The sequence below is a fragment of the Python bivittatus genome, unplaced genomic scaffold, assembly GCF_059951505.1.
Source record: "Python bivittatus isolate LINGU-HERP-01145 unplaced genomic scaffold, Pbiv_v1 ctg000690_np1212, whole genome shotgun sequence".
Classification (NCBI taxonomy): domain Eukaryota; kingdom Metazoa; phylum Chordata; class Lepidosauria; order Squamata; family Pythonidae; genus Python; species Python bivittatus.
This window is the reverse complement of record NW_028277096.1, coordinates 21,330,525-21,394,340: the sequence shown is the minus strand read 5'-3', so window position 1 is coordinate 21,394,340 and position 63,816 is coordinate 21,330,525. Positions and strand designations below refer to the sequence as shown.

General features: G+C 43.6%; 2 protein-coding genes across 4 annotated transcripts in view; both read left to right on the top strand.

Annotated features, from left to right (window-relative positions):
* The first annotated feature begins 3,099 nt into the window (after positions 1 to 3,099).
* On the top strand, positions 3,100 to 36,655 carry DHX40 (DEAH-box helicase 40). 2 transcript variants are annotated; one of them, XM_088152302.1, is made up of 18 exons: positions 3,100 to 3,150; positions 4,374 to 4,577; positions 8,289 to 8,434; positions 13,416 to 13,535; positions 14,997 to 15,227; positions 17,607 to 17,673; positions 20,423 to 20,554; positions 21,989 to 22,088; positions 23,183 to 23,269; positions 25,167 to 25,349; positions 27,007 to 27,087; positions 28,640 to 28,797; positions 30,874 to 30,988; positions 32,277 to 32,385; positions 33,009 to 33,103; positions 33,572 to 33,641; positions 35,711 to 35,939; positions 36,076 to 36,655. In XM_088152302.1, the coding sequence occupies exons 2-18, from the start codon at positions 4,412 to 4,414 to the stop codon at positions 36,213 to 36,215; spliced, it is 2,229 nt and encodes a 742-aa protein (XP_088008428.1). In that variant the 5' UTR covers positions 3,100 to 3,150; positions 4,374 to 4,411; the 3' UTR covers positions 36,216 to 36,655. The 2 variants fall into 2 exon arrangements, with proteins under 2 accessions (XP_088008428.1, XP_088008429.1); XM_088152303.1 differs by lacking the exon at positions 3,100 to 3,150 and adding an exon at positions 3,377 to 3,560 and having other exon boundaries at positions 4,376 to 4,577.
* Positions 36,656 to 40,862: 4,207 nt separating this feature from the next.
* Positions 40,863 to 63,816, top strand: part of CLTC (clathrin heavy chain) — a 77,488-nt gene continuing 54,534 nt past the window's right edge. Inside the window, exon 1 of one of the 2 annotated variants that reach the window (XM_088152512.1) lies at positions 40,863 to 41,295. In XM_088152512.1, coding sequence (XP_088008638.1) covers positions 41,254 to 41,295 — 42 coding nt within the window. In that variant the 5' untranslated portion in view covers positions 40,863 to 41,253. The remainder of the gene's footprint in view (positions 41,296 to 63,816) is intronic. The other variant, XM_007427650.3, reaches the window with a different exon arrangement.

The window sequence follows — 63,816 nt, the reverse complement described above, 5'->3', positions numbered from 1 at the left end:
ATGATTGTAGGCTCAATAACCCTTGAGTGGAGTGTGCATATCCAGAAAATGGATTAATTCAGTAGCTCATTAAGTCCCAATCAATACAATACAAGTAGCAAATTTGCTTCTGGTCATTTTTTTTCCCTTTTTTTGTGCCTTTGAGACAGTGTTGACTCTGGGTGACTCCCTGGGCAAGTCCTTGCAACTTTCTTGGCAACATTTTCAGAAGCAGTTTGCCCTCGTCTTCTTCTTCCTGGGGCTGAGAGAGAGGGACCGGCCCAACATCACCCAGTTGGCAGGGCTAGAACTCATGGCTCCCCCATGGCTGCAGCAAACTGGCTCCCGCTTGTCATATGACATGCATTCTCATAAGAGGTCAGCAGGTGGCAGCACAAAGCTGGCTTGGCTAGTCTTGAAAAAATGCTAAGCAGCATCAGCTTCCATTAGAGCTTGGATGGGAGACCACTAGCAAATCCTAACTTCTCCAGGCTACGGATGGTTCCAAGTTTGATTCAAAGGAGCCTTTAGCTTTACTTCTGCTGATAGTTGGTGACATCAAGAGAGCCTCGGAGGTCTTCTGGTCTGCCTCCCCTACCCCCATTTTATTTTCTGGAAGGCTGCAGGGGAGAGCTGAGCGGGGCGAAAATCAAGCAGGCAGTCCTTTGCTTAACAAGGCATGATGGCTGCAGAGGCTGCTGTCAACTTTGAGAGGGCCTGAAGGGCAGGGATTATCTGCACAAAGACGGACAAAGCCTCAGTGCGTAAACGTCAAGCCTCTCCACGGCTTCTCCGTGTCAGCAGAATCCGAGCGATCTGGCTTGGGCCAAGGACAATGGGATGTAGCGCTCCCCTCCCCAAGGGTGGGCGAATAAGGCTCCTGTCAGCTGATGGGGAGAGAAGAGCCACCTAAGTGGAACTAATCAAGAACTCTCCTCTTGAAGAACTAAGAACTTTCAAGCTATACGTGCGGCAAGTCTGACCTCTCCAGGCATTCGTTAGAACTGTACCTTGGAAGTCCTTGTATCGGGGAAGTGGGAAAGATGAACCGGAGAGATGGGGAAACTCAAATGCAGCAAGATTGAAGAACAGGGCGCCTGCACCGGGATGACCAAAAGTCAAAAGAGCAGCCGTGACTGTGCAACTGAAGCCTCACCTCTTTTTAAAGATGGGTCACGACACACATAAAAAATGGGTAGAGCTTTAATTGCACAATTGTAACTGCCGTCTTGACTTTTTCATGGTCCCTGCAGACATCCTTATAATTGCCAGCAGAAAACAAGCCAGCTGGGCAGGTGGGTGGGCCTGTTTTTTGCCTGCAAGCAAGGAACATTGCATACTTTGGTGGCATGGAAGAATGTGCACTGATGTCGCAAGGCAAACCTCACCCCAAAATGCAGTCATGGTCTTTAAAGAAGGAGCATACACAGTGACATGGCTGCAGGGCAGGGCTTGCCATAACAAGTCCTGTTTTTCTGCGGATACCCCCAGCTGGGACAAGTATTCTTCAGTTTGCTCGTAAAAAATCCAGATTTAGGGATAATTATTCAGGGTGGCAAAAATGAAAAGTGATGTGAAGAATCCTAGGCGGATCTGTCTGTCTTGGGTGGATGGCAGCCGCAGGCGCAACGGGGTTCAAAAGTGGCAAGGGTGCTGCTGATAGATGGTCAACCCAATGCAAGTTTAAGTAAGTTTCCAGTGGGTCAAACCGCCCCTAACTTTATCTGTATCCAGATGGAGGTCTGAGCTGTTTGTCATTAACCAGGAAAAGGATCTTATGGCCCTAGGGAAGAGCTGAACGCAGCTTTAAGCTTAGCATGGAGCGGCAGGGAAAAATATAAATGGCAGGCTATGGAAAGGATTGAAATAAAACTGCCACCGTTGCCCGGCCCTTGTGGCTACGATGCGTCCTTATCTGGAATACCGTGCACAGTGTCGGTCCCCACGCTGGATAGAAAGAGCTGGAAAAAGCAGCAAGGACGACAACCAAAATCGGTCCCTCCCTGGTCAGGAAAGGGAGGAACATTTGGGATTCAGAGGATTTAAAAGATTAGTATACAATGGAAATCGGAGGTTTTTCTTTTGGGGCTGATGGACAAACCATCGGAAAAAAGTCATGGAACTTTGTTCCTGTACCTGATAACCGCAGCGAGATTCTTGTGTGCACAAAGAGGGACAGAGTCTGAAATACCCACCACGGAGGAGCGGTGGGTGAAGATGACGGAACTCGCTGAGACGGCCAAACTGGCTTCTTTGATCAGAGAAAAGGCAATATCTACGTTGATTGCTGACTAGAAACCCCTTATGGGCTTTTTGCATGAAACAGAAAAAAAATGAACTTATGATTTATGGTTTTCATGATTAGACAGGATAGATTACAGAAAGAAGAGAGGTATGTTGTAACCACAGAGAGAGATAAATTTATAATTGTACCTATAACTGCTGTAAAGAAAATTGGAAGCAACTTCTTTGTATCTTTTTTCTTTTTTTTCTATTTTTCCTTTACTTTTTTTCCCCTTTCTTGCACTTTTAGATTTTTCTGATTTCTTTCTCTTCTTTCTTTTTCTTTATATTAGTTTGTATTAGTTTTTATTTTCTTTTTAAAAATCTTTAATTTTATATATATCTATATATCTATAAATAAAAGGAAAGGGTGGAACATTTGGGACCTTTTTGCTTAGAAAAAAGCCTTGTTTTTAAAAAATGTAATAACCTTATTACATTTAAAAAAAAACAGAAATATAAGAACTAACAAGAACTAATAATCAAGAAAGTGAAAGAAAGAACGAGCGCATGCTGGCTGGGGAATTCTGGGAGTGGAAGTGCACCCATCTTCAAGCGGCCAAGGTTGAGAAACATTGCAGGAGAGGGCAGCGGAGACTGGCACAAAGCTCTGCCATCATGGGGTCGTGAGAAGCTCTGCCCCCTTGTCAGGGCGCATTCATGTAGTGGGTGAAAGTGCCGGGCTAGCTTGATGGCAGATCATCATTCAATTACTCAATCCATCCATCATCTTCCTCTCTGCGCTACAGCTGAGCAAACAAAGGGGCGGGGCTGGATGGGTGGGGCTTGTGCGAGGAGGGCCGTGACGTCATGCGGCGCCCTAACCTCACGTGCTCTCCGGGAGTCACGTGGCCGCTGGCTTCTGATGGAAGGCGTCGCCTGCCAAGGGTAAGGGTGGCTTTCAGTGGGAGGGCGCGCCGGCTGTGGAGGATGGGAAGCGTAGTGCGGCACATGCGCAGGGGGGAGGCGGTGCTCGGCTTAAACCTCGTGCTTCCCGGGCTTCGGGCACGGGGTCCCTATGGGCTCTTCCGAGGCGGTGGAACTACAACTCCCAGCATGCCTCACCTGAGCTTTGCAATTCGGCGTATTACAGGGTGCCCCCCCCCCAGCTTGCCTGGTTCATTTGATTCATACTCCGGTTGCTTGTCCCCCCCTTTCTCCAAACTGGGGGATTCTGGGGAATTGAAAACTCTGCCCGAATAGCTTTCTTCTTCCTCTGCCTGTTGCAAACCCACGAGCAACCGGTTTCTGCGGGCGTGCAATTCGAAGCGAGTCCTCTTGCGCTTCGTGGGAATGAGGTGCGGTGAGACGGGCGGCTGGGCAACGGCGGGTTTTGGAAAACGCCCTCTGCGGTCCAGAATGCTCCAAACGTAATAAACGCTGCTGCACCGATGCAAAAGGACGGAAGGCGAGATAGCCTTTCCTTGCAGCTGGGCCGTCCGAAGGACGTGGCAGGAAAGCAAAAAGGAAGGGGCAGCAGAAGGAAAACGAGCCCCCGGGTGGGTAGGGGGTCCCAATGCTGCAAGATAGTGGGGCGCCCCCTTGTGATGGAAGCCCTGCGCGTGCAAAGCGACTGGGGCTTTGTTCGCAAAGTTGTGCCCGCTGTCTTGCGGATTCTGACACACACCTTCTGCAGACACCCCTGACTAGCAAGCTCCACCATCATCCTCTACAGTGGTGTTTCTCCACCTTGGCCACGTGAAGATGGGTGGACTTCCACTCCCAGAATTCCCCAGCCAGCCATGCCACCTTGAGTTTTTGGACCCCCCTGCGAGAGAGATGATTGATAGATGATTGATTGATCTAAAACACAACACTTTCAGTAAAGGTTGACCATATTCAATGTAATGGTCTGTATCAGTGTTTCTCAACCTTGGCCACTTGAAGATGGGGGGATTTCAACTCCCAGAATTCCCCAGACAGCATGCTGGCTGGGGAATTCTGGGAGTTGAAGTCCACCCATCTTCAAGTGGCAAGGTGGAGAAACCCTGCCCTACAGAGAATCCTGTGCATGTTTAATCAGACTCCCCATTTCCAATGGACTTAACGTTCCAAAAAGATGTGTTTGGATTCATTTATCTCTTAATGACATGTTTATCCTTTTTGCCTAGAGGCCTGGCCTTTGGTACGGACAGAGCGACCATCCGAAATGCCGAAGGGAGGAAAGGAAAAAACTGTGACCTCTGCCCGTCTGCCCATTAGCAAATACCGAAGGAAATTAGTGGAGGCTATTCGAGGCAACACGTTTGTTGTGGTGACTGGTGAGACGGGAAGTGGAAAAACCACCCAACTTCCCAAATACTTATTTGAAGAAGGTAATGCCATTTACCCACAAGTGTATCCCACTTCCAAGTTGCACGGGTGTTTAGCTTCCTTGGAAAGGGGTCACCAAGAATGGATGGTTTCTTTAAAAAGTTAATTTGCATCGGTGTTTTGCAAACTTGGCCACTTTAAGAGATGTGGACTTCAATTCCCAGAATTCCCCAGCCAGCATGAATTCTGGGAGTTGAAGCCCACTCCTTAAAGTGGCCAAGTTCGAAAAACACTGATTTACATTCATACCCAGATTGAACATTTAAGCCAAGGAGACTGTTATGGTCCATGATGACAGCAGAATAGCGACAAACACCTGAGAATGTCATCATGAAATGACACCATTTCCTACTGCAAGTAGATAAGTGGGGCATTTGCGTGGTGACATCAGACCTACAAGGGAGTCCACAGCTTATGGACCTAGGGGACCAAGACATTTTTTTGCCTTTTTTTCCCCCAATTTCAGTTCTCACTGATTTTCTGCTCTTTACCCCTGCGGTGAAGGCATGTAGAGTTGATCCTGGACATAGGCAAGGAATGAACAAGGTGTTATGTGGATATGTCCTTCTTCTCACCGACTAGTGAGAGAGGCCGGTTGAGAGAGGGAGTGTGTTAGGGAAGGGGGAGTTGGGGTGACTGAGCCCCTGTTGGCGCTGAGAGCAGAGAGCTGAAGTGCCACAGGGGCTCATTCCCCAACCCCATATTCCCCTCACCCTGTATGGTTTGTGGTATGGCAGGTCCCTTAGGTTGGAGGCCAGGAGGGCGGGTGGGTGATTCAGGGCAGGTATTCAGGTGGTGACAGGCATGGGACGTTATGACGGGAGCCAGAGGGCAGGCCGTTCCAGGGGAAGGCGCCCCTGATGTGTTATACTGGTGGCGTGTTCTAGCCCTCGGGGGTCAAGCCCAGACCCTGGTCAGCAGGCTTACAGAGGCCCAGGCTTTCGGCTGCTGCTGCTGAATGCCAGGTCAGTAATAAGGACCCCTTATTCACAACCTTATTGGGGAGGAGCAGGCTGACCTGGCATGCATCACCGAGACCTGGCTGACACCAGAAGGGAGTGCTGCCCTTTCGGAATTGCGTCCAGCCAGGTTTAGGGTTTGTCACCAGCCGACACCCCAGGGCAGGGGAGGGGGTGTGGCGGTGGTCATCCGGGAATCTCTGCGGGCCTTCAGGGTCTCTGCTCCACAAGTGCTGGATGTGAGACCCTGTTCCGGAGGTTGGGCTCGTCGGATCAGTTGGGAGTGTTGCTTCTGTACCAGCCTCCCTGCTGCATAGCAACCCCCCTGCCTCAGCTGCTGGAGGCCATCTCGGGGTTGGCAGTGGAGTTACCCAGGCTTATGGTCTTGGGGGACTTTAATCTGCCATCCCTGGGGTTGGCCTCAGAGGTGGCTCAGGAGCTCATGGGTACCATGGGCCTATCCCAGGTCATCCATGGCCCAACTCGGGACAGTGGCCACACCCCAGTCGTGGTTTTCTTGTCGGAGCAGTGGCAGCGTGATCCAGTGGGGGATTTGGTATTGTCCCCTCTGTCATGGTCAGACCACTCCCTGGTGGCCGTGAGGTTCTCCTACGCTGCCCCCCTCCACAGGGAGGTGGGGCCTATTCGGACGGTCCGCCCCCGGCGACTGATGGACCCGCAGGGGTTCCAAAGGAGCTGGCGGTTGTTCCTGAGGCCTCGCTGCAGGGTCCAGCGGAGGCTCTGGCCGCAGCCTGGGATAAGGAGGCGGCCGGGGCCTTGGACAGGATCGTGCCTGTGCGGCCTCTCTTAGCCCATCATCCCCGGCACTCCCTGTGGTTTACGGAGGAGTTAAGGGAGCTGAAAAGGGCCAAGAGACGTCTTGAGCACCACTGGCGGAAAACTAAAAACGAGTCTGACCGAACACGGGTTAGAGCCACTATTAAGGCCTACCTCGTGGCGGTAAGGGTGGCGAAACGTCAGTATTTCTCTGCTCTTGTTGCATCCTCAGAGTGTCGCCTGGCAGCCCTGTTCAGCGGCGCGGACAGTTCTGAATGCCCCCGGGGGCCCATATAACACCGCTGTTATACGAGCTGCATTGGTTTCCGGTTTGCTTCCGGGCCCAATTCAAGGTGTTGATTATCACCTTTAAAGCCCTTCATGGCACAGGGCCAGGCTATCTGAGGAGCCGTCTCGCCCCCGTTATCAGCCCGCCCCACTCAGTCCGGCAGAAGGGGCATGCTGCAGACCCCACCCGTCAAGGAATTTCGACTGGTGGGATCTAGGAAGAGGGCCTTTTCTGCCGTGGCCCCCACTCTGTGGAGCAACCTACTACCCGAGGTGCGGTGTGCCCCCACTCTCATGGCCTTCAGAAAAGCGTGAAATCCTGCCTATGCCAGAAGGCCTGGGGGCCAGATGGGGGCTCGTGGGGTAATTGATTTTACTCCCGTGTCATCTTGAATGTTTTTAGTTTTTTGTTTTTATCGCTTGACTTTTTAATTAATTAATTTTAATGAATTTATATGGGTATTTATTTTTTAATTGTTTGTGGGTTTTACTTTAATTGTAAGCCGCCGAGAGTAATCCGTTGGGGGAGATGGGCGGCATACACATTTAATAAATAAATAAATATTAAGGGGACTTGCAGAGAGGGTTTCTGAGCCCTAAGGATAAGGGGAAGCATGAGAGAGAAACTCAAAATAGCCCTTGATTTTGTGTAGAATAAGAGGGGATAGAGACCTTGACAAACTGTCAAGACAGATGCCATCCCTTTGAGGTAGGCCAGATCAAGAAACAGGCACATCAGGGATTCCAGGAGGGGTAGAATAACAGAATCTTGAATTTGTGGAAAAGGGCTTGGCTGGCTGAACAGGAGTGGTCTGCACAGCCACACGTTTTTGTTGTAGGCCCCATTGCCTTTGCTTGCAACCCAGCTGCAAGAAGAAGACAAAGCAGTCGCTAATACTGGAGGTTACAATCGCCAGAGTCCTGTCTACAGAAAATAGAGTTAAGTTACTGCTTGCAAGAACATTTGCAGACCAGTGATTCTTGTGCTTCTGTTACAGAAGGGCTGAATACAGACAGATAATGCTAAAGTGCAGGAAACATATAAACAAAGGGGTAGTAGAGGCAGAGGAGGGTTTTTTCCTGTGGCTGTAGTCAGAGTGTAATGCTAAGTGGGAATGACCCTGGGAGACAGGAGGATGAGCCACAGCCAGGGCAACAGTCAGATAAGAGGCAGCTTAGCCCAGAGAAGGAATGGGAGTGTGGCAAACATCTCAGAAGGGACCCTCCCTAGTTTCTTAGGCTGTAAAGGCGAGGGGAGGAAGATGTACTTTCAGACTTGAAAGGTTCTGTTAATGTAACCTTACAATAAAGTAGAATTAATGTATTGTCGAAGGCTTTTGACAATTGGTGTGAAGTAGAATTAGTCCATCTGGTTGTGCTTCCTGTTTGGACTACCTTGCAAAGCTGACATCAATCTTGCAAGTCTCAAAGTACCTCTCTCCCCCCTCACCTTTACAGCCCAAGAAACTAGGGAGGGTCCCTTCTGAGATGTTTGCCTTGACCCCATTCCTTCCCTGGGCTCAGCTGCCTCTTATCCAACCATTGTGTAGACTGTGGCTCCTGTCTCCCAAGGCCATCCCCACATACCATTACAGAGGTGAATAAATACCGATGTTTTTCAAAGGGCTATCTTTGCTCATTGTTTCTCTTCTTTTGTGAAACTTGATGTTTTTTGCTTGCTATTCATAGGGTTTGCTAGACATGGGACAATTGGTGTGACACAGCCACGGCGCATGGCTGCCATATCTGTGGCTGAAAGAGTGGCAGAAGAACTAGGCTGCCCATTGGGAGGCATTGTGGGATACCAGATTCGCTTTGAGGAATGCATCTCAGAGGTATGAACTGGAATCCAGCTTATTCTTGGGATTTATTGTTATTTATGTGAGATTTGTATGCTGTTTTTTAGTTAGAGACTTCTGGCTTATGTGGAATAACATGATAGTGCCTGTTTTTAGGCTTATAGTCAAAAAAAGTCATGATACAGCACACAAGGAAAAAAGAATGGGGAAGGAGGAGGGAAAAAAAATCCTTGAGCCTCATAAGTGGATATTTAAACAAGTTCCTTTTAATATTTAGTAAAAATATATTTTGTTTAAATATAAATCATAATATTTAAATATTTTAATTATATGCAATTAAATATTTATGATCATGATGATGATGAAATTATACTATGATTATTTTTTTTTAATCATTAACTAAAAAGCACTGTCTTTTTGGTGGAGAACTCCTTTTAGGCAGCTTAGAAAGCTTAACAACAGGAAAGATAAAATGTCAGGAAGAGCAGAACAAATCCAACACCGAAGGGGTGGTTTTTTTTCAATGGATTAATTGAATTAATTAATTGTTTCAAACCTTCCCATGCAAAAGCCTATTTAAAAGTAGTTGGTGGGAACCCCGGATGGATTTATTGGGAAGGAGCTCCCACAAGAATGGGAAAAAGTCACGGGTTGTAGGAGATGGTATGTTTTAAACGCAGCAGCCTTTCCACCTTGAATTTGAGATGCCGAGATCAGCACGATGATGAACCTAGGGCTTTGTTGTTGTTTAGTCGTTAAGTCGTGTCCGACTCTTCGTGACCCCATGAACCATATTGCGCCAGGCCTTCCTGTCCTTCACTGCCTCCCTGAGTTTGGTCAGTTTCATGTTCATTGCTTCAGTGATGCTATCTAACCATCTCATCCTCTGCCGTCCTCTTCTCCTTTTGCCTTCAATCTTTCCCAGCATCAGGGTCTTCTCCAAAGAGATCTCTCTTCGCATTAGGTGGCCAAAATATCTGAGCTTGAGCTTCATTATCGATCCTTCCAATGAGCAATCAGGGTTGATTTCCTTTAAGATTGACTGGTTTGACCTCCTAGCAGTCCAGGGGACTCTTAAGGGTCTTCTCCAGCACCACAGTTCAAAGGCATCAATTCTTCGGCGCTCGGCCTTTTTTATGGTCCAGCTCTCACAGCCATACATTACTACTGGAAAAACCATAGCTTTGACTATGCGGATCTTTGTCGGCAAGGTGACGTCTCTGCTTTTTAATATGCTATCTAGGCTTGCCATAGCTTTCCTCCCAAGGAGCAAGCGTCTTTTAATTTCATGGCTGCAGTCTCCGTCTGCGGTGATCTTGGAGCCCAAATAAATGAAGTCTGTTACTGCTTCCATTTCTACCCCTTCTATTTGCCAGGAATTGATGGGTCCAGATGCCATGATCTTAGTTTTTTTAATGTTGAGTTTCAAGCCAGCTTTTGCACTCTCCTCTTTCACCCTCATCAAGAGGCTCTTTAGTTCTTCTTCACTTTCTGCCATTAGGGTGGTATCGTCCGCATATCTGAGGTTGTTGATGATTCTCCCTGCAATCTTAATTCCGGCTTGTGATTCTTCCAGCCTGGCATTTCTCATGATGTACTCTGCATATAGGTTAAATAAGCAGGGTGACAGTATACAGCCTTGTCGTACACCTTTCCCTATTTTGAACCAATCGGTTGTTCCATGACCGGTTCTAACTGTTGCTTCTTGGCCCGCATACAGATTTCTCAGGAGACAGGTAAGGTGGTCTGGTATTCCCATCTCTTTAAGAATTTGCCACAGTTTGTTGTGATCCACACAATCAAAGGCTTTTGCATAGTCAATGAAGCAGAAGTAGATATTTTTCTGGAACTCTCGTGCTTTCTCCATGATCCAGCGAATGTTGGCGATTTGATCTCTAGTTCCTCTGCCTCTTCGAAACCCAGCTTGTACATCCGGTAGTTCTCGGTTCATATATTGCTGAAGCCTAGCTTGTAGGATTTTGAGCATAACCTTGCTAGCATGTGAAATGAGTGCAATTGTGCGATAGTTTGAGCATTCTTTGGCGTTGCCCTTCTTTGGAATTGGAACGTAAACTGACCTTTTCCAATCCCGTGGCCACTGTTGCGTTTTCCAAACTTGCTGGCATATTGAGTGCAGCACTTTAACACCATCATCTTTTAGTATTTTAAATAACTCAGCTGGAATCCTGTCATCTCCACTAGCTTTGTTGTTAGCAATGCTTCCTAAGGCCCACTTGACTTCACTCTCTAGGATGTCTGGCTCAAGGTCAGTGATCACACCAGCGTGGACATCAGGGACATTAAGATCTTTCTTGTATAGTTCTTCTGTGTATTCTTGCCACCTCTTCTTAATCTCTTCTGCTTCTGTTAGGTCCCTGCCTTTTTGTCCTTTATCATGCCCATCTTTGCACTAAATGTTCCTTTCATATCTCCAATTTTCTTGAAGAGATCTCTAGTCTTCCCCATTCTATTGTTTTCCTCAATTTCTTTGCATTGTTCATTTAAGAAGGCCTTCTTATCTCTCCTGGCTATTCTCTGGAAATCTGCATTCAGTTGCTTATATCTTTCCCTTTCACCCTTGCTTTTCGCATTCCTTCTTTCCACAGCTATTTGTAAAGCCTCATCAGACAGCCATTTTGCTTTCTTGCATTTCTTTTTCTTTGGGATGGTTTTAGTTGCTGCCTCCTGTACAATGTTACGGACCTCCATCCATAGTTCTTCAGGCACTCTGTCTACCAAATCTAATCCTCTAAATCTATTCATCACCTTCACTGTGTACTCACAAGGAATATGATCTAAGTCATACCTGAGTGGTCTAGTGGTTTTCCCTACATTCTTCAATTTAAGCCTAAATTTTGCAGTAAGCAGCTCATGATCTGAGCCACAGTCAGCTCCTGGTCTTGTTTTGCTGTCTGTATAGAGCTTCTCCATCTTTGGCTGCAAAGTATATAATCAATCTGGTTTCGGTATTGACCATCTGGTGATGTCCATGTGTAGAGTCGTCTCTTGTGTTGTTGGAAAAGAGTGTTTGCTATGACTAGCTTGTTCTCTTGACAGAACTCTATTAGCCTTTGCCCTGCTTCATTTTGTACTCCAAGGCCAAACTTGCCTGTTATTCCGATTACTCCTTGACTTCCTACTTTAGCATTCCAATCCCCTATGATGAAAAGGACATCTTTTTGGTGCTAGTTCTAGAAGGTGTTGTAGGTCTTCATAGAAGCGGTCAACTTCAGCTTCTTCAGCATCAGTGGTTGGGGCATAGACTTGGATGACTGTGATATTGAATGGTTTGCCTTGGATACGCACTGAGATCATTCTGTCGTTTTTGAGGTTGTACCCCATTACTGCCTTTCCCACTCTCTTATTCACTATGAGTGCAACTCCATTTCTTCTAAGGGTTTCTTGCCCACAGTAGTAGATATAATGGTCACCCGAATTAAATTCACCCATTCCCGTCCATTTCAGTTCGCTGATTCCCAAGATGTCGACGTTCAATCTTGTCATCTCATGTTTGACCACATCCAGCTTGCCTTGGTTCATAGATCTTACATTCCAGGTACCTATACAATATTGTTCTTTACAGCATCGGACCTTCTTTTCGCTTCCAGATACATCCACAGCTGAACGTCCTTTCGGCTTTGGCCCAGCCGCTTCACTCTTTCTGGAGCTACTTGGAATTGCCCTCCGCTCTTCCCCAGTAGCATATTGGACACCTTCCGACCTGAGGGGCTCATCTTCCGGCGTCATATCTTTTAGCCTTTTAACATTGTCCATGGGGTGTTCTTGGCAAGGATACTGGAGTGGGCTGCCATTTCCTTCTCCAGTGGACCACATTTTGTCAGAACTCTCTGTCATGACCTGTCCGTCTTGGGTGGCCCTGCACGGTGTAGCTCATGGCTTCACTGAGTTACGCAAGCCCCTTCGCCACGACAAGGCAGTGATCCATGAAGGGGGAACCTAGGGCAGACAAGCCCAAATTATGTCCACCACTTCCCCAAATGAAATAAAAACTACATGTGGGTGATATCTCCCCAGACTGCCAGATCTTGTAGGATTTAAGTGTTCCCTGGACACGACGGCATAGAGGAGACTCACTTATCTGAATATATTTTATTGGCAGATGGGCAGTGCAGAAATCCGGAATTCACTTTGTCGCATATCCAGTTACAAGGTCTACAGCCAGTGGTGGAAACACCAGTCTCTGCCTGTGATAATACTGTGCTGGGGGACAGGATTCCCTCTGTCAGTTCACCTTTAATGAAATTATTCTTTTTTTAAAGAAATTAAGAATAGCTGTGCTGGATGAGGCCAAGGTCCATCTTACTCCAGTGTTTTGTATCTCCCAAAATAGGCCATCCTGTTGCTGGGGGGGGGGGGGGGCTGGAGGGGGGGCTTGCAAGCAGGGATGGCAGCTGAAGTTGTAATCCTATTCCCTTTTTTATGTGTGCCAACTTTGGGTGTGCCGTCACCACCTCCATCTTGACTTTTTTGACTGGTGGCTCCCCTGCGGCTGGCATTTGGAGCTAAGCTGCCCGCAGCCCAGACATAATGGTAAATCTTCGAAGCTGATCTCCCTCGATAGACCTGTTTCTTGAATTTATGCAGTCCTTTTTTGAAACCACCCAGCTTACATCTTGCAGCAATGAGTTCCACAGGTGAATTAATAGACTGCATGAAGAAATGTTTTCATTATACGTTTCCTATTAGCCGGCTCCTGGTTCTGTTGTTGGAGAGAGGGAGAAAAACCTCTCCCCTTTCACTTTTCCTGGTTTATGCATGATTTGATACACCTCAATCATGGTCTCCCCCTGCAAACTCTTTCTTTTTTCCAAGATAAGGAAACCAAGCTAATTGCAAAATTGGGAGGCTGATATAAAACTTGATATGTGCTGGGTCTGTTTGCCCACGAACAGAGTCTTAACATTCTGGTTCTTTGGTAAAAATCATGGGAAACTCTGCTTTTGTTGCTGTAATCAAAACAACATCCCTAACTAAATATTTATTCTAAATGGCACAGGAAACTGCCATCAAGTACCTGACAGATGGCTGCTTGTTAAGGCAGATCTTGGCCGACCCGCATCTGACCCAGTACAGCATCGTTGTTCTTGATGAAGCTCACGAGCGAAGTCTCTGCACGGTGAGTGCTAATGAAACAGGCAGATGAAGAGTTGTTTCTCTGGGCTGGCTGGGGCAAGGAAGCTCAGCCAGCCAGCCAGTTATTCATTCATTCATTTAAGCAATGTTGGCGCTTTGCTGTGTGGCCCCATCAAAAAGGGTGCCCTAGATCTGAAAGACACAGCACAAAAAGAAGAGGGCGTGGGAGGGAGAAGGAAAACTGTAGGCTTAGATGCTAGCTCTTAGTGCAGAAAAGAGAATGCAGCCAAGGTCAAAGCAAAACTTTGATACGTGAGACAGTTTAGATTCCACCCCCACCCCGACATAATATTCTTTCCAAAAGACAGGACGATAATGGTCTGTTGGGGGATCAAAAAAGTCTGGATGGTTCCCATGTATACAAAATATATTATGCAGCATGGCAAATATAAAAAATTACAGCATGGTTTCTGAGGAGGCCTAAATGTTTATAAACACCACAAATTGGTAGAGGCACAAGAAGAGGGAAATTAGAAACCAAATAGATTTTTAAGCTTTCTCTTTATTGTTGTTTATTTTTGTATTTGTTTTTTCTTAATGTGCATAAACAACTGGGAGAGTACAGTGGGCACCTTAGTATTAAGCTTAAGATAGAAACCTTTATGATATAATAAATAATTTAATGCCTTTTGCAGCTGTTTATCCATGCCACATCCAGCTTTGCATGTCAAATTTAAGCACCCTTGCGCTTATCAACATTAACATTTTAGAAAGCATAGTCCATATTGACATAAACTTTCTTTGGATCTTGAGAGGTTTAAATTACCTAAATATCAGAGTGTTAATAAACTCCAAGCAACGCTATATAAATAGCACCATACCCAAATAATGTAATGCACTACTTGTGTTTTATAATAATACAATAAAACAATATAAAAAAGGGGGGGGAGTCAGGTTGCTGTCATGACCGGAGCCTTGCGTCATGTTTATGTGCATCTCAAGTGTGAAGCCCTGAAAAGGGGCGGGGCTTCAATTCCATGGTGGCGGGTGCCGTTTTGATTTTTTTTACCCTCCCACGGGAGGGGTAAACCCATTGGGGGGAGATGGGCGGTTGAAAAATTTAATAAATAAATAAATAAAATAAATAAAAATTCCCCTGGTCCGTTCCCTTCTAGAGTGTGCAGTGCTACAGTCCCAGTCTTTCTTTTTAGATTTGATTCCCCTCCTGGCTAGCTCTAATTCTTGTGGACTAGTGACTTTAAAACTTCTGAGAGCCTGCTAAAATGCCAGCACGAGTCTTAGATTTGAAGCTTCCTCCTTCCTGGGCTGTTTTCCTCCATCAGAGAATACTAGTCTTGGCTGGTATTTCCCTGGTAGCTGGGCGTATTTGTGCCAACAGAAGGGTCAGTTTGGGACTGGCTATGAAAGACCATCAGCTTGCTCCGTGTTTGGACGTGGGCTGTTTCTCAAACGTTGGACTTCAGTAGCGCCACCTCTCTTTCAGGATATCCTCTTTGGCCTGTTGAAGCAACTGTTCCACCAGGAAAAAGAAGTCAGAAGGAAGGAACCCCTGAAGGTTGTGGTTATGTCAGCCACCTTGGACCTGGAGAAGTTCTCAGCGTTCTTTGGACGTTGCTCGGTGGTGGAGATTCCGGGAAGGACGTATCTGGTGGAGCAGATCTTCTGTGACGGTCTGGGCCCCAGGGATGTCAACAGCTCTGCGTACATCACAGAGGTACCGACTGGTCACTTTCATTTTATTTATTTGCGGAGCTCTTGGTGGTCTCTGAGCTTGGTTGTTTGCTTGCAGATGCTTCATTACCCAACTAGGTAACATGATGGTGTTACCAACTAAATAACATGGTTTTATTTATTAATGTACAGCCCACTTTTCCTGTAGGAGTTCAAAGTGAGATGGAGATGGTTCCGTTCCCCCTTTTTCCACAACAACAACCCTGTAGGGTAGGCTGGGCTATCAGGGAGTAACCCAAGGTCAGCCAGGGAGCTTCTGTGGGTGAGAAGCATCTTAAACCTGATTCTCCCCCTTGTCCATATTGGAGATTGATAGGAGGGATAGTTTTTCCAGTGTTTTTCAGCTGGAAGCTTTGGGGCCAAATGCAGATCTCATTCGCCAAGAGACATTATTTCTTTCCACCTTTTCCTTCTCATCGAGGGCTTCTTCTGATGCATGGAGAAGGAGGCCCTCCAAAAAAATCATTTTTTTAAAAAATGGTTCATTCGTGATGGGGGTATTCTTCTCCCATGCGGGTGCCCACCAGATCGTGTTGGAACTGCAACTCCCAGAATTCTCCAGCTTGCACAATCCCAGGGAAACTCAAATGACGTCTTCGCACTTTCTGTACTGGGTTGCTGACCATGGCCTGCACTTTGGGACATCAGGTGGAAATTCATAGCGTTGCAAAAGTCTTTGCTAGGCTTGAGAAAAGGAATTGGGGCGGGGTTATGCAAATAAAGAGGTGGGGTTATGTCCATCAGAGGAAGCATCGTTTTCAGTGTCTTTTAATAGGAAGGGGCACAACTGGAGTGTGCAAATCAACCTGACAGTTGTGCAAAGAACCTAGATGTGCTTTTGTATCTTTTCCTTCAGAAGTGAAGGGTTTCTTTGATGCTCATGCTAATTTAGGAGAAGCAGCATGGGTGTCCCTGGAAGGAGGGGTAAAACATCGAGCGGACACAACCATATGATCATGGTCAACACACATAAAAGGGCTGAGATTTCCATTGTGGCTGCCATTTTGACTTTTTTGACCCTCACCCCTGGTTCCATTCCAGAAGCAGATAAACTGTCAGCATCCAAGATTAGTAAGAAGACCGAATGCCCAGTTATTTCACCTTTTTGAGCAGGATTAGTCTTTATTTCTACAGCTTTTCTTTAATCCCCTTAAAAACTATGCATTTGTCTAGCCAAGCAGTTTGGAACAGGGGTACCACAAAGTCAGCTGCAGGAAAGCATCAAAACCTTTCCGGTTTCCAACTGAGTAACCTTTATTGAAAGATTAAGCAGAGAGGATCAGCCACTCATTTTTCAGATAATCATAACAGATTGAAATGGAGGATTGCCTCCTACTATATTTATTAGAATGTTGTTCCGTAAAAGGCGGTTTACAGGGAATCCACAGTGCTCCGTACCAAAGCCAGACTAAAACTTTGCAGAAGTTCTGAAGATTCAACACGCTTTCCAATACCACGGTGTTTCTTTACAGAAGGGAAATGCCAAAGGGCCGATAGGTTGGTCTTCAGTCCTTGTTTCTGGAGGGGAAGTTGTGCTCCTTGGTTGTAGGAAAAGCATCAGAGTCTTGTGACCCCTGAAAAACTGGCCAATTTATTATAGCATAAGCTTTTGTGGACGGTCGTTCGAGTCTTTAGCTCCATGGAAGATTATCCTGAGGGGAATTACATATAGGCTGGGAGGAAAAAGAAAAGAAAAGAATCAGATTGTGGGCAGTGTAGACAGTGAGAACTACTTGTAGAAGGTGAATGGCTACTATCAAGTGGTCATTTTTACTGTCTGCACCTTCTAAATTTCATTTCCCTTAGATCTCTCCTTTTACAATCTCCCTGTTCCTCTATCATGGATGTTTATAAAATACTGTTTTTTGCTGCATTTATCTGATGTAATGGATTAAAAAAAAGCTCTGCTGTGATGTGTGTGTGTGTGCGCGCAGGCGCGTACCTTTAACGTACAGTGTTATTTGACCTCCAGGAAAAGCGTTTGGCCTCCCGCTTTCCTCTGTTTTCATTACTTAAACTGCCCTGTGATGGGAGCAGAGAAAGCAAACCTTTTGTCTAATCTACATGTATCATTTTGGTCCATGTCTGTGTGTTTCGATCAGTGTTTCTCAACCTAGGCAACTTTAAGATGTGGGGATTTCGACTCCCAGAATTCCCCAGCCAGGCTGGCTGGGGAATTCTGGGAGTCGAAATCCCCACATCTTAAAGTTGCCTAGGTTGAGAAACAGTGGTTTAGATGAAAATGGGGTCATGGAAGCATCGAACAGTATCTTTGGCAGCTGTTGCAAGTGAGCAGTAGTTAGCACAGTGTGAAAGAAAATTGCATGAGTGCCTCCTAAACTCTTAGCATTGTTTGCTTCAGACTATCAAAGTGACCTTGGATGTCCATTTGAATGGCTCGGCTGGAGACATCCTGGTTTTTCTGACAGGTAAGTGTTTCTTTGCTCCCAGGTCTGATGTTACTTTGTGGAAAATCTCTGCTCTAATTGGTATAATTAAACATCATATGAATTCTCAGGGCTTGCAGGTAGTCCTCGACTTACGACCACAATTGGGACCAGAACTTCTATCGCTAAGCGATCAGTCGTTAAGTGACTTATGCCCAATTTTACGACCTTTTTTGCCGTGGTGGTTAAGCGCATCACCATGGTCATTAAGCAAATCATGCGGTCGTTAAGTGAATCCAGCTTCCCCCATTGACTTTGCTTGTTGGAAACCCTCTAGGAAGGTTACAAATAACGATCACGTGACCCCAGGATGCTGCAACCGTCTAAATACATGCTGGTTGCCAAGTGCCTGAATTTTGATCACATGACCATGGGGATGCTGCAGTGGTCTTAAATGCGAGGACCAGTCGTAAGTCACCTCCTTCAGTGCTGTCGTAACTTTGAATGGTTGTTAAATTAATGGTCATAAGTTGAGGACTACCTGTATTGGGGTGGCTAGAAGATTGTAACCTAAATTGGGAACTTACCTAAATGGGAGAGCAGGAATGCAGAGAATGTAAACAGTCATCCATCATCGACTCACACAATAAGTTCTAGAGATAAGAGGAAGTTCAGGTAGGGTCCCCTTGGGAAGGGAACAAAAAGTGTTTGGAATTGGCTGGTTACAGATTCTGTACTATCATGCCTGCTCGCTCTCTCTTATACTATCTGTTAAGATTACCTTTTTCTGGAATTTAAAAAAGGTAGCTGTGTTCACCTCTCTGGGTGCCTGACACTCCTACTTGGAGTGACTGAGTAATTTTATACTCTAGTTTAAAACATTATATATTTTAAAATATGGTTAGCCACTCCTGCTGAGTTCAGGGAGCACCTCTTGCTTATTCATTAGGATGAGATGCTGCATTTCTAACCCAAAATCCTGTACCTGGAATACTGTGTTAATTTGCTCCTGACCAGAAATGAGCGTTCTGGAATTTTCTTCCAAAACATGTATCTTGCAAGTTTCTGCACCTAGAAATGGCTACCTGGCATGGCTTGCAGGCCTGGGTCTGTAGGTCTTAAATGTGGTATTACATAATCTAAAAAAAGACATGCCATTTGAATTTATTGTGACACCCAGAGAGGCATGCTGTATGAAAGGCACGGTGCAGAAATTTAAATGTCTATTATATCCAGCTGTTAGGAATATCAGGCTGGGAAAAAAATATCAAAAGGATGCAAAGCATGAATAAGCAATGCCTTGTCTCAGGAGCTTGGGCCTCTGAATATTTTCTAGGATTCAGAACATCAGTGGTCTCTTCTGGGTGCACACCCCAAATTCCTTATCAGTAGCTGCTGCTTCATTAGGAACTCATATATGAGTATAATTCATTTTTTAAGAGGAGGAGGAGGTGGCAAGAACAAGTTCAGAGGATGGCAATGAAGATCATATAGGGACTTGAGGACTAAAGAAATTGGAGATGTTCCATCTGGAGAAAAGAAGACGGGGGAGATATGATAGCTATGATCAGGTCCCTAAAGAGAAGCTACAGGAAAATGGCCAAGAACTATTTATTACTGGTCAGAGTGCACCTAGAATACTGTGTCCAGTTCTGTTCACCACAATCCAAGAAGGATGCTGAAGAACTGGAGAGAATGCAGAGAAGACCAATGAAGATGGTGAAGATCTTGGAGGCTAAATTCTAGGAAGAATGGTTAAAAGAACTGGGAGTGTTTAGTCTGAAAAGAGAAGACTAAGGGGAGACATGATAGCAGTCTTCCAATACCCAAAGGGATGTTGCAGAGAAGAAGGTGTGTACGTGTTCTCCAGAGTTCCCAAAGGTAGAGCAGGAACCAGTGGAGGGAAGCTTTACAGAGGGAGATCCAAGCTTCAAATAAAGAGGAATTACTGGACCATAAGAGCTGTTAAGCAGTGGAACAGCCTGCCTCCTGAAGTTGTAGGTGCTCCATCACTGGAGGCTTCCAAGAAAAAATTGGACAGCCATTGTCCAGGATGGTCTGAGGATACCTGCATTGGGCAGAAGGTTGGGTTCCATGACCCCAAGGTCCCTTCCAACCCAAGGATTCTATGATTCTGTTTGCAGTGACTATAGCAGTGTTTGAGAAGTGTGGACAAAGCAGACTTTGAGAAGTGTGGACTTCAACTCCCAGATTCCCTAGCCAGCATGGCTGGAGAATTCTGGGAGTTGAAGTCCACACATCTTAGAGTGGCTACAGTTGAGAAACACTGTTCTAGAGGGATGGTCAAGATGATTCTTGTGGTCTAATCCAATGCCATAATTCTACAATTCTGCAATTTTAAGATGGGAGTTTTATGGTGCAACTGATGGACACTGAAAAGGCACAAACTGTAGCAAGAACATACCGACTTTGTGAAAACTTCTGCTCTAAAAAGCAGACAAACACAACACAACAACAAGAAGGCATGGGAATGTCCGGACGATGCCTTGCTGAAACTTTGAAACCTTGTAGTTTCAGTACCTGTTGCAGAGTTTCTCTTCCCTTGCACCCAAATTTGGGTTTAAAAATAACAGGCAGCCTTTAAAACTGTTCCCTTTATGATGCCTGTTAGCGTAACATGAATAAGCTGGAGTGCTTAGAGGAGTAGATGCTTAAAAGATTTTATCTTGTTTGGTCGAAGCTAGACATCTGTTCCCTCCTGAGCTTGGAATAGACTTCCTTTCGGTTCTTCAAAACAGTATTTTAAAAAGGGCTTGTGGTTTTGCACTAGGGCAATCGGAGATCGAAAGGGCTTGCGAGCTTCTCTTCCAGAAGGCTGAGATGATAGATTACCGCTTTGACGTAAGAGATCGCTCCGTGGAAGGCTTACTCATATTGCCACTCTATGGCTGCATGCCAACAGGTGAGAGCTGCTTTTATCGCACGTATCCTGTTTTGTATCTCCTGCATTTTGCAGCATTCTGTAAAGCGTCGTGAGAAGATTTCTCCTTAGGCTTTTTTCAAATCTCAGTTGACTTTGGACTAAGGAGCTGGACAGGTCTGAGAAGTTTGCAGTTTCATGACTCCATAGACTTGCAAGCAAAAACACAGTTTTGAATAATAGCAGTGTTTCCCAATCTGGGCAATTTCTAAACCAGTGTTTCTCAACCTGGGCAACTTTAAGAGGAGTGGACTTCAACTCCCAGAATTCCCCAGCCAGCATGGCTGGCTGGGGAATTCTGGGAATTGAAGTCCACTCCTCTTAAAGTTGCCCAGGTTGAGAAACACTGGTCTAGATAGGGACTTCAGCTCCCAGAATTCCCCAGCCAGTGGTTTGGGAATTCTGGGAGTTGAAGCCCACATCTATCTGAATGTTGCTTAGACTGGAAAATAATGGTATTTGGCTAGTTTGGTTTAGCTTTGAGAAGCGCAGTTCTTTTTGATTGCCAGTGGCAGAGCTGAAAGTAAGCAGGTGGGGAAGTTTTGGTCACTGGTGGCTGTTGAAGACGCAACTTAAAATGCTCTCTTCATTTGTTGGCTCCTCTGAGCTTCTGAAATGTGCAATTATCAGCAGCAAACTAGATTTCACCTAGTGCTGGGAACCAAATGATGGCTTTTTATGCATGATAAAAACTGATCTTCTTCATGGTCTCCAGCATAGCAATCTTTCAAGAAACCTCTCATTTTACAAGCTTCATCAGTCAGTCGGTCTCCAAATTCCCGATTTGTTTTTTTTTAATTTATTTGACTGTATTACCATTTTTTAAAAAATACACAGAAACACCCAAGAAAACAGCCTACCACAAATCATATAAAAACCAACTGTCGACACAAATAAACAACAGAAGAACGTAATTAATAAAATGCAATGAGAAACAAAATAGGAAAAAAATATGTGAACAGATCTCCCATGTGTTGCCTGCACTGAAAGCAGCCCTTGATCCTTTGAAAAAGTTGCATTTGAGATTCTCTTTTTGGAAAAGAAAACCTGATTCCAGGTTTTTCCAAGAGAACAGGAAAGAGAGCTAATAAAAAGAGAAACGTGGTGCCTTGCAGCTGGCTTGGGCTCTATTCTTGGTGCCCTTTAAGTATGCTTGGCTACAGTTCCCAATATCTTCAGCTGTCCTGGCTGGGGATGATGGGAGTCGTAGTCCAAGTCAGTTCACTCCTTGCTCTCTAGCCCGGCTGGCTGCTGGTCTGTTTCAGAGTCCAGTTTAACTTTTGGAAGTTGGTTTTAACCTTTGGAAGACCTGGACAGCTCCAGAAACAATGCCTTGTGATCTCTCTCTCTCCCTCTCTCTCCCCCTCTCTCTCCCCCTCTCTCTCATATTCTTCTGATCCTGTTTTTGTTATTTAGATCAGCAGAGAAGGATATTCCTCCCCCCTCCTCCAGGGATCAGGAAATGCGTTGTCTCCACAAATATTGCAGCCACGTCTTTGACCATTGATGGGATCAAGTAAGAGTTCTGGGAATGTTGACCTGCGCCTGAGGATGAACCGTGGAGCTGTTTCATATGCAAAAGCTGTCACTTGGCTTCCCATTAAGAAAAAGAACTTTTGAAAGATGTGCAAAGGCTGGTAGGACATGGAGCCTTGCAGAGGCCAAGGGAGAGGTCTGCAATCACATTGGTAGTCCTGGGTGCTAAGCTGCAAACTCCAGGCTGAGGATATCATGTGCCAGCCAGGTCACCACAACATGTTAAACTTTATTTTTAAAGATGGACCCTCATGAGCCTTTTGGGCCAATTGTGTTTTAATTGGGGGGTATTTATATTTTTATTGTTTTTACTGTCTTGGTTTTTAACTGTAAGCCGCCCAGAGTCACTCTCTGGGGGAGATGGGTAACATATAAATTTAATAATAAATAAATAAATAAAAATAAACGTTATTTGCACATGTTAAACCAGTGTTTCTCAACCTTGGCGATTTGAAGACGTGTGGACTTCAATGTGTGGACTTCAAGCTGGCTGGGGAATTCTGGGAATTGAAGTCTAGGCATCTTCAAGTTGCCAAGGTTGAGAAACACTGTTCTAATCCATCCTTAGCAAGCCATCTTTGATCTTGCCAAGGACCAAAGAGCTGGAAATGTCAAAAAGAGAACAAGCGTTTGTATGATCACATCTTGGTTTAATACAACAAAATGTGAACCAGCTTTGGTTCACACTCGTCACACCTTCCCTCTTTCCTTGTGTTGGGAGCAGTCAAACCTGGGAATCTCTAATAACTCCGAGGTCCTTCTTTCCTCTGTACCAGGAAGCCGTGGTTAGCAGCTTTAGAAGAGCCAAGGTACTAAATGATGGGTTGAAGTCATCTTAATATCCTTGGTTTCCCACTAAGAAATAGCATTGGCTCTGGAAGTTGCTGGTCTTTTCAGACAGGCGCATCTGTCTTTGAGCCGTGTCTAGAAAGAGAAGGGTTTGCCTTTAATCAGCATAACCTGCAGTTTCTTTTGTGATGGCTTTTCTCTTTAAGATGTTTGATCGTATCATGTGGATTTAGGTGTGTCTCCAGTTTAGCACGACTTACGTTTCTGTGTTCCTTTTTTTTTCAGGTATGTGGTCGACAGTGGGTTTGTGAAGCAGTTAAACCACAACCCAAGAGTTGGCTTGGACGTGCTGGAGGTGGTGCCAATTTCGAAGTAAGTTTGATGGAAATCTTGGTTTAGCTTTGCATACAGTGCTAATCCAGTTTGTTTCACTTGTGGTTTGATGTATCCTGGGAAGCTTAGTGTGTCAGGTGAACCATGGTTATCTGTTTGGGAATTCCTGAACCCAGCCAGGTTGTGTGTATATGTAAAAGTACTAATTTTATATTGCTTGTGTAATTTTCACCTTTGTTTTTGTGAAGTGTTAATTTGAATTGGGTTTGGATCATACCTCAGTGCAGAGCATGCTATAAATAACATTTTTGTTTGTTGTTCTGTCTTCCGGTAGAGAACAAATTAGACTTCGTGGGGCCCGTGTCATAAACTCTATTCTTAACCCTGTTATCACCATTTATTATTAAATAATTTATAACAGTGTTTCTCAACCTTGGCAACTGTAAGAGGTGTGGACCTCAACTCCCAGAATTCCCCAGCCAGCATGGGGAGTTGAAGTCTACACATTTTAAAGAATTCTGGGAGTTGAAGTCCATGCATCTTAAGTTGCCAAGGTTGAGAAACACTATTTTACAGAGATTTTCCAGAGCAAAATGGATGTCTGAAGTCCTGCAGATATTTAAGGCATTCACGTTGCCCCCCTTAAAACCCAGAACATCTCCAAAATCATCCTGTTTTAAGGTTCTGTCCCTTCTCCCATTGAGACTGTGGCCTCCAACATATCTTGGAAAACCTAATGTGGCCCTCAGCCAGCTGCTGTGCATTCCTGCTGTCATTGAACCCCCATGTGGCATCTCAGGATGATGTCTATTAATCCAGTGGAGATATCACAGGAAAACCTAGCTGGTCTGTGCTAGACACCCTTTGGACTCTGTAGTTTTTGAGCCAGCTTGGGTATTTGCACTGGCTTGATCACTGATGCCCTTGAGGTTTTGTACCTGGGCTACTGCAATTCCCTCTACGTGGGACTGCTCTTGGAGACTACCTAGAAACTACAGCTGGTGCAAAATTCAGCTCCTCAGCTGCTATGACTGTTGGCCGAACGCTGCGGTACCTTTACTGTGGGAATCACGTTGGGAAGCTGCGTTGCTTTGGTTTGCTGATGATGAAGTGTAAAGCCCTGTATGGTCCTGGTTGCCCCCCAGGCTGGAAACCTGGTCTGCCTGATGCAGACAAGCAGAGAGGACACATTGTGGGTCCCAAAGGGAGATGGGGGTTGGGGCCTGGAAACATCCTCCTCCGCTGCGCCCCCTTCCTCTGGTATAGCTTGCCTCCCGAAATCAAGATAAGTCCCTCATAATAATATTCAAGTAGGCAGTGAAAATGCTGCTTTTCTGCAGAGTAAAAATTACACAGTGCTGGTTATTTGAGAAGCGGATAGTTGTCTTCAGGTTAACTGGATTCTTTGATTTTGATGGTAATTTTATAATAGATTACTTCTGCATTACATTGTGGGAAAGTTGCCTTGCATCTTAAGGCCTCAGGGATCCATGAGCCATGCAAACGAATACAGGTAGTCCTCGACTTACAACCACAATTGGGACCGGAACCTCCATTGCTAAGCAATGCGGTCATTGAGCTGCACCCAATTTTAAGACCTTTTTCACCACGGTCATTAAGCAAATTTGGTTTCATCCATTGACTTTGCTTGTTGGAAGCCCCCTGGGAAGGTTGCAAATGGCAATCATGTAACCCTGGGATGCTGCAACCGTCGTAAATTACATGCCAGTTACCAAGCACCTGAATTTTGATCACGTGACTGTGGGGATGTGTGACAGTCATATTTGTGAGGACCAGGAGTAAGTCACTTTTTTCAGTACCATCGTAACTTTGAACAGTCATTAAACAAATGGTCATAAGTTGAGGACTACCTGTACCTAAAAATTTTAGCTAATAAGAAGCTGAGATTTTCTGATTTTCAATGTGCAACCTCCAGGAGTGAAGCTCTGCAACGCGCAGGCCGAGCTGGTAGGACAGCATCTGGGAAATGCTTCCGGGTATATAACAAGGAATTTTGGGAGCAGTGCATGCCAGACCACATGGTTCCAGAGATCAGGAGGACCAGCTTGACATCTGTGATGCTGACTTTGAAGTGCCTGGCAATCCACAATGTCATCAGGTAACCCTTGGCATGAATCTTGTACATCGCCTGTGTACTTAAAATGCTGAGCTAGGTCCAGAGAAACCCATGTTCTCATTGGCACTCAGCATGTGGATCTGTTGTTCTTTCTCTGCCCAGCCTATCTTGCAAGGTTGTTGGGGGGAGGGAACTGAAGGTGAAAGTGTTATACAATGTGTTCTGCTTTGAGGTTCTGTAGAAAGGGTCTATCATGTTATTCATAATCTAATGAATAATAACATAATAAATAATAATTATGTGCAGGCACAGATCCCAATTTTCTAAACATTATAACATAATTTGATCTTCTAATTTCATATTTTTCTTAACATCTTTGTCTTCTGATTATTAATCTTAAAACCTGCTAACATACCAAAGTCCCTTAATTTTCCCATTAATGTTTCTACTCCCTCTAGGGGATCTTCTAAAATTAACACAGAATCATCTGCAAATGCCCTTAATTTATAAGTTTCTTTTTTTAATCTTAACCCTAATTCTCTTATCTTGTCTTATGTCTCTATTCAGTACACTACTTCAAGAACTAAAATGAACAGTAGTGGAGACAGCAGAAATCCTTGTCTTGTCCTTTTTTGAATCTCACAAAGTTTTGTTAGTTCTCTATTAACAATTATTTGTGCTTTCTGAGAAGTATAAATCGATCTTACCCATTTAATAAAATGATCTCCAAAGTTTGTATGTTCCAGAATGCTAAACAAAAAAATCCAATTCAAATTGTCAAAGGCCTTCTCTGCATCTAAGAATATCAAGGCAGCTTGTTTTTCATTATGTTCCTCCAAGTATTCCAAAATATTTCTAATACTATCTCGTCTTTTAGGTAAAAACCTACATTGATCTTCATGAATAAAATCCTATAAAATTATCTTCAATCTTTCAGCCAAAATTGTGATAAACAGTTCGTAGTCATTATTCAATAAAGCTGTTGGTTGATAGTTCCTTTTAAAGTAAAATCTTGAGATATGAATGCTATATTAGCCTCTTTCCAGCTGTCAGGAATCTTTCCATTCTGTAGAATAATATTCATTGTTTGTTATAAAGGTTGTAAAAGCTCTTTGCGCTTTTTGCTTTCTCTTTGCTTTCTTTCTTTTTTTTCTGCCTTACTTTATATTAGTTTGTATTAATTTTTATCTTCTTTTTTAAAAATGTCAATAAAAATCATATAAAAAAAAGAGATTGTTTTCCAACCAGGCATTTTACACAACCCGCATGAATCAGACTGTGCTTTTATTGTTTTCCACGTAGATTTTTCCCAGCCCCACAAGGTAGACCAGACCAGGAAATCAATTCCACAGGAAGGCTGAAACTCATTTTGCTGAGATTGGCTATAACAGTGTTTCTCCACCTTGGCAACTTGAAGATGTGTGGACTTCAACTCCCAGAATTCCCCAGCCAGCAAAGCTGGCTGGAGAATTCTGGGAGTTGAAGTCCACTCATCTTAATATAATAAAAGAATCTTGCAAGTCTGATTGTACTGGACCTCCTCCTCCTCCTTATATCTCGGTGTATTAGGGAGTTGTCTACCTGAGTCGCTTCTGAATGTTATCTCATTGCTCTGGACTTAAAAAAAATTTCATCCCCTTTTGCCTAAGTCACAGTTCCTGGATACCTCCGTCAAGGTCCTCTTCCTTACTCTCTGTAGGTTTCCATATTTGGACCATCCGGAAGAGAAGCGCATTCTAGTCGCCCTTAAGCAGCTTTATCAGTGTGGGGCAATTGACAGGTAAATTTTATTATTTGTATAGTTTCAAGCAGGAGGAGCCCTTCACCGGCACAAAAGAGTGTGTGTCCGGCAATTGGGGAACATGCTCCCCCCGAAGTGAGGCTCGCCCCTTCCCTGCTATTGTTTAGGACAGTGATTCTCAACCTTGGCCGTTTTAAGCTGTGTGGACTTCAACTCCCAGAAGGCTGGCTGGGGAATTCTGGGAGTTGAAGTCCACCCATTTTAAAGTGGCCAGGGCTGAGAAACACTGGTTTAGGAAGTCCCTTAAGACCTGGTTATGTCACCAGGCCTGGGGGGTCTTTGGAAACCAGAGACATTCGTAGATGGCTCCACTGTGATTGATATTCTTGCTCCGTGGGGTTTGTATATTTTAATTTTTTTTGACAATATTCTTATTTTAATAATTACTTTTTATCCTTTTATATTGGGGTCACGAAGAGTCGGACACGACTTAACGACTGAACAACAAAAATCCTTTTATAAGGATTGTTTTTATCTATTGGCTGTTGTATTCAGCTGTTGTACGCCGCCCAGAGTCGCTTTGTGTGAGATGGGTGGCCGTATAAATGCGATAAATAAATAAATAAATTAAAGTAAATGGTGTGTGCCCATTGATAAGGCTTTGCCAACTGGAGCTGCAGCCAGTCAGAGGAGACACTGTGGAGCGAAATGTTGCAAGAGTCACCTTTTTACTATAGTAAAACCTTAATTTAACAGACCAGGAGGGCAGGGAATATCCACGCCTCCCAAATATATGTGAAATCTGCAAGTTTGTAATAATAACGTAATAATGTAATAATGTTTTAATATTTAATAAATTAAATCAATAAAATTTAGTAATTCAATAAATTAATGTAATGTAAAAATTAAATTAATCAATTAATAAAATTTAATAATAATTTTAATATTATTAACTGTAATAACATCATGATAATAATAATAAACTTATATGCTGCCTGACTCCCAACAACTCGGGCAGCTCACGAAGACATTATAGTAAAATCAATAAAAGACCAAAGATGGCAAGCACGATGAAGCAAGGGGTCTTCCTTTCCTTCACCAAAAACCTGGGCAAAGAGTCAGGCTTTCACAACTCTTGTAAACAACAGCAGAGTGGGGGCCCTCTGGATCTCAGTCCCGGGACCTCATTCCAGAGAGCCTTATGTCATTATGCAAATGGTGTAAATTGAAGCAAATGGCATAAACTTAACCTAAATTTAACATCCTCATTTGGAGTACTTTAGATACCATGGATTGGCCTGTCACTTCAGGATATACACAGATGGAAATTTTGTTCGTTGCATCCAGTGTCTGCTAAATGGGAGGTCTGTTAAAACAAGGATTCACTGATTTTGCAACAGGGTAAAGCTGGGTTAATTAAACAAACTTGCTGTATTTATATGACATACAGTGTTCAGACAAATAAATCTTGTTAAGCTTAATGGGGTGGCTAATCATCATGGAGTGCTATTCGAGCATCTTGTATCAGCCAGTTGATTGGAAAATATAATCCTTCCTTTCACATATCTTCTCTCCCATCTTCAAATGGTAGGAAAGGTCACGTGACCAAATTGGGCCAACTCATGGTTTGGCTTCCTCTCCCTCCTAACTTGTCATGTGCCGTCCTCAAGGCTGCCTCTCTTGGCTGTGATGACCTGCTGCTCCCGATTGCGGCCATGTTGTCTGTGGAGAAGGTCTTCATTCATCCAGGTGAGAGCCGGTGGGATTGGGGGATGGTGGCAGTGGCTGGTTGGTCTTTACTGCTTCAAGACCCACATTATTCCTTGGGTTGGTATTGCTGGAGGCTCTTTAGTCAGAACTACGCGTGTTCTGTAGGGGAAAAGGTAGTAATAAAACCAGGCTTCCAGGACAGCAGAGAACTAGAACATTTTTTAAAATCACCCCCTCCAGTTGCATATGAGTGAACAGTGCAAGATGCATGATAATTACCTGGACTGTCAAAAGATGATGGTCTTGGAATCTTACTAACCTGTAGATTTTGGAACTCTTTGGCTCTGTGGCCAAAATGCATTGATGGTCCTGTGATGCTTTGAGGAGAGGAAATTTCATCATTTATCATAGCTCATTTTTCACTGTGGGAAACCCAAGAACCCAGAAGAAAAGCATTATCATAATGTTTTCTTACCTGAAAGCCCCTTTCCTTAAACTACACATTAGGTTGTGACCGTGTTCCCATAATAAACTCAACCATAATGTGGTTTGGTGTGTTTGGTTTTTGATTAATTATGGGTCATCAAGCCATTGTCAACTCTTAGCGACCACATAGGTAGATTTTCTCCATGATGATCTGTCCCCAACCTGGTCCTTCAGGTCTTCCAATGGTGTGGTTTGGCATGCCTGGTCTAAAGGCAGATCACGATTCGGAGTGTAACTAGGGAGCGATTCCTTAACCACAATGTGCAACCATGAGTTGTTGTAGGTTAGTAATGAAGGTTAAATACCTTCATTCTTATCAACATGTTGTCTGAATCTGGACTAACATCTAGCTTATGATTGAGCAGTGATTAGTCCTCCGGGAAAGTGATGCGAGGACAGGAGTAGCTGGAAAGTGGAACTGTTCTTAGTGGCATCTTTGATGTTCTTCCTTTCTTTTCACCCTCAGTGGCTTGGGGGGGTTAACAGGGGACACCAATGGGATCATGGCCTTCCTTCATCTCGCACAGAATGTTTTTGTTCCAGCTGAGCTATGAATTGCTTTTTCTGTTGTCCTCAAAAAGTAAGGATATAAAATAGAAAGTGCCAGACGGCAGAATTTTCTGGAATAGTTGTCTTTGGCAGCAGAGAGGCACTACTGGACACATTCCTGTTTTGGAAAGAATTTTGTGGTTTGGATGCCTTTTTTTCCTCCCCCTGACCTTGATGATTGTTGATAGAGCAAAAGAGTCTTTTTTTTAAAGTGACCATTAAACATTGGTTTATTCTGTTGGAGTTATGCAACATGCATGAAGTCTGCACAGTTTGGAGGCAATTTTTAAATAGATATTTTAAGCTTCTGCAAGATTCAAAGCCTTTGAGTTGTCTTGTAAACCCTCTTCCAAAAAGCTGCAAAAAAGCAAGCCAAAAACTTCAGCACCACCCGCTCCAGGGGTGCTCTGCTACCCAAAAAAGAGATTTATGGTTTAAAAAAAATTTTTTTTTAAAATTATTGTCTTCGGTTTCATAAAATAAAATTTTATTAAATGTTAAAAACGTTATTGTTAACATTTCCTGTAAAAACTTTATTTACTAGTTTGTAATAGTATTTATTTATTTTTTATTAAATTTGTATGCCGCCCATCTCCCCCAATGGGTGACTCTGGGCGGCTCAAGAAACGAAAAAAGACCCTCCCCAAAAAACAATCCTAAATATGATTGTGTAAAATTGGTGTCATTGAATCTATAAACATGCTATGTTACATCACAGTTTGTAGAAAGAACCTAGAGAAAAAATGACTGCAAACTTTTTTCCAGTCATATACCAGGTTCTGATTAGGAGTTTGCAAATGTTTGGATTCAGTTTAGAACAGTGTTTCAGAGTGCACGACAGCTCCCACACCCTCTAAAGCACTTTCCTGGCGATCAAATCGAAATTGATATGTGGGCCTACTTTTGAGGTCTAGCTAACATCCATTATTGTCCAAGTGGCTAAGTTCTGAAATGGCATTGTCTGTAGATGGTTCATTAAAAAAAAAAAAAAAAGCAAATCCAGTGTTTCTTGAATGATGGCAAGTTTGTTTTTGAAAGGGAAATAAAAAGGAAACCGATTCCAATTTCCATATTCTTTAGGGGATCCACAGAAGCAAAAGGAAGCTGAGCAACGGCACCAGAGTCTTTCTTTACAAATGGGAGGATGCAGTGACTTTACCACTCTCCTGAACATCTTTGAGCAATGCAAAGCAAGGTATTCGGATAGTCTTGGCCAGAGAACAGGCCGAATGCAAAACTGACCCCAGGAATATTTAGCCCTGGGAAGATGTCCAGGGCTGTCCGGCAGCAAGGTGCTATAAATATCCAGAGAATCAAGCAAAGGTTTTGATGGCAAAAAGAGCAGGGGTGGGGAATGCATTTCTGCATATCAGGAAGCTTATACTAGGTCAGTGTTTTTCAAACTTGGCAACTTTAAAAGGGGTGGACTTCCACTCCCAGAATTCCCCAGCCAGCATGCTTTAAGATGGTGGACTTCATGGCTGGGGAATTCTGGGCTTTGAAGTCCATTCATCTTAAAGTTGCCAAATTTGAAAAACACTATATTAGGTGGTAGGAAGCTGGGTAGCAGCGGATTTTTTATGGGGATACGTGGTGGTGGGAAATCTGTCCCCCAAAAGTGGAAATCTGGATGAGCAGGAAGTTATAACTATACCGTTTTTCAAGTTGGCATGGCATACCATCCTTAAGCAAGGGGTAGTTAATCTTTTCAAGTGCCATGCAAGCTCATGAAAATACAGATATATGTAAGAGAGATCTCTGGGGTTGAGGAAGAAGTGGGACTATCTCAGAACATTAATGTAGTTAATGATGAATGGATGGATGGGTATTTCAAGGTCAGATTTATATGGGAAAAGGACCATTATGTCTTCAGTCTTGAAAAAGAAATTTGAACAGCTCTTAGAGACTCCACCTTAATGAATTCATTAACTAATGAATACTGGAGTTTTGGTATTCAGTGTCCAAGATTTGGAAAATTAATTCCTTACCTTCTGGACAATAAACCTAACTAATGAGATTCATTATGAATCTTTTGTTCTGGGTTTTATTGTGCTATTAAGGGCATTATAATATATTTTTAAACATATATTTTTCACAAGATTGCCAAATCCCTCACCCTGAAGATTTTGTGTGACTGTGCCTGAGAATGGTGAAATCTTGCAAGAAATCTGAATGTGCAAACAAGGACATCAAAAGATGCCTCACAAGAATGGGCCACCTCATGCGATTTTAACCTTTTAAAAACACATATTTAATTTGAGAGTACTGTAGGCACCATCTGAAGATGTTGGGGGCGGTTTGGTGCCTGCTAGCACTTCATCACTGATCCCTGCCTAAAACAGTCTGCTAATGCTGATAAGAATGTAAGAGACAAAGCAGTCCTTCTTGGCTTAGGGGTATGACAAAATGCAATCAATACAGTTTCTACTGGGCGGGAAAAAATGTAATCTTATTTGTTTCTCTGCCTTGATGCTCTTCTCCAGCAAGTCTCCTTCTGCTTGGTGTCAGGAAAATTGGGTCCACTGGAGAGCTCTGAAACTGGCTTTCAGTGTAGAAAGACAGCTTCGTGAAATCGTCAACAGGCTGAAGCAGGTAAATTAAAGCTTGCCAAGGATGCATGCAATGGATCTTGAATCCTTCCTTCCTTCCTTCCTTCCTTCCTTCCTTCCTTCCTTCCTTCCTTCCTTCCTTCCTTCCTTCCTTCCTTCCTTCCTTCCTTCCTTCCTTCCTTCCTTCCTCCCTCCCTCCCTCCCTCCCTCCCTCCCTCCCTCCCTCCCTCCCTCTAACTGAGATCCATCTGTCCATCTCTTTCTTCTGAGATCTTCAGTCCGTCCGTCCGTCCATCCATCCATGACTGACTGACTTCTGTCTCTGTCTGTCTGTCTATCATCTACCTATTCATCCTTGATTTTTTTTATCTGATATTTATCTTTTATCTTCTGAGATCATCCATCCTTCCATCCATTTGTCCATCTGTCATCTTCCATGTATCTGAGAACATCTGTCTATCTGGTCTGTCTGATTTATTATCTGCTACAATCCAGTTTACAGTAATGATTTTTAAAAAATATAGTAAAAATTATAATAAAAGTGCAATTATAATAATCATCATGCTTTCTATAAAATTGCAGCCTAAAAAAATAAAGCAAAAGACCTAAACAGTTTCCTTTAATCCCAATAAAAAGAATATTTCTCTCTGGGATTTCGTTCTCCAGCTGCCAGACTTTCTAAGAGAGGATTTTGACGGTTCCAGAAATGAGATCCTAAGGAGGTGTCTCTGTGCAGGTTATTTTGCCAATGTGGCCAGGAGGTAAGGGCTTCAGTTTGGGGTGGGGTGGGATGGGGGGGTTTAAGTTGGTGTGGGGCAGGAAGTTGTGCCCATAGCACGCAGCCTTTGGATCATAATTTTTGGTGCAGAGATGTACGTGGCTTTTGTGATACCAATAGAAGCGAATGTGTGTAGCTCAGGGTTGAACTGTGGAGTCCTTGGGGTTCTCTGAGCTTGGCTGTTTTCTTGCAAACATTTTGTTACTCAGCTAGGCAACATCTTCAGTGCTAGAATGAAGATGTTCTAGCACTGAAGATGTTACCTAGCCGGGTAACGATACGTCTGCAAGAAAACAGCCAAGCTCAGAGGCCAAGGACTCCACAGACTTTTGTGATTTCCCCTGGCCAGAGTCCTCTGGGAATCTGGGGGACTATAGTCCACCCTGTCCAGACTTCCTGGCATTGGGGCAAAGCAATTTCATTCCCCCCTTGTTTTGGGCTTTCATTTCAGGTCTGCAGGGAAGTCTTTTCGCACCATGGATGGCCACGGCAGCGTAGCCTATATTCACCCTTCATCTGCTGTAAGTTCCCTCTTTTGGTTAGGTATTATTCAGCGGTGGAGACTTTGCTGTAAAGACCTGGAGGGAAAAGTCACTCAAGCAGATTCTTTGCATTCATGACCTTACTGAGCCTGTAGTTCAGTGGCTCAGCGTTTGGCATGGGGGTTAGGAGTAGAGCATTGGGCATCATTCTGCAACAAAATATTGCAGTTTCCTTGGTTCTTCTAGTAGGAGCACTCCTGTTCACGGTTCCCCAAGCTGGCCCCTCCAGGTGGATTGTCCACAAAAGAAGGAACCCTTTCAGACATTGGCCCCCATGATGAAATAACACAGGTTCAGGAAACCCTATTGCTGCCCAGAAATGCCCTGGGGATGAGTGAGGGATTAGGAGTAGACATCTACATCTCAAAGACTCTACTAATTGCATCTCCTACTGTCCCGCAATGAGCCTATCATGCTAGTAAGAAACACAGCCACCCTGGAAGACTTTTATGGGGTCCCCCTAACCAACTTTTTTAGACTGAAGAAGCTGCTTGGACAAGTAGCGAAACGCCTCTACCAAAAAAGAAAAGAAGTCCAGTTGCCATAACTCAACCTCCAGACGATTCCACCTGGATGACTGAAATTTTCATAAACATATGCCCAGAAACAATTGTTGAGGTGGGCAGCTATACAAATTGATTTAATAAATAAATGTCTGTTCTCCTCTCCCTCTGTATTTTCATGAAATATCAGCCACCTTACTGTCCACTCCCTGGAGGTCTTCTGTGTATTTTCTGGAAACTTTGCAAGATCCCATGTGAGACCAACATTGTGCAACCCTTGTTCACCTCTCCGAACATCACCTGTGTTTAAATAAGATGATGATGATGATAGAAAGACCTGCAAATAGAATGACTATGGCAAAAGAAAGCAAAGGTAGTACCAATAGTTATAGGCGCCTTGGATGCAATCCCCAAACATCTGGAGCACCACTTGAAGACCATCGACATTGACAAAATCACCATCAGTCCATTGCAAAAGGCAGCTTTACTTGGAACAGCTTCCATCCTGTGATGATACCTTTAACACCATCAAAGAACCACATCTGCCTATCCCGGGTCCTTGGGAAGGTCTCGATAGGTGGATAAAAATGCCAAATCCAGTCTAAACATCTGGCTGACTGTGCCACCAACCATAGTAATAATAATAATAGCAATTGTGGGGAGTCTGTAGATGCCTTATAGGGTTAAAGCTGATACCTTGGTGCCTATGGAAGTTGGGTTCCTGCCCTGTTCGGCATACTGTTGGGAATGGTGGGAGCTACAATGCAAAATATATAATGCTGCCCTTGAAGATCATCTGGAAACTACAGCTAGTTCATAGTGCAGTGGCACACGCAGTAATGGGCACTCTTCCCTATGGCCAAGTGTCACCGCCGCAGTGTAAGCTGCACTGGCTGTCAGCTGGCTTCCGGGTGCAATTCAAGGTGCTGGTTGTTACCTTTAAAGCTTTCATGGAGTAGGACCTGGTTACTGAGGGACCTCCTTTCTCCCATTGTTTCTGCCTGCCTGGTAGGTTCATAAGAGCATAAGTGGGTATGCTCCGGGGCCCTTCTGTTGAACATTGCCATTTTTGAGACCTAGGGGTGTGCCTTTTCTGTCACTGCCCCCGCCTTCTGGAACAGCATCTCCCCAGAGATAAGGATGATGCCCTCTCTCTTAGGGTTCTGGAAAGCTCTGAAAACCTGGCTTTGGTCCCAGGCCTGGGATTAACGTTTTGAGGGGATGCCTATCATGTTGTGTTTTCTAGTGGCTGTTTTAGTCCAGGCTATCTTGCTTTGTTTATATTTTTAATTGTTTTAACTTTGCATTAGATGTTGAATGCCAGCGAGAGTGTATTGGAGTAGGTGGCCGTAACAAATTTAACTAAATAAATAAAATATCTGATGGGCATCAAGTTGAGAAGATGGAATTATGCTGGTTGGGAACATCTCACCAGGGCTTCAGAAAAGCCTGGGGTCGTGTACACAAAGCAGTGCTCTCCATCTCTACAGCCCTTCCCCCACCACTCATTGTCCTCTAACATCTAAATCCCTGGATCATCTTTAGCTCCATGATCAGGAAGACCAGCTGGACTGGATCCTCTTCCATGACGTTGTGGTGACCTCCAAGATTTACTTGAGGACGGTGTGTCCAATTCGTTACGTGTGGGTGCAGGATCTGCTTCCTCGGCTCCACCAGATTGATGCTTATGAGCTGAGCAGCATGGCCCGGGAGAATGTGACAGAGGAGGAAATGGCTAAATGGAAGATGAAGGAAGCCCTCAAAAGACAGAATGGTGAGCTTCAAAGTGCTGGGACTACCAGAAAGTCATCCATGTCTATGTTGTGTGCTGAGACAGGAGGAGATGGTTGATGGATGTGGATAGGACTCTCGCTCTTTCCTCATTTTGCACTCTGATCTTTTGTCTTTAGAAGGGGCACCGGATGAGCCTGCCAAGAAGATGGAGAAGCGGAATGACGAGCAGTCAATCAGAGATGCTCGCGCACGGTACCTGGAGAGGAAGCACCAAAGACTGCAGGGATCCAGCATCTCTTCCAAGGACTCCAGCTAACCCAGTCACTGTGGCCCAGCGATTGCTATAAATGCAGTTCCTGTGTGATCATTTGCATTTTTGGATCAGAGCCTACGCTGCTGGTACTAGCTGGGAAGAAGACAACCTGGGACGCAGGAGAGTCCAAAGAATCACCTAAGTCCTGCAGGGGCAGAGTTACAATCGGGTATACAAGGACAGTCAGCAGAGATGAAGCAGCATCGAGGGTTGTAGCTACTAGTTGGAGTTGGAGAGAATTTCTGTTTTCTTGCTGAGGCCCTCTTCCCTTGCGAGATACATTTTAGGGATCAGTATTACATCTTGCAGATCCAAACCAACATGCTAGGTAGGTTGCTAAGATGCAGGTGAGGCTGTTTTGATTGCATTGGCCCCAAACTCCAGCATTTCTATACACCACCCAGAGTCGCTTTTTTGTGAGATGGGTGGCTATATAAATATAATCAATCCATCCATCCATCAAATAAGCCCAAATTAGTTTACCTTCACCATCTCTGATTTCCCTTGCATTGTACCCCAGGAATTGTAATAACAGGAAAATTCATTGGGGGCAACCAGGACACTGTTAAAAAGCCAGCCTGCAGTTGTACTGAAATCAATAGCAACACTGATGAGGATTTTTGATGGCTGAACAACAGTGCACCATTGTAATAAATCCTGATTCTTTCTCTTTCCCAAGTTGGAGGAAAAGATCCTGAAATGAATATATTTAACTATTTGTAGATCTTATTTAATGTTTTAATGTACAGCCATTGATGTTTTTCCTGGCTGGTGCAATTTGAATTTGGCGTATCACGTCAGAATTGTTTGGGTAAGTAAAATTTTCAAGCAGGACTATAATGAGCTTTTGTGTTTGGTTTGCTGTTTCATATGACCGTGCTGCATTGTGTGCGCATAATATATTCTGCAGCAGCTGCTGTTGGTTTGTAAAATATGGAAATAAATTTTGTATACTTACTATAAATCTCTGATGGCTCAAATTGCATTTCTGCCTGAGCATATTGTCTGTCTGATGGAGACTGCTGGAGACTGCCAGCCAAGAATGAACATTAGTCTTGGATGACAGCAATGTTCTTTTTGTAGATTTATTTATTTATTTATTTATTTATTTATTTATTTATTTATTAAATGTATTTCTGTGCCTGCCACAATCCAAACGACTCTTGGCGGCTTATGCAGGGAAAAAAAAAATCCAAAATAAAACATACCTGGGACAAAAAATGTTTTTGCACGAGGGAAATAGGGTGAAGAAAGATGACAATGTTCAGCCACAACGGGAAGGGTCTCCATAACTCATTTCTTTAAGAACTTTCAAAAGACTAAGAGGGAGCCTACCTGATCTCCATCGTTCTACTATTGTATTAACCCTGTACACACACTACACCAAATGGTGATGTGGTTGGCTTGTATCGTGTGAACTCAGCCAGTGTGGCAGGTAAAACTTCCAAAGAAGTTAATGCCAAAAAGTATTTTTAAGAGGCCACAGACCCTGACTTCATGCAACATTCCTTTTAGGTCTAAAATACAAAAAAATCTTGTTTAGGGGCATCTGTGGGTAGGGAGGGCGGGAGAAGTGCCAAAAATGTAAAAAAGGTGGTCATGAATGCACAATTGAAGTCCTGCCCCCTTTTTTTTTAATCCGGGTTGCAACACAAGGGGAGGGGCTTCAGTTGTGCAGTCATGACCATCATCTTGTGTTTTTGACCTCCCCCACTCCATGGACACCCCTGGAGGAAATTATTATTATTAGATTTTTATCCCACCTTTTTTAGATAGATCAATCAACTCAAGGGGATGGACATACCTAATACTCCTGCCTCCTATTCCCCCCAACAACCACCACCTTGTGTTGAGAGAGAGTGACTTTAGGAAAAAGTCTAAGTGGAAGAGGGACACCCCAGAATAACCCACTGGGAATTGGGTACACCCAATGAGAATGGATGGCCATTGATGGCTACAAAAACGGAGGGTAGGGAGAGAGTGAACAGAATGAGTGAACAGTAGCAATCTGTGTTGCAAACATTTGTAGTTGGACCCATTTGTAATTGCTGAACACCGGCAAGCTTATGAATGTTATGCTTATTTCTCACCAAGAGTTCTGGGAATATATTTTCTTTTCCAACCCAAAGAGAGCCTGGGTAATTTCTTTCTCAGGCAGCCCAGATATTTCTCCCTCAACCCTCAGTTCTCTACTGTTATTTTCCTTCCAGGATTAAGAGTAGATAAAGCTACCATGAAACACTCTTACATAAGAAATCCTTGAATTCCTTTGCTTTGGAGTAATTCATCATCCTGACATGTATTTTTGGAACAATGAATGGTAACACAGGTATGTGAACCCATTTGAGGAAATATTTATGAGATATGAGCTGCTGTTATTTGCAAGAGCTGACATATGATAGAACAGTGTTTCTCACCCTTGGCAACTCTAAGATCTGTGGACTTCCACTCCCAGAATTCCCCAGCCAGCATGGGGAAGGGGAAGGGGAAGTGGAAGTGCACACCTCTTAAAGCGTGCTGGCTGGGGAATTCTGGGTGTTGAAGTCCGCACATCTTAAAGTTGCCAAGGTTGAGGAACCCTGCTTTAGAGGACACAGAAGGCTGGACTACCTGGGTCCACCAGATCTCGGTCAGATCCAGCAGGGCTCCTCTGGTGTTCTTTGGAGGAACACAACAGCATCGTTCCTAAGAATATGAAAGCAAATTTGAACTGAATATGAAAGTGGTCTAAAACCACTGTTAAAGATTGGGGAAGTTTTTTATTTTAAAATGTTAAGGCTTTTAACATAAGCAGAATTGTTACGTGTAAACATATAAAAAGTTACTTCATTCTATTGCCGCTTTAGTTTCTCTTCTGCCTCAACATCTAAATTTAGGCTGCCATTTCTGCAAATCATGGGCCTAGACACTTCTGCTCTGCAGTGTTGTAAAGTGCTTCATATACTGATTGTACCATAGTAATGTTGCATTATCATCCTTTCTCACGGGAGGATAGAAAAGAAAAATGCAACACGTCAAACTCTTCTTGGGAATAGGCGGAATGATTGTTAAGTGCACTAGTTCTACCCTGATTATTGGTTCCAAATTTAGCCACTTTTTATGATTGTTTACGTAAGAATTAGGGCCTGGAGAAATCTGGAGCTTTCTATGTTTGGCTTCCAGGAACGGGATCCTTTTATACACCGAACAGGTTTGCCAAGCTCTGAACGTTACAATAACGGAGTTGGCTGGTTGGTTGCAAAAGCCAATTAACTCCTGCAAGGAAGAGGATAGATAATGCGGAAAGTGGAGCTGAGTGTACAGCCCAAGAGCCTTCATGCATGACTCGTGGCTTTGCAGCATTTTGTTACAGGTCTCTCCAGTGTCCTTGGCATGCCCATGTAACACGGGCCAGAGTCACTGGACTGAGATGGCGCGGCTATATAAATTGAATGAATGAATGAATGAATAAAACACCTCCGCTTTGTGAGATGCATTGGCTGCCAGTCTGCTTCTGGGTGCGGTTCAAGGTGCTGGTTGTTACCTATAAAGCCCTGCGTGACATAGGGCCTGCTTATTGGTGGGGCCACCTCTCTCCCCTAACATCTCCTTGGCGCGCTCTGGGTTCCTTCGATTCAACAATGCCATCTATCCGGACCCTGAAAGCGTGCCTTTTCTGTTGCAGTGCCTGCCCTCTGGAGCAAGGTTCCCCCGAGATCCAGATGGCCCCCACTGTGGCTCTTCCAAAGAGCAGCAGAGTGGTTCAGAAGCACAAAAGACTTGGCTCTTCATGCAGGCCTTTGGGGAGGGAGAGGGAGACCCCTGGCTTCATGGCGCTGGCCGTTTTTGATCTTTCATTGACATTTCTTTTGATGGTTGTGAGAATGGGGCAGCGTACAGTGAAGTCTGATGATAATGACTGCTGCAAAAAGAAAGGAGCATCCATGTTCAAAGGCAGTATATCTTCCAATATCAGAGGCTTAAATGGCTCTCATGCTTCCCTCTACATTTCCTTTCTCAGAAGCTTTTTCTGGGGTCTAAAATTGAACCCCATATATTTGAGTTTAAGGCATTTACCTTACCCCAAAGAAACACTGCTTTGAATCAAGCCAACATGTGCATTAAACAATGATGCGTTGCTTAACTCTAATGAATAAACTCGTGATATTTGATAACACACGATTGTTAGAATGGCTCTGCATTGTCTTGCATACCGAATATATATCGCTCCATAATCGGAAGTCGCCGTTTGTACCCTACTTTCATTTTCTTTTTCTAAGGTCACCGGTCCAAGGTCACCCTACGCTGTGGCGCTGGCGGGATTCGAACCCACAACCCCCACCCCCCAACAACCCCCACTTCCCGGCGCCGTTTTAACCTCTGCCCTAGCAGAGCCGCGCCGGCGCAGAACTTCGCGAGGGGCTCCTTAAGCATTACAGCGGGAAGGCAACAAGGCGCTACTTCCTCCGCCCTAGAACGTCCACCTTGCGCGTCTTTTTTTTAATTCTAACCTCCGACCATGTGATCCGAGGACGGGCGGGGCTACTCTGGGAACGGAAGTGACGTTCGCCCCCGCCCATGTCGCATGATGTGGCAAAAAAAGGGGGAGGGAGGGAGACCCAGCGCTTCGGGGGCGGGGCTTCGGTACGGCGAACCACGACGACGCGGGGCGGCCGAAAAAAAAGTTCCTTCCGGCTTTCCGTATCCCTCCGCTGAGTCCATTGATTCCTTACGTGGGCGACGTTCCCCTTCGGTACGATCCTTCCGCCGCTCGGCTAATCCGCGGCAGGTGAAGCGCAGGCAGAGCGAGGATAAGGTGGAGGCGCGGCCGATGCACTCTCTTCCCTGAGGAGGCCCGTCGGTGTCCTTCCGCCGCGCGAGCTGCTGTTTCCGGATCGCTCGCGGGGGCTGCTCAGCGTCTCGGCCTGCCCCGCCATTACGAGCCGCCCTCGCCGGCTCCTCCGCGCTCCGCTTCGCCGCCCCTGCATTCCCGAGGAGAGGCCAGCGCCCCGTTCCCGGCGTCGGGCTGGAGCCCCCAAACCCCAACAACGCTTCCGCCGCCATGGCTCAGATCCTGCCGATCCGCTTCCAGGAGCATCTCCAGGTGAGGCGGGCGGCGTCCCCGGGGTCTCCGCCTGCCCCCGCCGGGACGGGGGTGGGGGCGTCGTGCGGAGCAGGTACACGCGTGGGTGCGAACGTGTGGAGCCTCGCTCGAGGCCTCGTCTCTAGACGCCGCTTTTCTGCGCCGGGAGGGCGCGTTTGACAGTTGGGGCCACCTGACGGGGGTGAAAGGGCGAGAGGGCGGCCTGAGAAGTTTGCTTATTTGTTTATTTAGCAGATTTATATTATACATGGCCAGCTGCCATTATAAATGGGGAAGGGGGGAGAACTCAAGGGGGGGTCGTGGTTTAAAGCTGCTTGAATGTGCACCCTTGGATACGTGTATCTTTCTTCCTTCATTCTGCCAAAGGCTTGATTGTTCCATCCCAGGCATCTTCCCCCCTTCTCCTGAGTGGGACAGGAGGGTGTAAACGTATAATTATATATTCTGCCTGCCATATTGTGGCATTTTCTGTAATGGCTCTGCTGTCGCTTGGTAGGTAGAAGAAACAAGAAGGGGGGAACTGAGAGTATGAGAGTTGAAATGGGATTTTTTTCATATGGGAGAACTAAAATGGCTTTCTGGGATTGTGGAGGGAAGCACGTTTGGGCGGTCGTGCTCTCTGTGTGTTCATGCACATACTTGCGTTAACCATGCCTGATTTCCTGATATCTCTATTTAATCCTGGCTATGGTCACTTCCTCTTTAACAGGCTGTGGCTTTCAACAGGTGTATGATATATGAAGGTAGGGAGGCTCTTAGTTTCTTTCTCCCAATTTAGGTTTCCACGTGAGTTGAAGTGGTGGGTCTCTGTGGAAAAGGAAGAGGGTACTCTGGATTAAAGTGGCCAGTTGGAAGATTGGGGGAAGCGAGGCCCTAGAAAGTGGAGGGTGGGGAGGAAGTTTTCAAGTTAATGTCCTTGAATCTTGAGCAGCCAAGATGAAAAAGAAACAAAGATGTTAGATTCAAATGTGTGTGCGGAATCCTGGGTGGAGACTGGGGCAGGTGTGGTGGCTGAAACTTAGGGAGGTACTTCAAAAAGGTTGGCATCATTGTGAAGGTGGACGGGTGTGAGTAGTCTAGTACAAATCTGTAAGGCAAAGAAAAGTGACTGGGGAGTGACTTCCTTATTTCTCCTTGGAAAAGGAGCCAAGGCAGCTGACTTGGGCAGGCATTATCTATATACCAAGCTTGCCGGGCTGATGCAGAGATGTGGAGGGAGCAAATTAATGAACCATTTGTGAACTGTGGACAGAGTTGAGCTGGCAGAATTAGGTGCATAAAACTGAGGGGAGAGGTGTGATTTGCTGTTAGATGGGAGACAGGTAGATAGGCTTGTATAACAGGTTAGCTAAGAGACATAATTAGGAATTAAACAATGGTAAACATGGATGATCCAAGTGAGTGAGATTTAATTTTAGTGGTCAGGCATCTCTGTTCATGTATTTGAACTGAGATTTTTGCCCCTTAGTTCATTAAGACTGGATCTGATGAGGATAATAGTGGGAAGGGATTGGCAATGAAGATAGGATGGGTGTGAGCTTGGGACAGGAGGTAGTACTACTGTAATGTGAAAATTTGAGCAGGCTAAAAATTATTTGTAACCCTTTAATGGAGTTCAGAAGGTAGATGGATAGCTCAAACTTAAGTTGTATGGTGTATTGTAATGAGAGTTAACCAAACCCAGATGTTGTGGTGTCTGGTCCCTTTGAGATTTGCAGAAAACTGGGGGAAAAGTTTAATCCCTTGCAGCATTTGGACTGCAGAAATTTGGTTGATAGAAGCTGGCTGAGGTTTTTAAGTGCAATAGATACGCTTGATAATTCCTTTTGAGTGAGATGTTTTGAAGACTCATCAAACATTACTTTATGAATGCTGTGCAGAAAACTAATGATGGGGAGATAGGTGATTTCTGTGTGGGCATATTCTTAGAAGGCCTGGCTCCATATATTCCAGAAACAATTCCAAGAGTTTCCAAAGTAGGAAAAAAAATGGCTGTTGCTCTAGACATGGGTTCCCAACTGCTGGAGCAACGTATTAGAGTAAAACTTGTCTGCTTCTGTGGAGCAGTTTGGCCCTGAGCTACATGTATTCTAGTTTGTTGTCTGCTTCTGCAGTGTTTCCTGATGTACGTTGCCAAGGACAGATTGTTTTCAGGAGCCAGTGCTGCCTTAACTCCTGAAAGAGATGGAAGTTTAGCCTTCCATATTATACTTTGATGTTTTCCTTCCATCATGAAGGGCTGGGATATCACTTTTGCTTGACTGGTCTGGCTTCTTGGTGCTCAGATACCACTTTCTTCAGGAGTGTGTCTGCCTGAAGATCCAATTCATGTTTAACTGTGTGTATGTGTTAGGACAGGGTGTAAGCATTTCCTGTACTACCATTTGTATTGTTGCAATTTCAAGTGAATATCTAATCCGGCATTTCTCAACCCTGGCAACTTTATGATAGGTGGACTTCAACTTCCAGAATTCCTGGCTGGGAAATTCTGGGAGTTGAAGTCCACCTATCATAAAATTGCCAAGGTTGAGAAATGCTGATCTAATCTGTACTGCGTGGGCGGGATGGAGTTCTTCCTCCAAGCTGCCTGCCGGGAGATGCATCAAAGAATAGGCGAGCAAGGGGAAGGTTTTCTAGATTTGCGTGCAGCTGCCTTGTCTTTCAACAAAATGAGTCCTCGAGATTTGTTTTGAAGTTACAGACCCTTTCCCAAATAGGCATGGCCATTGGTTAGTGTTGTGCAAGTTGTATTTTTTAAGCCCGTACGTTGTGGATTTGTCTCTGTAGTTACAAAGAGCAGTTCCCTGCTTGAAGGTTTAAAGATCTTTTTAAAAAATTATGCTGCTTCTAACATCTTGTGCCAGGAAGAACTATGGGTGTAGGTTTCCCGGCTGCCTAGACTTCAGCAGTCTGGTCCCAGGGAGAGCTTATGCACTTCCTTTTGGAATATAGTCAAGTTGCACTTTTCTTTCTGGAATATTTGCTTTTATTGCCGGGATAAGTGTTTAAATAAAGCCATTTATATTTTTCCAGATCCTCAGGGTGGCATTTGTGTATAGGATAGAATGTGGGTGTTCTTACAAGAATATTCTCTGTGTGTATTTCTTTGTCTCTGCATAATCTTAGCATTCTGTCCGATGCCAGTGTGTTTAAAAAGCATGACCCCAAAAGGCTATGAGCTGATACCTTCTTGGTTCTTGCTGGGTAGGAAAGATCCTTCCTCTTTGCTATTCGCTGTTACATATTTTCCAAATAAATTATGTCCTTCACTCTTATGGAGAAAAAAAGAAACTCTGCAAAACTTTCTTCTCGGCATCGATGCCACCTGTCTTGTGGATGCTATAGGGAGTTAAAACCATGTGCATCTCTGTTTATTTCATTCAATTTATGTAGCTGCCCATATCACATATGTGACTCTGGGCAGCTCACAGTCTTCCTGGACCATTGAAATCCCCAGCTGCTCTGGTCTTATAAAAATGCTTTGGTTTGAGAAGTCTATAGATGATGTTCTTCTGACCAAGACCCTTTAGTTTTTCTTGAAATGGATGGATTTTAAACTGCAGTACTGCTTGATAAACTTGATGAGCTATAGGAGAAGCCCGCTTTCCTTTCCAAAGCAGTTTTGTTTTTTTTTTTGGTTTGGAAAACAGTAAATTCATTTCTGGAAAATTCCTGGGTGTTTTGTGCCAAAGATGTTGCCAAAAAGTCTGCATACAATGATAAAGCAAAATGTATGCATAGGAAATGTTGATGAGAGGCAGTGCTGTTCATATTATCACACTTGTTTCCTTACTTGTGATTGGATTACCTTAAAATAAGATAAAACACTGCATCTGTAATTTCAGTACTAAAATAGGTTACTTGGTGTGAATCTTTCTGGAGCTGCTGACTTGCTTTAAACGGTTATAATTACATTTATTTAGCATTAAACACCAAATTTACAAATTTGGATGTATTGTGTCTCTTTTCTCCAGCAGGAGAGACGAATCAAATGAATTTATACACAGTTCTGGACATCTCACTACTGACACCTGAGCCTTAAGCACCCTGTTCATGTCATAGGGAAATTGTTGTTGCACACAAAGTAACTTTGGCGTGTATGTATGTATTAATACATTTATATCTTGCTCTTTCCAGCAACACAGGGTTCCTAAATAATTTTCCCAACCAGGAATTAGCCCAAATTTGTCTCCTTAGTTGGAACAAGAGTGACACTTCTATACAAACTGTATCTGTCCAGTGGTCATTCATTCTGAACATTTATCAATGTGACTCGGGCATACAAAATCATTAAAGAAAAATACAAAACAAGAAATAACACCACTAAAGCAAACTAGAATAATCAAAAGTACTGTGTATTATGCCTCATCAGTTGGGAACTCTGTTCATTTTGACTCAAGTACCCAGGGGAAGAGCCAGGTCTTAACTGCCTTTCTAAAGGCCTGCAGGGTTGAAGCCAACCATGTATCTTGAGGGGGGAGGGAACGTATTCCTTTCCCTGAGATATTTAGTACAGGGACAGTGTGATGAGTTTCCCCTGAAATACAGTAGTGGCTGCAACATCACAGAATCATGGGCCAATGTCACCCTCTCCAGGTCTTTCTGACTTCAATGTCCATCAGCTGCTGCCAGTATGGTTAAGGGAAGGTGTAGGAACTGTAGTTGTGAACATCTGAAGGTTCCTCAGCCCTCTGGGATAACTCAGGGTGGTATGAAATAATGACACTGAAAGGAAACACTAGAATCCCAGAGTTGAAGTGGGCTCTTTGGGGCAGGGAGGCCAATCCCCTGCTCAGTCTAGACATCCCAGAAGAGGGCTGTCAAAGCTCTACATCAGTGTTTCAGTGCTGGCTGGGGAATTCTGGGAGTTAAAGTCCACACATCTTCAAGTTGCCAAGGTTGAGAAACCCTGCTCTACATGAACACTGGTGAATGTCTGTGGGCAAAATGAGCTTTTGGGTGTTGTGAGAAGTATTACTTCAGGTATTGACATTTTCTAGAAAAAAGAAAAGGGGGATGTATTGTAAAGTTGAAAGCATAATGGATAGGGAAGAAGTAGAACCTCAGGAGTACAGTTGAGTTCTTTATTCTTGAAAGCAGCCTTTTAAATTCAAAGTTTGATGGTAGTGGAGAGATAAAATAAAGGACTTGTTTGAAAACATGAAAGCTCATTATGTAGCTGTCTAATATGGCATACATGAACCTTTCCCATTGTTGTACCCTCCAGATGTGTTGTCCATTAACTCTCAGAACACATGGAGGATATTAGGCTGGGACTGGCACCACAACTTGCAGGTCAAAGCTCTTCACTACCCAAAAGAGTCCCAGTGGTGGCCCAGCATTTGCAGTCTTGGTGGAATTGTATCAAGCTGTGGGGTTTTTTATAAGCTTGTTAGCAAGCTAAAGGTATGTTGGCTGGTAAGTTGCACTGAAGGATGGTTTTCATTAATGATTAATGTGTGTATTCTGGAAAACTTTCTATCGGGCTTTTTTTCTAGTGAACTTTCCAGTGTCTTTTCTTTAAAGAGCAGGTCCATTTTACTTTTGCTTCCTAAATGCAATTATCTGATCTTTTATATGCTGAACAGATAATGTGCATCTTTAAGATGACTCTGTCATTGTTTAATTAAATTAATATAATTATTTTATTAATATCCTGCCTTTCATCCAAACATCCTAGAAGCTGTCCATAGCCAGCAGCGAATGAAGATGGCAGAATTAAAACCTAATTGAAAAAGATAACTGTAGCCTATAAGCCCTAAAACTTCTTAAACAGAGCTCAGAAGGCTTGACTGAAAAACTCCTACCCAGAGGCAGAGAGAGTGGACTTTATAGACTGGAACTGATAGAGGAGGCCTTTTCCTTCTTGCCTGAAAAAAAGCCCACTTAATAAGATGTTTTTGTAGGGATTCACCCTGCACATCACAATGCACGGGTGTCTCTGCTGGAGGACGAAATCTGCAAGATGGTGGGCATGGTGTTGTGGTCAAAGCCCTGCCTTTTTGTATGTGCATGGACTGCACAAGCAGAAGGTTCAGTCTTGGCCCTGGGCCTGCCATCTAGTAGATTTCTGACACCCCCATCACAGCGTTCAGATAGCTTCATAAACCAGCAAGGCAGTATTTCAGGTTCTAAGATGTTTAGAATTGTAAAGGTTAAAACCAAAAGCTGAAATTGTGCTTGGGGAACAGTTGGCATTCAGTACTGTATAGGTTTAACACAGGGTTGGTGTGAACCTTTTAGCAGTCTGAGTGGCATTTTATATCAGTACTTTCTGGGCACTTGTCAGAGTTAGCCCCATGTATGATTTGATAATTTTGCAAAGCAACTTAATGTGGTTTAAATATTATGGTCGATATTTTGAAGTTTTTCTTCAAATCTTCAGTTAAGGGGTTTCCTTTTTTTTTTTTTTTGACACCGCTGTAGGTGGGAGAGGGAGTTTGATTTGGGTTGGCAGTTAGTCATGGTTGCATACTGTCTGTAGCTGCAGTCCTGTACAACTTAGTATGGATGTACATCCCATTAGAATCAGGAGGGTTATTTCTGAGTTGGCAGGTACAGGATGGGTGCTGTAGCTTAAACATGCCTTAAGGATCTTAGCATTACTGGTAAAACTGCTTTTTATTTAAAGTCAACAGAAGGGGGGAAAAATAAATCATCCATGGCTGAGAACTGTTCTTATCCTTTTCTTAGAAAATGTTTTTAGTAAAAATAAACTCTTTTCTATGGAACTTCTCTCTGTGCCTCATTAGGCGAGGATGTACAGATTGAAGAACAAAGCTAGACTATATGTTCTGGGTTGCTAGGGAGGAAGTGATAGAAATCTCCCTGTAGCGGTTTCTTTCCTGACAAGAAATGGACCAGTTTGGTTTCCACCTTGCTCTAATGTTCCTCCTGAAAGTAATGAATTTCTGTGATTGGAGGTGTGATCAGATCTGGATCTCCACAGGCCTTCTGCTATATTACACTGGCTCTTGGGTTAGAAAGATCCCTGCTTAGCTTCTTAGGAAGTTCCAGAGTCTCAGGAAATAAATACTTAAAGGCCTCTTCCCTAATGGGGCAGGAAGGGGATGGTGGCAGCAATGGAATGCAGTTTCCCCCTGTTATTTTGGTCTCCAAGGAACTCAGGTGTGACAGTTCTGAAAAACAGAAAAAATGTGCCGTTCTGGTGTAATCCTTTTGCTGTTGTAGAGACTGCAAAAGTAGGGCATCAGCAAGGAACCCATGAGGATAAGCACCCATCTAGTTAACACATTGCCCGTGGTGGATCCCTGTGGACAGAAAGACATGGGTGTGGATTATTTCAAGGAAAGTATTTTTCAGGTGCTGTAAATGAGCTACCTGTTAAAGTCTCTTGTGTGCCAAATAATTCGACCTTTTAGTTGACTAGGAATACATTATTCAAGACACAAGCGGTAGGTATCAGCCACTGTTGCCTCTTGGTGACAAAGGAAATTGACGTTGCTGATCATTTTCAGGGCTGGCTGCCTGTTTGGTAGCTGCCTGTCCTCTCACGTGTGTGAAAGAAAGCTGGCCTCTTTTCCACAGGGAAGATCCTGTGGAGGAACTTCTGCCTACCTCTTTTTAATTTTCCCCACCATGTCAGAGACATCATGCTTATGTTCTAGAGCAGGGTTCCTCAACCTCAGCAACTTTAAGATTGGTGGACTTCAACTCCCAGAATTCTAGGAGTTGAAGTCCACCCATCTTAAAGTTGCTGAGGTTGAGGAACCCTGCTCTAGGGAGCCTCTCAGTCTCTTTAGTGGTGTGTTTTCAGTCTACAGCTTGAACTGAAAAACGAAGAGCTGCCTAGTTGTGTCTGACCAAGAAATGATTGCCTGCAGATGACCGGCTTGGAAGCTCTTCCGATTTCTCTCTTGAGAACCCATCAGCATGCTGTGAAACATTTTCTTCATACTTCAGTTCAGCACTCTATATTCTAACCCAATTTGTGGTAATCAAGCAGTGAAACTTTTGCAGACAGGAAGAGGATTGGGTTTCTGTCGGTCATCAGTGCCACAAGTGATTGACTTATGCTGGTAGACAAACTAGCATAGTACAAATTAAGTGGTCCGGTAGCTGATCGAAAACTAATCTTATTTATAATAGGATTATATCCCCCCACAACTTTGTGTGCCCCATATATGTTGGACCACAGCCCTTATTTAATGGCTTTTTGAAGGGATGGAAACTTGGAAATTGGCAGTAAAAAATACTTGTGGTGTTTGCCAAAATTCTGCTCATACATAAATGAAATGGCTAGGATAGCTTACATCTCCTTTAAAAGTATGTGTGACTTACTGGTGTACTTAGGATATTTTAGAGCAGTGTTTCTCAACCTTGACAGCTTTCAGATGTGTGGACTTCAACTCCCAGAATTCCCCAGCCAGCAAGGTTGAAGTCCTTGGGAGCTGAAGTCCACACATCTGAAAGCTGTCAAGGTTGAGAAACACTATTTTAGAGTGAATGTATTTTTAAAGTTATTTGCAGGACTGTCTCTCCCTGGTTGTATCCACCTGTCCTGTGAGATTCAACAGGAGAGGCATGCTCCAGATCCTGTCCATTAGGGAGTGTCATCTGGCAGGTCCCTGGAGGAGAGCCATTTCTGTTGTGCCGCCCCCCTTCTGGACCATGGCAACTTGCCCTGACCCTGCTGGCTTTCTGTATGACCCTGAAAACATGGTTTTGTGGCCAAGCCTGGGGCCCAAAGTGTGTGGTTAATCCTGTATCGTGATTTTGTTGATAATGCCGTTTGGTTTTATCTCGGCTACTCTATTTGTTATACATTGTTATGGTTTTATCTTGTTATTCCCTGTTAGCTGCCAAAGTCATATATTTGAGATGGGTGGCCATACAAATTGAGTTAATAAATAAATATTTAAAAAGCTGGTAAAGGGCACACACCCTTGAAATAAACCTACATATCCTCATATCCCAAGGGGCCAAAACATAGTTTTTGAGAGACTAAGTCTACCATTGTAACAATGTGAATTGTTTGTTATACAGTTTTAAAACAATGCATTCATGAGGGTCTATTATTCGGCAGTAACAATTGCGCAAGGCTTTTTCTATATTTCTCATCCCTCCTAGGGTTCCCCCTCCCCATTTATCCTGGAGAAATAAGTTCATCTGGTTTTCTCTACCTTCAGATGTGTGATCATGCAAGCACACTGCAGTTGACTTGTTCTGAAACGGTTTATTTGAAATGTGATTCACATAATCCCATATTGTATAGCTGAGCATGTATGCATTTGCTTGCTTTATTTTTTCCTCCCTTTCTGGCTTTTAAAACTGAACTCTTTCTGAAAAATGTTGCACTGTCTTCCTCATCTGACTTCCTGTGTTGATCGTCTTGCAACATTCTAACAACTAAGGATTTTCTTCTACTATAAGCTTTTGTAGACTAGAAATCAGTTCATCGAAAGTATATGTCAGTTTTCCTTTAACTATTTTGAGCTAATTTGTAGGATTAAAACGTACAAGGCAGATTATACAGAAGTATAAAAAATGCACATTCCTTTCAGAAAGATTTTTTTTTATATAGTAAGATCTATTTGTTCTGATTTCATGAAATATTTAGTTGGTATGATCCTAGGCCTGAATTTTTATGCCATTGACATTGGTGAGACTATTCTAAAATGGCTTTAAAATAGCCAGTCTTTTTTTTAAAAAAGGCTACATTGTTTTTAGATGGTGGAACTGGTTGTGGAGCTATGCACAATGGTTTGGAAGGGCTTCCATGAGCATGGGGCTGCTGCTGAAAAGACCCTGCATAAGAAGCCTTCCAGGAGGACTTAGAAAGGTGATGTTTTGAATAAACTATTTGGAACCATTTCAACTTGTATAGGCCCATATTTGCATTGGAAATGGGTCTTGGAAGTATTTGGGTAACTGGTGCAAGTGGGATACTGTATTGCATGCTCTGGTTCTCTCTTCCACCAGCATCCAGTTGTCTGTAAGGTCTGTTCAACCTACAGCTGTTATGAGAGCCAAGGAGTCATTACTACAGAATAACAGAGGTCAGCTGCGCAGAATCTGTGTGTTGAGGAACAGATCTTCAGTTTTGTGGGTCCTGCAAAACGCTTAAGTTGGAGGTCCTTGCACTTTATGGGATTTCCTGCTTCAATGCAATGTTAGATTGGTTCTTCTGCCTGCCATTATATCAGTGTTGCCATGCTCCTGTTGTGGCTGTAAGCAAGCAGCCCTGCTAAAGAGAAAGTGGAAATGTTTGCCCACAGTGGCCCAAGTATTTCTGGTTTGGATATTCATTTAGGCAAACTCACACTCTGACCGTAGTATCCTGTTAGAAGTTTGGTTGAGATAAAATATGTTGGAGACCTGGTTTTCTGTCCGGTAACAGAACAGTGGTTTACTTCTGGGTGTGCATTATCAAAACTAGTACGCTGTGCATTTTCAGCATTTTTGTGCTTCCTTTTGGAAGGCGAGCACTTCTAGGAAATTATGCTGACTATCCTACAAGAAAAGGTCAACAGGTTTGCTACTGTCAGCATCTTTTTTTCCCCTTAATTGTGTTTCAGTTGGTGAGGTTCATTGACAACATCAAAATACTTTTCCACAAGCATCAGCCTATTCTTAGTGCTTTAGCTAGTTCTTGTGGGGAATGGATCTGGACTACATATATTTTTCAGTCCTGCTGTTTGTAGAATCAGACATTGTACTTAACCTCGGCAGCTAATTGTATGCATGCTGATTTTTATTGTTATATGTTTTGGTATAGTTTTTAACTGTTTTTAGCTGCCCAGTCTCAGAAATGGACGACCACATAAATAGTTCAGCAGACCTTCTGCAGTCCCCTTCACATCCGTGATCAAAATTTGCTCTGAAGATTTCAGTTATCCTATATACATCCATCAGAGACTGTCAAAAGGAGCAGACGTTTCTTACTCTGCCTCCCAGCTTTCCATTCTCTCAGTGGAAGCAGTTTTTGTTAAAGTAAACATGAATGAATCCTATGTCTTAGCAGATAAATTAATCAAATGCAAATTTAATTGAATTCTTCAGGTGCGTACTAGGGTTTTAGGGAGGATCACGCTAAGAATGTTTAAATGATAGAATTTATACAAAATTGGTGCTAGAGAGACTAGAAATGATCTTTTTAGGAAAGAAATTAGCAATGCGTTTGTGGGGGTGGGGAATGTCTTGAAGTACCATTCCATGTTCTGGTGCTCAGCTTACAAGTTGGTGTTGGAGTTGGTACTGAAACAGAATCCATTTATCCAGATTGCTCTATTGTAGGCAAATTCTCTTATTAATCATCAGCTTTTACTGCAGAGCTTCCTACAAGTTTTTAATCCTGACAGTAATTGATCTTTAGCTGTGGCGTTTGTTGCCAGCTGGTTTTGGATTTACTCAAATTTCAGCTTGCACATGTTTGTTTTATGTTCTTTTCCCTACTGGAAAGACATTCCTCACAAGGCAGCTGGACTCCTGCTCAAGGGGATCAAAAACCGTTCATTGGAAATTGATGATTAGTTACACAATGTGCAACTCCTTGGAAGCTTTCAGTACTACGAAATGGGAAAGCAGAAGTTGTCTTCTCTTTTAGCTTAGTCTGGCAGTCAGATACATGACGGAACGGAAATCCTTGATTCTAGTCAGAACATGGGACCTCTGCACAGTAATACCGCACGGGAGTACTTGATGAAGTCCTGATAATACTTTACAGTAGCAAAGCAGATTTTCCTGAAAGTTTTGCTCCTTCTTTCAGCCTCCTAAACTGTTTGTCTGTACAGTTCTGACTGCGTGCTATGCAGCTTGTAGATATCTTAGCAAAGATATTAGTTTGTGCGGGGCCTTCATCTTTTAAAAAGCTGTTGGCTGGTTACCCTTTAAAAATCTATACCAGCGTTTCTCAACTGGCTGGAGAATTCTGGGAGTTGAAGTCCACATGTCTTAAAGTTGCCAAGGTTGAGAACACTAATCTATACTATAGAGAGTAATGGATGCTAGATATTATGATAACAGTATTTCTCACCAAAGTACAGTTGACAAAGTCTATTCTATCTTGTCCATGTATCTGTTGTAGAAAATCTGTTGTTGTAGCTTAATTCTCCAATCTGCTAAGAATATATAAGAACAGCCCTGCTAAGTTAAGCCAACACCCATTGTAGTCCAGCATTTTATTTTTTGCAAGGGGCAGTCATAAAACACTGGGGTGTTTAAAAGCAAAAGTTGGGGATATAGTCTTCTCCCACCATTGTCACCTTGCAGCTGGTATTTGGAGGCATGGAGAGGGGGGGTGCCTTCAAGTCAGTCTTGACTCCTGACGACTGCCTGGACAAGTCCCTCCAATTTTGGGGGCAAGCTTTGGGAAGTGGTTTGCCATTGCTTGCTTCCTAGGGCTGAGAGAGAGTGACTGGCCCAAGGTCACCTGACTGACTTTGTGCCTAAGCCAGGACTGGAACTCACAGTTTTCTGGTTTGTAGCCTGATGCCTTAACCACTATACCAAAGTGGCTCTATGCTTCCCCTCCCAACCCGGAGGTAATGTAGAATCTTCCAAGGCCAAAAGATCTGACCTCTGAATCAATCTGCTTTTGAAGCTATCCAAGTTAATGGCCACCGCCGTGTCTTGTGGTAATGAATTCCACAGGTTAATAATGTGCTGTGCGAAGAAGTGCTTCCCTTTGTCTTTTTTTAAAACTCCTCCTAGTCAGCTTCATTAAATGATTTCTGATCCTAGTATTCCCTGTCCACTTTTTCCAGGCTCTGCCTAGATGTCCCCCCAGCCCCCTTTTTCCAAACTAAAGATTACCAAATATTCTAGCTTGTTCTCATAGGGAATGTATTCTAGAACCCTCTAATTTAGGTTGCCTCCTTTTGCACTTTTTCTGGCTTTATTTTCTGTTATACAAAGTACTCCAGATGTGGACATATGGAGATTTGTATAAAGGCATTACGAGGCTGGTGTTTTTATTTTCAGTCTCTTTCCTTATGCTCCCTAGCATGGAATTGCCTACGCATCTGCCCCCCCATTGCTATTTTCATTGTGCTATCCTCTAGCATCCCAAGATCTTTTTCCTGATTTGTTATGTTGATGGGGCTTGAACTGATGATACATGAATTTAAGGGGTTTTGCCCCAATATACTTTAGAGCATACTTCATTCTGTTTCTCTGTCAAATACAACTTTCCCAGTGAGAGGCCTTTGCTGTGAGTAAGTGAGGTTATGATTTAGGATATTGTAGTGACTCGGATGTTGAGATACTTGCTTCTTTCCAGCTCAGCTACATTTTTGTTGGAATGTCCTTTTCTGAGAACAAACTGCATTAAGTACTGATTGAGTGCTTTATAAAGGATTGGCAAGTTTGGGCATGTATTGCTCCTCTGAAACTTGTTTCCTTTTGCTTGTATATGTTTATTAGTGTTGAATTTATATCCTGTAGATGTGTTACCTTTTGTGCTGCCCTCTTAGTATTTAGGAATCATCTTCAGGAGGGCATCCAGTGGCCTGGGAGCCGCACAAGTGAAGGCTCCTGGTAGCCAGGGGATCTTCAGAAGGGTTTGTCCTGCTGATCTGAGTCACTGGGTGAGTTCATAGCAGGAGAGTGAGTCCAGCAGATAATCAGGTCCTAAGCTTTTAAGGCTTTAAAGTTCAATAATAGTACCTTCAACTTTGCAAATCTTTCAGTGCAGGAGTTGTATGTTTCCAGGTCTGCATGCAGTCCTCTGCAGGCATCTGAGCATACACATGGAACAACAAGCAGAAGCAACAGTTTCTGCTTACTTTGCTTTTTTAAGCAATGGTGGAGGTTAGCCCAGAGGAGAGAGCAAATTAATGGGCAGTGGTGATGGTAGAAAAGAGATGGAGGAGCAGGGCATTGAGAGTGTCTTTCTTTCTGGTCCCAGACAAATAAAACACATACAAAATTTTAAAAACTGACAAATCAAACCTGAAGCAATTAGTGTACAGGTAGTCCTCACTTACTGGCCATTCATTTAGTAATCGTTCGAAGTTACAACAGTGCTGAACAAAGGGGCTCACAACCGGCCCTCGCACTTACAACTGTCACAGCACCCCTGCGGTTGCATGATCGTGATCCAGGCACTTGGCAACCAGCTCATACTTACAACAGTCCCGGGGTCATGTGATTGCCATTTGTGACCTTCCCAGCTGGCTTCCAGCAAGCAAAATCAATGGGGAACCATGTGATTAGCTTAACAACCATGAGTCGCTTAACAGCTTCAGTGATTCACTTAATGACTGCTGCAAAAAAGGTCGTAAAATTGGGCATGACTTGCTTAACAACCGCTCCGCTTACAATGAATTTTCCGGTCCCTGTTGTGGTCATGAAGTCAGAACTACCTGTAATTATGAAAAGAGGATATCAACCATAACTATTGCTAGAAACTGGGCAGCCTTTTTAGTAGTTTCTAAAGTGGGGTCTTGTGGAAGGGAGATTGTAACCTCATGATAAAAAAAAGACAGTTTTTTTCACAATCAGATTTATGAGCATCAGATGCCATGGATGGTACAATGGACAGTTGTTTTATGGGCATTGAGGGTGTCTTCACAGAGCAACTGTAACTCTGTATGGAGTGTGTATGTGTCTCATTTGCACGGGCCTAGATTAATTTGAGTTGTCAGTATCCTTGTAGGTGAGCGTGAGCAGAAGTTCTGTCAGGCAGTCTTGCTGTATCAGAGAATTACACCCTTCTGCACCTAGCATGAAATATTCCATGTTCAGCACACAGCGTGGGCCAGAGTCTTGGTGTTTAATAGCATACCACTTGGCTGAGCTCTTTCAAACATTCAGAACAATACTTAGCTGCAATTACTACAGTAGTTCTGTAAGGTAACGTGATATTATCTTATCGCAGGGCAGAGAACTGAGGTTCGTGGTGACATATAGAAAGCCACCTAGCAAATTTATAGTGAAAATTAGATTTCCACCACAAATTCATGGTTGTAGCTTGGTCTCTAGGGGCGAAGGAATAGAATCCACAGAATTCTTCAGCTTTGTGTTTTTAAAAATTGTGCATCGATCAATAGCATTAAAATTAGCTCAACCTTTTGGTAGATTGCTGCCTGTAGCACTTTTGGCTAGGAAATTAAGAATTGAAAATGTAGCACTTCTGGAGGGCACCAGGTTGGAGAAGCTTCTCTCTTGGCAGCAGTTCTACCAAAAAATGGGGTTACTTTTAGCAGAGGGCTGCAATTAAAGCAAATGTATATTTAGGATGGGAGGCTTGTTGTTTAAACTGTGGCTAAGCCTTGCCTTTGCTCAGGTAACTCTTGCTTTTTGCCCCACTTTGGTAATTAAATGATGAAATGAAAAAAGAATGGCTTACTCTGAATGTATAATTTAGTGGCTGCTAGGGACACATTAAAAAAATCTGGAGTAAACTTAAAAAGAAAACGGATCTTGAAAGTCAGTACAGTTGTAATGTTAAGCCATTTTTAAATGCTGATAAGGTATCAGGAATGGATGGTACTACTGTAATTTATGCAGGTAGAAGGCATTTTTTTAAGGAAGGAAGGCACTGTAATTGAGGTATAAATAAGAGACCGCTGAACCAAGCACCTGCATTTCAGGAAACCTGATAGTATACAAATCACCCTTCGTTTTCCAAGCTTTTCAAATGGGAGGCCTCAAGTGATGGATTTAATTCTGTAGAGCAGTGTTTCTCAACCTTGGCCATTTTCAGATGTGTGGACTTCAACTCCCAGAATTCCCCAGCCAGCATGCTGGCTGGGGAATTCTGGGAGTTGAAGTCCCACCCATCTTAAAGTTCCCAAGGTTGAGAAACACTGCTGTAGAGTATGAGTAGGTTAGGTATAGGAAGATGCAAGAAAAAGAGATTGAAACAGGTAAATATGTATTATCCCATATAAAATAATTTCTGAAACGTATAGGTATATTGTCCGATGCTTGGATTTTCATATTTGACTAGAGTGGCACTTGTGTTTTTTTCCTTTTCAGGACCTTTTTAAGACAAAAACTTCTGTATATGAAAAAGAGAATGTGTATGTGTGTCTCTTTTTGTGTACAGTGGACAAAGCAATCAGACAAAAACATGATATAACATGGTTCCCCAAAATATTTTGTACTGACACAAAACCTGCTAGATTCACACAGTATATTAAGGCATAATATGATGAATGAGCTACAATACAATCCATAATAGCTGAACTCACGTAACACTCTAAGCCATAAACAAATGTAATTAAAACCACCCATGGCTTAGTGTGTTGAAAGCAGTATCTCACCAGAAGTCCATGAATAGGCCTTTAAGAGTATTTTATGAACAGAACGGCAATCGCCAATGACTTCTAACTAGCATTCTCTTCAAAAGTACACTGAATATTTTCTAATTTTTATTGTGGTACAAGTCGCTGTTCAACTACAATTCCCACACTGGTATTCTGACAGACTGGGGAAAGAAATTAAATAATTCAGAGTCTCCGGTGGGGAAGTATTGCATTCCACAGAACAGAGACTCCAGCGCAGTACGCAATCAACAGATGAATGCTAGTAACAGTGTAGTGATTACTGTCTTTGAAGCAACAATCACTTACTTTATATGAAACTTTTTAGAATCAGGACACTTCAGCTACAGAGCACATTTTTAAAGCAGGATACTTAATTTGTGTGTCAACACTAAGCCATGATTTGTTTAACAGTGTCTTATTGATTAAACCAGAAAGATAAGGCATACATAATACATTGAATCATGAGTCATGGTTTATAAACCACAATGAAGAGGCTCATGCAGTTGTTTTACAGAAAACCAGGATTAGACGGAATTATGTTAATAATTACTTATTAAACTTGTATGCCACCCAACTCTCTACAACTCAGCTATTATGTTAACACAAGGTATGCCCTAAGATCATGCTTGGTTCACACCTTTTATTAAGCCACGGTTTGATAGGTCACAAATGCTGTGTTTACACATAACACTAATCCACAAATCATAGTTTATAAGCTACAACTGTAGGGTGGGTAAGACAGGTGCAGGGAAGGGTGGTGTGAGACCCAGATGAATATGCCACCCTTGAACTGAAGCCCCTGAATTATAGTTAAGGGGAGGGAAAAGAGAAGAAGGCATGGAGAAGAACAGTTATCAGGGTTAGGCCATGGAGGGGAAGAGACTGGGGAAGCAGACGGTATCACCTTTGCCCTTCCTTCCTTCCTTCCTTCCTTCCTTCCTTCCTTCCTTCCTTCCTTCCTTCCTTCCTTCCTTCCTTCCTTCCTTCCATTTCTGAGGACTGGTCCCAGCTAAAACCAGATCAACCTAAATGGTCCAAGGTTCACTTCAGGCAAATCTTTATGTGCTCAGAATGATCTGGCTGAACTTCCAAGAAACAGTGAGTTTGGTCTGTGCATGCCCAAAGGGTTTTCACTTTGTGCACACCCTTAATTTTCTCTATGCCGGATGCAGCTAATACTACTTTAATTGCTGCAGTTTCATATTGGCCAGACTGGTGAAAGGCTGCCTTTCAAACAAGGGCAGGTCCACTGTGTTTCCATGTCATCCTTCCTTCAAGCATCTTTCAGGACATTATACTCTGTCCCTGCCTCTCCATTTTATTCTTACAAACAACCTCCAAGCAAGGGCAAGAGTGCAAGGGACAACTTTTCAAGTGAGGATTTAAATCCAGGGACAGGCAACTGTTTTGGACCCAAGGCACCTCACATCTCTATGCATATCTCACACACATAACCTCACAACCCCTGGAGTGATCTTCATGCGTGCTAGAGAAGGAAGATTGCCTCCTCTTAGCCCCAGGCATCCCTTCTTACTTGCTCTTAGGCTTCCCTCCTGCCCCCCTTCTGACTTGATAATGTTGCAGTTGCTGTTGCTTTCCTAAAAGGGGCTCTTCCTTGCAAACCCACAATCAGTGCTCACATAAAACTCTGGACACTCTTGCTTCTACAGGTAGTCCTTGCTTAACAACCACAATTGGGACCAGAATTTAGGTTGCTAAGTGATGTGGTCATTAAGCAGATCATCACATGATCAGACCCGCTTTTACAACCTTCTTGTGGTGGTTGTTAAGTGAATCACACAGTTCCCCACTGATTTTGCTTGCTGGAAGGTAGCTGGGAAGGTCACAAATAGCAATCACGTTACCCCGGGACACATATGCAGTTAACTCTTAGTGACCCACAGATAGATTTTCTCCATGATAATCTGTCCCTAACCTGGCCCTTCAAGCGTGTTAGGATCCTAAGAGCACCCTGAAGGACAGCCAAAGCATGGGGTGCATAACACATGCTATCAACTCTGATGTCACCTGAAGAGCGACTACTCCAGCTTGTCTGAAGTTTCCAGTTCCGTTTCCTGCAGGAATCTCTCTATAATTGTGCCATCTAGTTCTGTTCAAGAGCCACACCTTCCAAATAACCCTTCATGAGCTATTAGTAATGTGCCACTCCTTTTATAACAGTTCACTTGCCAACGCAGCATTTTAACTGGTAGAATAAAGAGATACCCTTGAACGCTTAAGGCTTAGTTTTGCTATACTCTTCCTCCCCAGGCAGTGGACCCTGTTAACTGCTCTCTGCGCAAGTTGCCCAAGTCCTTCTGCAGCATAAAACCGGTCTTGGAAATGTATCCCAGATAACTTTTATAGAAAGTCTCTGTTACATACAGAGATGGGTTAGTATGCATTAAGGAGGCTATTTCAAATAAATTATATATATTTTCTTTTCTTCCCACAAGTATAGGAGACGATTATGCCCTTGAAACCCTCCCCAGTATAAAACAGTACGTTTCTAGATACTCAAGTTTACCAGCCTTTTCTGGTTTGTCGTATTAATTGGGCAAGTATAGGATACTACTACTTCTTTGTTCACCAGGGCAAGCCCTGAGAGTAGGATTGTTTGTGTAAAAGCCATTGTAATATCCTCATTTAGAGACTGAATTTCTTCAGAAAGATGCAGAGCTAGACATCAGGGAGGAATCATCAAAAAGTAGAGTAAGCAGTCTGGTGCTCTCCAGATATTTGGGACGATGGCAGCCGCAGAACCCAGTCAGCAAGACCAGTGGTCAACTACCATGAGAACTGTAATCCCAACTATCTGGAGGGCACCAGATCCCCTTGAGGATTGTTCTTAAAATCCAGCCTTGCATGCTGTTGTTATGGCCACATAACAGTATGTTACAGCCCTTAACGGTGGCCCACCCTGCCTTTATCAGAGGCTGCAAGGAAGAACCTAACAGAATTTGAGAAGGTGGAGCCTTCCATGAGGCACATGAAATGTCCCTGATAATAAGGAGAAGCACACAATGAATTCACAGCCCCAGAGTTTCCACGTGTGTGTTTCAGAGGAGCAGTTCCGGAAAATATCTGAGGAAACACGATTGGCTGTTGCAAAACCTTCATGTCCAGGCTTAACTGGTTGTCTTGAATGAATCATTCCATGGTAGTAAAATGGTAATCTTGCATCAGTGTGGAACTGAAAGTGCATGGAGGCTTCCAGGGAAATTGCTACAGAAATGGGATCTCTTTCGAAAGAAATTGCAGTTGGAGGCTGTGCTTTGCTGGCTGAACGTGCTTGCTCTCCAGTCAGCCTCGCAGCTGAGTAGGGAGTTAAAGTTAAGATCTTTTACTGCAAACCACAGTTGCTTAAACATGGCTTTTAAAGAAGAAAATGTGCTGAATGTTGCTTTAGTCTTCTTAAATTTCATGGCTGTTTCCTAAGTCGCGTTTGCGGCGGTGCTAAGTCGTGTTGAAGCAGGAAAATGTGGTGCGCTTAGTAATTACTGCTTAAGGGGCTGTCCAAGTAGGACGAACGTGGAACCGCGGCTTTTTAACTTTCCATTTTTAAGGAACCCTTGTCCTTAAGTAAGCAAAAAGTAGCTTGTTTTTGCCTTAGCATCAGCCATTGTGGTTTATGATTAGGCACATGCCATCAGCCAATTGTGATTTATTCAAAAGCCATGGCTTAGTGCGAATGTGTGTTTGCTGAGGAATCCCTGTACTTTGGAGCAGATTCTAAAGCAAGTTTTTCAGACTTGGCCACTTTAAGAGACATGGACTTCAACTCCCAGAATTCATCAGCCAGCCATGCTGGCTGGGGAATTCTGGGAGTTGAAATCCACATCTCTTAAAGTGGCCAAGTTAGGTTCATATAATGAGGAAACTCATTTTGCTTCTGCCTGGAGTTTGATTACAGTTTTTGCACATAATTCCAGGTTCCAAATTCCTTCATAAGAAACATTCAGCTGTAGGTATCAAACTATATCAGGAAAACTCCAAACGTTGGAATATATTCTCCAATGTGCAGTCATGTTAGCCTTGACCTAAATTACATTTCCTTGCTAGGGAAGCAATGGTTAGATTCCTGCAGTTTGGCAGTGACCTTAAATTTGTTCAGCTGCAGCTTGCATCATTACATTCTGTTACTTTTAGTAGCTGTCTAGATGTACGCTTTTTTTGTTCATCTTCTTGGTATTTGTAAAGAAAGGCAATTGGCAAACTTGTTATCAGACCGAATGGTATCATATTTAATTATTCTTTGGTGCCTTTCTTCAGATTGCATATGAGAGCCAGTGTAAAAATTGGGGTTTGATACCAATACAGTCAGCTGCATTACTTGAAAACTAGTTGGTAGATTGTCCTGGCTTAGCTTTAAAAAAAAAAAAAAAAAGGCACCCATCAAAGCTGCTGAAAGAGGAAGACTTAATCAGTGTATGATTTTTGTAGTTTCTCCTGGCTTTATATGTTTGAATGGCTGTTCAATAGCTGTTGAATAGCTAAACTTAAATTGTTCTTGTTAATATCAAGTGACACTATTTTATATGTCTTGATCCTATTGGACTGGGGTGGTGGTGGTGTTAGCGGTAGTGGAGATCAGCTGACTGCTCTCCCAAAATTTTGGTGCTTGGCAGCTAACAACATTTTTAAAATAAGTGGAAACAGTCTTTAGAAAATCTGAGGAATGGTCATGAGCAGTGTAGTAGTCAGGAAGCCAGGAAAATAACTCATGCCATTTGCTCTATTTGCCAATAAGCTTGTCCCAATTCAGAGTGCTAGTTTTAATTTCTAAAGTGCTACTTTTAATTTCTAAAACCCCAATCACTTCAGGTCATCTGCTTTTATTTGTAGAGTTCTGCTTGCACCATTAAGATCTGCAGAAAAAAGAGTCTTCGGCACCCCAAATATCATTCTGGCTTGTCTCTGCTTGCAGCTTCTTGAGGCAATAGCTGCAATTAAAAAACTAACAAATAAACTGGAAAATTTGTGTTTAATGTAGCACATTGTAGTTGTTCACCCATAACCTTAATCCACAATGATTTGCTGACTACTACCCTTTGTCTTAGTGTGATGTGCTAGCCCATTCCAAGAAGGAAACTAGGATTTGGAAACCACCCTGGATGTTAAGTCCAAAACCAAGAAACCACATTATAGGAGTTAGTAATATGGGTGAACCACTGTGACTACTAGTGGCTTCCTTCCAGTTGGTCTTGGCCTGGCCCCATCGCAATGAGCTTTCAAGCAGGCCAGAATTGCTTGCTTACCTTGATCTTGTTTGTGGAACAGTGGAGCCAGTGACCCAGAAGAGATGGGCTCTTCTTTCTTAGTTGTGTTCAAGCAGAGACTGGGCAGCCATATGTTGGGGCTGTTTTCATTTAAGATCCACTGAGTGGAGGGGGCTGGACTTGAGTTGCCTCTTTCAGTTCTAGGAATCTGTTCTATGATTTGTAGTTAGTTTGGACTTTATATGGTTGTCAATGGGTATCTGGTATTAGCTAGTTTAAACTGTTAGTTTATTATAGTTTTTATCAGTCCCTCCTTATCTCTTTACAGCATGCCATCTAAGGCAGGGTTTTACTATAACAGACAGATCTTACATCTTTTAAATAAAATAAATCACTATGTCTAGGATAGTACAGTTAGTCCTCAGGTTACGACCACTTGTTCAGCGACTGTTCAGAGTTTACAAGGGGGACTACCAACTGGTCCTCGGAGTTCCAGCCATTGCAATGTCCCCACGGTCACATGATTGCAATCTGCCCAGCTCATGATTACAACATCACAGCGAGCTGCGGTCACATGATCGCAATTTCTGATGTTCCCTGTCAGCTTCCCACAAGTGAAGTCAATGGGGAAGCTGGCAGGAAGTCAGAAGCTGCTCCTGCTACTTTTTCGCCTGCCGGCTCTTCGTAGCACCCACCCGCAGTGCCCTGCCCATCCTCCCTACTGCTGGCTTGCAGCTGCCTCCTGCGACACCTATGTACCTGCCCACAGTTCTGGGCACTTGCCCACAACACCCCCCTCCCCCATGGCACCTGCAAGTCTGCTTGCCTGGGATTCCCACCTCTTCATGCTTAATGACCCACATGATCTTGGGGTTATGATGGCAACCAAGATAGATATTGCTAAGCAATGTGGTCACATGACATCGCACTTTAGGACTGCATCATTTAGCGATGGAAATTTAGGTCCAATTGCTGTCGTAACCACAGGACTACCTGTAAAATTTTTAATATAATCTTATTGAAAGTTTTAAAAACAAGAATGAAAATTAATACAAACTAAAATAAAGGAA

Excerpts from the sequence above, each read along its gene's own strand:
- DHX40 (XM_088152302.1), top strand. The coding sequence starts at position 4,412 with ATGCCGAAGGGAGGAAAGGAAAAAACTGTGACCTCTGCCCGTCTGCCC. Across the intron at positions 4,578-8,288 it reads CAAATACTTATTTGAAGAAG|GGTTTGCTAGACATGGGACA; the intron begins GTAATGCCATTT and ends TGCTATTCATAG. Across the intron at positions 28,798-30,873 it reads GAAGGTCTTCATTCATCCAG|GGGATCCACAGAAGCAAAAG; the intron begins GTGAGAGCCGGT and ends CATATTCTTTAG.